General features: G+C 42.7%; 1 protein-coding gene across 1 annotated transcript; it reads left to right on the top strand.

The window, feature by feature from the left end:
• The first annotated feature begins 22,320 nt into the window (after window positions 1-22,320).
• ANXA10 (annexin A10) lies at window positions 22,321-67,332 on the top strand. Its single transcript, XM_090034715.1, has 11 exons — window positions 22,321-22,363; window positions 32,400-32,494; window positions 42,195-42,308; window positions 44,430-44,520; window positions 45,292-45,371; window positions 57,903-57,956; window positions 58,093-58,186; window positions 61,369-61,464; window positions 62,458-62,516; window positions 65,443-65,565; window positions 67,237-67,332. Exons 1-11 carry the CDS (start codon window positions 22,336-22,338, stop codon window positions 67,303-67,305), a joined length of 903 nt encoding a protein of 300 aa, XP_089890841.1. The 5' UTR covers window positions 22,321-22,335; the 3' UTR covers window positions 67,306-67,332.
• The last annotated feature ends 4,757 nt before the right edge of the window (window positions 67,333-72,089 follow it).

The following is a 72,089-nucleotide window of genomic DNA, read 5'->3' as shown; positions in this document are numbered from 1 at the left end:
ACAATTGTTTGGGGATCCCAGTAAAGCTCCTTTATTAATTCTATACTAATAAATGTAATGAGTTTTCCTGGCATCACTGTACTTCTACACAGTTTTATATGCTGTTCCTTATGCCCAAAATACCCTTCATGATTCACTACATCATTTAACCTCACTTTCCTCCTTCAATGCCTCCTCCAGACTCATTTGGTTTGGTTAGCTGTCTATCTCTGACATCTGCTCTATCTTAGGGCCTCTCAAGAGACTCTCTTCTTCAAAATATTAATATATTTGGCATATTTTTTAAAGGTTTGTAAAAAGGTACAAAGTAAGATTCGACATAGAAGTATACTTTATAAGCTTTAAGCTAGGTACCAATATATGGCAGCCTGTCACGGAGGCACTGGGGTGCTCCGTGCCTGTGAAGAGGATAAGGTGAGCTGTCAGTCACCAGGGCAGCTCAGGTGCGGTTTGACAGAGCTGCCAATCAACGGTGCAGTGCAGCTGCGGGTTGCTGGGGCAACCGGCCGGTCATGTGGCCAGAAGGGGGCAGGGCCGGGCCTTTATAAACAGCCCAGGCCAGAGCCTAACTAGCAGTTTCCTTCTGGCAGGAGCAGGAGCAGGAGCAGGAGCAGGAGCAGGAGCAGGAGCAGGAGCAGGAGCAGGAGCAGGAGCAGGAGCAGGAGCAGGAGCAGGAGCAGGAGCAGGAGCAGGAGCAGGAGCAGGAGCAGGAGCAGGAGCAGGAGCAGGAGCAGGAGCAGGAGCAGGAGCAGGAGCAGGAGCAGGAGCTCTGTGGCTGAGCTGAGCTGAGCGGCCTGAATTGGTAGTGGCAGCATTGTGGTGCTGACTGGCTGCGATGATGCTGGGGATGAGAGCACCTTGACAAGAGGTATGGTCGGAGGCCCTGGGTGGGGCTCAGGGTTTATGTTATGAGCAGGAGGCTCTGTATTGTATGTTGAAGCCAGGTGGCTGGTGTTGTGGTTATAGTTACGCCGGAGGACCGAGTGAGGCTGTAGGGGAGTGAGGGGGCCTCGGAGGGGCTCCCTAGCAGCCTGGGGGTTCCCAGTGCCCAGTAAGGGCACGGTGCCAGTGGGGCACTACAGTTCACGCCAGAGAAGCACGGTGTTTGCCCAGTGGGGCAAAGGACCCAGAGAAGGGTCAAGGGGGCCAGGCACAGCTCCGGCCACCTGAGCCCCAAGCACATGGAGCGCAGTATAGGCCCAGTAGGAGGGCAACCGCTGCGGAGAGTGCAGCATGGACCCTAGAAAGGGCAAGGCCCCAGAGGGGGCTGAGAGCATGGTATAGGCCCAGTAGGAGGGCAACCACCATGGAGAGCACAGCATGGGCCCTAGAAAGGGCAAGGCCCCAGAGGGGGGCAGAGAGTGCATGCGCGGGCGTGGGTCCAGGAAGGGCGGCAAAGACCCGAGAGGGGCAAGAGGCGCCGGAGGCATGGTAAAGGCCCTGAGAAGGGCGCAAAAGCCCAGAGGTGGGCAACTCAGGCCCCAGAGCGGGGCAGTGGGCGGAGAGCCGGGCCCAAAGGGGGGGCGGAGAGCCGGGCCCAAAGGGGCGGCAGGCGGGTGATGAGCCCGAGGTGCTAGAGAGAGCACCAGAGGGCAAAGGACCGCACAATGTCCCACGCATACCCCTTAAGGGAGGGGTGCAGAGAGGTACCCCATTTTGGAGTAGGGGCAGGACCATACATACCGTTCACTGAGGCGATAAAGGCAGCTTCCCACTTAAAACTCATTCAAGATCAAAGTCGTGGTGGGCGAGAATCTGAGGGTGCTGAATACAGCCTTGAGTGATGGTAGGGGGCGCTAGGGAGTTCACGGCCGCTCCTAGGCCGCACTCCCTCACACAGCCATACATGTTTTTCCAGAAACCACTACCCAAACCACTCCTCACAGGCATCTACTAGCCAGGGGTTGTCATAACACAGAAAGCTCCAGTCACATGCCTGATGCCAATTGTGTACTCAAGCTATGCCTTTCAACGGCAGGCAAATGAACCATTCAAACCAGGAGAGCCGGATGCAACCAATACTACTCCATCCCTGACCACACCTGACAAGAGTCCAACAAATACTAAAGATTTTTTACTTCTAATTCTAATTAAATCATTCTTTAATATGCATATGGATATCCCACTGGAATTAACTGAGTTATTTTTAATGAGTGATCATTAGCAGCAAGAAGAGGTCTTACATTTGAAAGCTTGTCTAACCCCCATCCCAATTATGCAGCTGGTCCAATAAAAGATATGACATAAGAAATCTTTGCCTCTCTCATAATCTGTGGAGCATCATGGCTACAATATCACTCTAACACTACCATTAGCAACAACAGAGAGAGTCAGTCTTAATACTAGACCCACAATGGCCTAATTTCCATTTATTTTATTTCATCTGGAGTTAGTTGCTTAAATAGGCATTAGTTACCCAAATACCTCTGTGAAAGAGCAAAAACACAAAACAGAAATCAAACGGCATGAAAAAGGAAAAATGGTTCTGAGATGGCAGAATTAAAAAGAGAGGGGAAAAAGAGAAAGCAACAGATATTATTTGTGTTAAATGTATCTGTGTTCCTCTGTTTCTGTATTTTGCTGGGACTTATTCCTTTCTCCTTGAATGTGGGCTAAATTGACAGTCTTGAGCAACTAAAACTTGATATGTCATATTATAATACAGAATATTTTTTCTTAGGAGAAAAATTTTGGAGAGGCTGCAGAGTTTTGGGGACTATCACCCAAAAGGACAAAATTTTCTGCAGCCACTTTATTTTTTCTCTTTCATGATAAATGTTATTGTGATTAAGTTTTGAGGAAGTGAGAAGCTTCTTGATTAGAGATCTAGAAAAATGACAGATGGAGAAAGGTGGGAGGTATAGAAATGTGATTATTTTGTCTAGAGGAAAAAAAAGACTGAGGAAGAATTTGATAACAGCCTGTTCTATATAGGATGGTAATCAATTGTTTTCTATGTCTGCAGTGGAGAGGACAGGAAATAATGGCTTTAAATTTTAACAGATATCTTAGGTAATTAAGAAGAATTCCTAACCAAGAGGATGATTAAGTACTGAGACAGGTTATGGCAAGAGGTGGTAGAATCTTTGTCAGTGGTTAGACAGGCTAGGCAAATGATTATCTGAATAGATGACTAGTTAATAACTAGCTGATTAGGTGACCTGTTGGGGTCCTTTTCAGCTATTTTATATGATTCTATGAAATAGGTTCTCTCATACCTATTTTAGGATTTAAAATACAGGGGCAGGGGGCAGGTAGGTGGTAAAACAAAATCTCTTCGCTATAGTGGGCGCATCTACATGTGTACTTTATTGCAAAGTTGAATAATTAGCTCTGCAGTAAAGTGACACTGTTTACATGTGCGCTGGTATTAGGGCACAGTAAATGAATTAACTCCACTGTAAGAAAGTACTGTTGGGGGATAGTACTATCTTATGGCAGAGCAAGTAACTGCACTGAAACGCACATATAGAAGGTGAGGGGCTGTCTGGGGCACAAGGGTGCTAAAGTATGGCGGGGCTGCCTGGCACCTAACCACATAGCTCTGCATGTTCTGAACCCTTGTGCCCCAGTCAGCAACCCCTCTGACAACGCCACCAAAGCTTTAGGCAGACCCCCTTTGCCAGTCTGGGGGTACTCTGCCCTGGATCAAACTGCTGAGGTCCTGGATATGTGTAGCCACTGCACCCAGGATCAGTTAACTCCAGCATGAACAGTCTTTATTTTGTTGTATTCATTACATATGTATGTAGATGCACCCAATATGACTGAAATAGATGTGATAAGTTACCACTATCGTTATGAAACACTTGCATAGATAGTATACTTTGTTTTAAGCAGTTGAATATTATCTTTTGTTTGGAAACTAGGAGACTTTAATTTTCTTGCAATTTTTTAAAATAAAAGAACTCATATTCTTTATAATCCACTTTGGGAAAACCTAAGCATGTAAAGTTAACGCTGGATTGTTTTTAATTCTTATTTCTTGGGGCTGTGTATCTTTTAGAATTTCTGCTTTCACTAAGAAACTTCTCTGAGCTTGGATAAGCTTTCCAATGGTATATCAAACATGAGTAGTTGTGAATATCAGGTCATAAAAATACTCAGAATGGTTATATGCTTTTCTATCTGCCTATGAAACATGAAAGGCTTAATGGGTTTAGGACTAGCATGGCCTTTTTAAGAGCATATTTTAATTTTTTGAATAATAATGAAGATGATTACAACTTATAGCACATTACATCCCCATATCTCATGTAGTATATAGGAGGGTGAATCTGTAAAGAAGTCCAGTCATTTTTCCAGGCAGTGGCAGAACCTAGAGCAGAACCTGTCTTGTTACTGTCTATATTCCTAATAAAAAATAATAAAAGTATAAAGTCTGGATCTGGCCTGTGGCAACTCAGGAAATCAGAACCACACTCCAGCCACAGCTTCAAAGAAGGCACCTCCAGGGTCTTATTGCTTGCTGAGTTTAGTTTATTCTCTCTGCCACAGTAGAGCTGGCATCCCCATGAGTGTAGTATCTGTTTGTTTTTTTTTTTCAATCCATTCATTTTGCAGTGTCTGCTAATCACTGGGGAGATGGAAGGGTGCAGCCTGTGGTGGGAACTAGGTCTTAAGTAGTAGTCCATGGTAGCAAAAAGTTGCCAACGCCTACATTAGTTGATTCGATAATTTTTCTTTAGGGCTTTCACTGACACAGTTAGCATAGACCCTGCCAAAAACTCCAGGAGAGGGTAAATTCTGTTTTTTAAATCAACACAGTAGAAAAAGAGAGTGCTATATTAATGACTCTATTTTGATTTACGTAATAATCTTGCTTATTCACATATGATTAATGGCTAAGTATACATAGTAAATCTATAAAACCTGGGCACATACAAACAAAATACTTCTCCTTCATTGTTACCTTGGAGCCTAATGTGATTGGTAGAAGTGTATCAGTTTGACTGGATGATTAACGTCAGTTCCCTTCACCAGAGCAGGAGGTAGCTACAGCAGTTTCTAGACCTGTATCCTGCCTTAATCTGAATCTACTGAATTTGAAGATTTACCTCAAAATGTACGGTGGAGATTATGTGAGTAGAATGATTTGTTCTGCTGTCTTTCAAATTCTTCTTGACATGAATTCCCAACCTCACTGGAACACTAATGGTGAAGTCCTCAGTGGGTATAAATCCATGTACCCCAACTGAGTCAATAAATGTGGGTGTAGGTTTATAGGAGGTATCTAAAATGTGAACAGAATGGAGACTGTGTCTTTGTGAAATTCAGCTATATAGTAGTAGCATTATAATTTTAAAGCAAATTAATTTGTCCTTATACTATTCATTTCTGAGCTCAGAGCCCATGAGTCCTCTACTAGCAGTTGGCTGTCACAGATATAGTTGTGTAGAAACATGGAAGAATAATGCTTTAAAACTGAACTCTGACATTTTGATTAACTTATTTCTTTTTAAATAAACAGTTTAAAGTAACCTTGCAAAAATCAATATAAATCAAGAGTAATTTCTGTTTAAGACTAACTTGATAGACAAAAAAAAGTCCAACAACTTTATAAAAAGTTGAAATTTTACTTGCAGAATCCAAAACAACAGATTGGTATATCAGAGTAGTATTTTAAAAAATTCTGACACACAAATCTTTTTTCCAAATGCTAATCAACAGGAAGGTGCAGAAATTTGGCCTGACTCCAAGGACTGATTTTAAGATAGGATACAAGTATGATTGCTAGATATATGTATATTTATAAGTAGATCCATAGTTTATTGAAGATATAAAATTTGTGTCATCTAGATGAAATATGTTAGCTTTTGTGGTTACGTTTTATATATAGAGAGAGAGAGATTTATTTCATGTAAGATTTATTTTCATGTAATGTATATGTATCCATATGTTTCATTTTCTTTAGAAGATGTGTATATCTATTCTGTACTATGATATGTCATATCAAGTTTTGCCATGTAGAATACCTTTTCTGGAAATTCATTACATTTGTTTATATTCTGAAACCAAAAATTATTAAAAGTAAAAGCCTGACTTTTTATTAAATGCTAATTCCTAGTAAAACATGTTGACGATGTCAAACTAATAGAGCTGTACCAGTTGTAAAGTAGACTGCACACAGGCAGTGTAATTTAAAAGCAAAATATGGAACGGCTTCAAGTATGTGGCATATTGGTGCTGTTTGAGGAATTTCATGCCACTTTGTTATAATTAATACTAGTAATAATGTAGTCTTTCCAAATTGCTTTTTGTGTTTAAATTCTCAATTGCTATACAGATCAGTTTAGAATCTTCTAAAGAATGAACCTTTTTTTCTTTAAGTATGAAAGCAATGATAATTGCACTAATTAGTTCAATCTCTGGTAATGCATTCTCCTAGAAAATTATATTGCATTTATTTATTTTTTTTAGACAAATACTTAGTGAATAAGTTTTAAAAATGTGTTCTCCTTTGATAAAAGATTTGGGATCTTGAGTCCACTACAAGATGTTAGACTCCATTTAAGAACAGAAAGGTTTTTTTAATTTTCTTTCTTTTTCTTAATTGCTATATTAATTTATTGCGTTTAATTCAGGAGCAGAAGAAAGAATCAGGCCTTCTGACACAGCTAGAGGATTGATTGAACTCAGAGAAGTCAGGGAATTAAGTTTCCTTCCTTCTACTGATTAATCAAATCCACTGGTATTTAAATAATTAATATAGTGTACTCATAAAGTAGCATTGCTTGGCATTAATATTAGTAGAATAAGTTATCACATAACTCGTGAAAGAAAGTGTTTCACTTTTATGTCTCTAAATATTGTTATATATATTAGCAAAACCATTATATGCACCACATTGATCTCATTTGAATGTGAAAACACAATACAGTATTATCTAATATAGTGATGCTCAGCCTTCTGGCCTCACAGGTCAGTGGAGACATGTAGGGGATGCAGAGAGGTGCATGGGGGTGCACGTGCACCCTCTGAGAGCACTGGTGCACACCCTGACAGACAGTGCTCCCTGCTTAGGCAATGGGCAGGTGGGAGCACCTCTGCCCCATTGTGAGCGCCCACCAGGGAGTGGGGGTTCCTGGAAAAGTGCCACTGACACTTCTTCCAGGAGTGCCACTGGCACACTTGAGTGCCACTGACACTTCCAGGTGCCCTGCCGATAGGCTGCAGGAGACCTGCTCCCCCCCCGCAGTTGCTGATTGGCTGCTGGGGGGCACAGGCACCAGTTGCCCATGCCACAGACCCCACAGCTGCCACTCCACTGCTGCCAAATTTCTGGACCCATGGAGAGTCCCACAAGAAAATTGCCAGCTCTGTTTGAATTTATTCTGGGAAGTTTCATCATATGACATAATGACATTAATGAGTTATTACGTTAGGAAGGCAAACGCGTATTACTATTACATTTTAAAAACCCATTGGACTACTGTATAAATTGGATTCAACATTTAATATTTATTTTAACAAATGCCCTAATATTTCTCTCCTGAGTGACTCTCAGCAGTCTCCTGGTCATTTAGACCTGATTCCTGGAGACTCCAAGGCAATCCTGGAGGTTTGGCGACCCTACCCACAAGCCATATGCATCCTGTGGGCCAGAGGCTGAGCACCACAGATCTAATACAAAGTATAAAATTACTGTATATCTGTCCATTATGCTTCAGAACATATAACAGCAGGTAGTAATTGGTCCTTATGATGTCAACCAGGGAAGCAGGAGCAGAGGGCCTGCTCAGAAAGTGATTTACCTCTCAGCCTCAGTGGAGACATCAACATTTTACAAGATAAAATTTGTTTATAAAATGTGTTTCAGATTCTCAGGTGGTATAAATTGATATAACTTGACTAAAATTTGCCTACTTTACCTTTCCTGTGTTGGATAGGAAGGGGACTTAGAATTGGATCCTGGATGGTATATATCAGTAAAAAATTATTTCCCCTTTGAAAGTAGGGAAAGCATTGTGACTCAGAAAAATTCTGAGTCATGGTGCCTCCCTGGACCACTTCTCTGGAGGTTCCATTTACACACATCCTGCTACTGAGGACTGTGCCTAAAGGCACAATCTAGCCCTAATTATTTCCTAGAGGCATCCCATACATATTAATTTTGAAACATAAGAAAAAGGCAAAATCATTATTAGAGTCACTTTGGGGATTATGATTTAATGTTTTAAAATAAATCATACTTTTTATACGGTTGGCTGGAAAGTTACCTTGATTGAAATCCATCAAGGCTTAAGCATGCAAACCAGAAAGTGCTCAAACAGCAATCTTGGCAGACATAGTAACATTATCTGACTTCATTATCAGTGATTACATACTGGAAATGGCTCCCCATAGCACACACAGAGGAAAAACTACCAGAAATTAGATAAGGCAGTCATTGTCCTTTCAAAAGTACATGTATCAGAAAAAGATGGGAGTATTTGGAGGATTAGACTGTATTGGCTATGTTGAAAAGTATCTATTCCATTACTTTATGATATATTTTTCAAATGAAGTGCATCACATGTAATAAATTCTCACAATCAATCAACTACTCTTGACAATTTTTATCTAATAATAAAGCTGCACACAAAGGATCTCTTTGCAGAAGCACAGCTCGTTCATAAGGGAATAGAGCACATAGCTGGCTTTTGCAGCACGCATTTTCTTCTGCTAGATATTCCCAGCTGAAAACATTCAGACCAAGGAAATCTCACTTTGATTGTTTGTTATCAGAAGTATGACTTACTGAACAAATATTATTAGAAGGTTGTTCATACTTCAGATTGCTTTTGCCATCACAAGGCTGCATTGTCTGAACTTTACACACCATGATTTGATAAAAGCTGTGAAACCAGATAGCAACAGCCTCAGCCTTTACTGAGGTTTTTGCTGAACTACTTAAGGTTTTGGTTGAGGAAAGAAAACCATGTAACTTTCTTACTCACACAATGACCTAGGAAAATAATGCAAGTATTCTTTTTTTTTTTTTTTAAAGTTTGACAGAATCCCTTGCCAATCAGCATCCCTTTTTGATTAATTCTTCTTTCACTCTTTCCAACATTGTAGGTTTTTGGGGGGCAGGTTATTCTTGTTTGTTTCCTTTAACTAAAACGTGTCTTCTATTTTATGTAGCATTTACAAAGATGGCACCTGAAATTATACTAAAAATGCATGTGGATGAAATGGCTAGTACAAAAACCACATGTGTGCATGCAGAGTAACTGCATGCACAATTATCTGCTATAGGTAAATAAATATGAGGCTTAATTGTAGCTGTAGAATTGTGTCAGGCTAGGGACAGACATTACAGATAAACCAAGTTAAGTGATCAGAAACTGGTTTAAATCTGTAACAGAACAGATGTTCAGTGCATATAAACCATCTTGAAAATAGCTGAAACCAGTTTGAGATAAACCTGGTTGCATGTAGTATCAGACTTAACTGATTTGGCTCAAACCGGTGTATACAATGTTTGTCCCAGATCCCTTCCTGGTTTAAATTAAATCAGAGTCCCCCAGCATCCAAGCATGCTTTCTGGGCTGGGTGGGGCCTTCTGCTCCAGAGAGCTGGGCTGGCCCCTGCCCTCTGTTCTCTGGCTGCAGCTCCAGCACAGCCTGCACTTATAGCGGGATCTGTCTGGCTTCCTCCTGCTCCCTCCCCCTCACCACTCCCTGCTCAAGCAGAGATTTTCCCCCCTCCCCTCTGCCTTACACAGATACCTCTCAGTATTAGCTAGCATACCATACTGGCTACAGTCTATGCTGTGGGAGACGGGACAAAAGCAGACAGTACAGTGTCATCTTAGGGCTCTTTGGAGCTAATCAACAGATAGCTGGCTATGTCCCTTCCTTGGAAAAAGTTGTTTAAGAAGAGCTTGAACTAATGAGAGAGGCTTTGTTCTGTTTGATGGGGTGATAAATGCTAACAATTCCCTGTGTAACTCCCTGCTGTGTAACTCAGTGCTCTCTTATCTCCCTGCTGGCTCCCTCCCTGGTCAGAAGTGGGATGGGAGGGGACCCCTCCCTAATCAAAGCATCCTGCCAAGGCCTGGCCATGCTTCCCTCAGCTCAGCACTATAGAAGGGAAGGGAGTGCCATTGCAGGCATGTGCCTGCATTTCTAGAATGAAAAGGGAATGTCTATCCACCTTCAAATCAATTCAAGCTTTTCAGTTTAGACTAACCTACAAAGATCGAATTAATTCAGGCTCAGGCCTTTTTAATGTCCCTAGCCATAGGGTATATGTAGATATATCACTGTCAAATGATATTAATACAAGTTGTTATGATGCAACTGTTGCATCTGCATGATTCTGTTGCAATATAAGTGTAGCAAAACCACTCCAACTTTAACCATGCTTCAGCCATGGTCAAAGTTTGTCGTTATTTAGCTTATTTGTATTACTATGAGCTCATGCAGGCACAACAACTGCACCTTATCAGTTACTGCAGAGTCCTGAGCAGCAGCTTCCTCTCCCTTTTTAAAACAACTACAATTATACATTGTCCATACCTATAGCCTAACAAGTGAAGGAGTCAGTAAAATGTCATATACTACTCCACTGGGTCTTACATTTTGGCATATAGCATCTTTATATGCTGCAGCATTCTGTTGGGTCCCCTAACCAATTCCTGCATTATCTGTTTCTTCAGCATGATCATCCAGTAGACCACAGAGCACTGCATTCATCCAGCAGATATAACCAAACATCTGGTGCTTTGTTCTCTTTCCCATGTCAACAGCTGATATTTTCCTGTTACACATATGGGTTCCTGTTTGAAATCTCTGACTTATTTGTGGTGAATTTGTGCCATGGCACCCAGATTAAGAATCACTGCACTTTGCACACTTATACCAGTTGGAGTTCTGAATACATTCATCAGCATATTATTTCCTTAAGGCCTAATTTTGTTTTGTTTTTATTTGAATGACAATATTTACCATGAAATAACTGTTCAATGAGCTTTCTAGGCTGAAACTGATCAGGTTCCAGATCAGTCCTGCTGAGTTTCACAATCCTGCATTCAGTCTTTTATGCAGAAAGGTCCCTTTTGAGAACCTGCAAGTTAGATGGATATTGGAGAAATCATATAAAACATCTTTATCCAGGGACCTACCCAGATTATTCTCAATACAAGCTATTTGGACTGGGAATCTATTTAACATAAATGATTTATAATCAATGAAGATAAATTGCCATTCTGTAGTTCTCCTCTGTAAATTATGCTTGGAGGCCCAAGTAATACCCATAAATAATAACCTTCTTATAACTGTGCAGGTGTCACAGTCCAACATTCCTATGATCCTGAACTCTTGGACTGCATTCTTCTTGTACCTCTCTTAACTTCCAAACCCAAAAAGTAATAAATGATTTACTCAGCACCATATTCATAGCATCATAACTCTTGATGGTATTGACAATTAATCAAGGCTCTGTCCTGGGACCCATACTGTTCAACATCTTCATTAACGATGTGGACATTGGAGTCAGGAGTGGACTGGCCAAGTTCGCCGATGACACCAAACTTTGGGGCAAAGCATCCACGCCAGAAGATAGGCGGGTGATCCAGGCTGACCTGGACAAGCTCAGCAAATGGGCAGATGAGAACCTCATGGTGTTTAACACCGAAAAATGCAAGGTTCTCCACCTTGCAGGCTTTTCCTCCCAACACCCTTATAGGCTCAGCAGTGCTACGTTGGTTAGCAGTACAGAAGAAAAAGACTTGGGGGTCATCATTGACCACAAGATGAACATGAGCCTCCAATGCGATGCTGCGGCTAGTAAAGTGACCAAAACGCTGGCGTGCATCCATAGATGCTTCTCGAGCAAATCCCAGGATGTCATTCTCCCCTTGTACTCGGCCCTAGTGAGGCCGCAGCTGGAGTACTGCGTCCAGTTTTGGGCTCCACAATTCAAAAAGGATGTGGAGAAGCTTGAGAGAGTCCAGAGGAGAGCCACGCGCATGATCAGAGGTCAGGAAAACAGATCTTACGATGGCAGGCTGAGAGCCATGGGACTCTTTAGCCTGGAAAAGCGTAGGCTCAGGGGTGATCTGATGGCCACCTATAAGTTTATCAGGGGTGACCACCAGGATCTGGGGGAACATCTGTTCACCAGAGCGCCCCAAGGGATGACGAGGTCGAACGGTCACAAACTCCTGCAAGACCGTTTCAGGCTGGACATAAGGAAGAATTTCTTTACTGTCCAAGCCCCCAAGGTCTGGAACAGTCTGCCAGCTGAGGTGGTTCAACCACCTACATTGAACACCTTCAAGAGTAAATTGGATGCTTATCTTGCTGGGATCCTATGACCCCAGCTGACTTCCTGCCCTTTGGGCAGGGGGCTGGACTCGATGATCTCCCGAGGTCCCTTCCAGCCCTAATGTCTATGAAATCTATGGAATTATTTTGTACAACAGCTCTAATAAATACAGGGTATTAATAATTAGCAGCACAAAAGTCAAATCTAGACATGATCTTACAAGCTGTCCCACATTGGTAAGTAAGCATCTGACAGGTTCTGCTCAGGCCTTTGCAGGAGTAGTCCCCTATGTAATGTGTACTATGCATTGCTCTGGGTTCAGTCCTGCACCACTGAAGTCAGTAAGGATTTGGCTACTTATTTGTTTGTCTGTTGTGAATATATGTAATGTAATTCTTTCTCCTTTCCTTCTTCTGCATTGCTTGAAACAAGTAATTTTGTAATCAGTGGCTGACTTTTCTATTCCTTTGGGCTTGATCCCAAATCCACTGAAATCAACATAGAAGCTTCCATTCATTGTAACCATGGTTTTTGGTTCAGGTCCTAACGCTAGAAAAGTTAAATGACCCAAAAGTGCTCTTCTTTTTTTCCAGAAAAGAAATATCTCATTTGAGAGTTGAGTCTTGTCCCACTTGCGAGGCTAGGTTGGACAGATTCTGTTTAGAGAAGTAAAATAAAATGGAAACACCCCTAAAATTTGCTTTTCTATCACTTAGACAACTGCAATACCATTTACTGAAGCAAATTAAATATCACCATGCAATGAAAGTTTTGCATGTACCAAATGGCAGCATAATGTGTATTATAAGTGTGAAATTCAAGATCACAAAGTTGCAGTATGCATAAACATCATTAGATCTTGTATTTTTCTTCTTATTTGCCATCTCTCTGATTTTAGTGATTTTGTATTTTAAATAACTACATCAATTAGTTGTGTGCTGGTGTCTAAACATTTTTAGTTTTGATAAACAGAAAAAAAATAAACTCAGGTGTAGAGAATAAGAATATTGCATTTTTCTCAGAGAATAATGCATTTAGCAATGGGGATAAGTATCCTTTTGTAAATAATTAAAGTCTTACTGTCCTACTAAGGAAAACTTCTGAATGTGATAAAGTGTCTATGTGAGTTGCAGAAAGTCACTCAGGGCCTGATCTAGCTTTCATTGAGGTAGAAAGAAATATTTCTATTGACAGCAATGAAAAGAGATCAGGCCCCAAAAGAATTTGACTTTAATGTTTTCAGGGCCTACAAGATTATTTAGGTATTTTTGCAGACTTGCTTGTCCTGAATCCACTGATATCAACCAAAAACCAATTTCAGTAGATTAAAGTTGAATTTATGTAAGTGTAACAGTGCAGGGAAAGTTGGGCCTATTCTTCTACGCATCAAAGAAACGTATTCTGTTTGCAGCTCAATGTCTGGAGTTTAACTTCTTAATGTTACAGATTATAAAGTAAAAGTACCAAATTATAATTAAAGAATAAGAACTTTAATTCTCAGACTTTCACTTCATTGTCTAACATAAGGACAAGTTGGTGGTGGTACAATGGTAACCTAGTTTTCTTCTTAATTAACTGGTTCAACTGCTGTTATTCCTTTTCTTATTCCTTTTATAGTTCTTTTCTGCAGTAGCTGGTACTGTGCAGCAATCCTTGGTGAGCACATTAGTAATTCTTTATTTTTTCCCCTGTTTACAGTGCCTTTAAACAGAAGCATGAAGTGTTTTTTCTTACTTTTCTTAGCTGATCACCCACAGTATTTCTTGATGATCTGTTTCACAGCAGCTGCCAACACATGTTTTCTATTTTGTGGAGGAAGCTGTAGTGACTCTACAGGTTCTTATTCACTTTGATTTATGATGTGCTCTCTAGTCCTGAAAAATATTTTAAACTAATCTTCAGGAGGAGTTATTGTAATGTGATTGCTGTCTCAAAGCTGTTGGAATTTGATGATGGTACCAGTGTTATGCCTTTTCTAATAATTCATTCTGATCGATGGGGAGTTATTATTTGAATTATTCAGAACCCCACTGGATACTTCATTCACTGGAGGATGTTTGAAGGCTTATTTCTTCTATACTTGGGGAGATTTTTCTTTCAGAGAAATTTCACTAGCACAGCCAGGATTATTCTGAGGGATGCAGTGGAAGAATAAAATGTATTTTTTAATTAACATAAAGTAGAAAGTATCAATAAGTGGAGAATAAATTCTCTTGCAGTGACTTTTCAAAATCCTAGGCAAGTAGAAAAACAGTCATAAGATATGTAGCATCAAGTTCATTTCTTACAGTTGCACAGAAACAAACAGATGGAAATGAATATGTGGTATAAAAATCTAACAAAGGAAGATACTACCCAGGGCCTAATCACTGTTCTTAGCTCTGGCTCTCTATAGTATGCTCCCAGGAGTAGCTCCCAGGTCTGACACCTTGAGATCTGCTTTGACTCAACACTTACACTTGCTAAACAGTTCTACATGTAATGCTAGTTAGTTCCTTTAGTGTAAATCATAGGCAATGCATAGGGGAGACATGGGGGGCACATGCCTCCCACAAGAGCCGCTGCTGGGTTTTGTGGGCAGTCGCCTCTCGCCACCCACCCCACAGCTGACGCAGCCAGTGACATCTGAGGATGGTCCCCACTCACTGCTTACAACCCCCCTCCTCCGCTGTCACCGAGACCACCGCTGGTGTCTGCAGCCAGTCCCCGCTCACCACTGCCAACACCAACGCCGTGGCTGTGGGCAGTTCCCACGAACAACTATAGTCCGCCCCCCCCCCTGCAGTCGCAGGAGGCACCAGTCATTCATGGTGTCAAAGTACCTGTAAAGCAAGGAACACAGGCTTAACAAAAGAATTTCTTAACCATGACACTTTACACCTTCAAAAGCACAAGAGAGCTACAGACCTATGCAAAACAAAAGCAGTCCTGAATGCAGTTCCCCAGTTCAATTTCACTTCTCCTGAGAGTCCTGTACAGTGTCCTTAAAGCCACTCAACATCTTTCTTGACTTCTGCTCTGTCAGAAGTTTCTGCTCACCAATAACAGTGTAATGGCATCTTGCTCAGAGGAGCAGCCTCCTTAAAAAAAAAAAAGTCTCATCTCTTCATTCAAAGTCAAAAGCTCTTGTGGAAGAAAACCCAGTTTTCTAGAAATGAAGAGGCATTCAACACTTACAGTTCTTGAAGGTGCTCTCACTGCCCTTAGAGGTGTTACTCCACTTAGTATGAAATTATAGGGCATTTTTACATATGCTCCGGGGGGAGTGGGACACTTTAATTAGAGCAGTTCTGAGAGCCCCTCTAATTAAAGCTCCTGCAGCATCTTGTGTTTCAGCATCCCCACACTTCAAAATGGCAGTGGGGGTGCCTTAACTAAAGTTCATCAAATGAGCTTTAGTTGAAGCATTCCTGCTGCCATTTTGAAGTGTAGGGACATTGATACATGAGACAGGGAGGCTGGCTGGAGTACACTAATTAGCATGCTCTTACAGACTCAATTAGTCAAGTCTGCTCCAACACGCTGTAGTCAAAGTGCATCAGAGCAGCCTCCAAGAACATCTACAGGCATCCATAGTGTCTAAAAAAGACAGACTGACTTGTTGAGATTGCACTGTTTTTCTTTACCACCCAAGATGGAGATGAGTCATGAAGTGAAAGTTATTATCACAGAAAATCATCCTCTAAGAGCCTTGTTACACCTTGTTCCATGGCTGCACAAATATCAGTTGTGTTAGTACTAGCTTGTGCCTGGAGGACTGAAAGGTAAGAATCCTGCCTTCTCCCCATCCTGCTCCAATTTTGGACTCTCCTCCAACCTTGCCCCCTACCCCAGGGCTTGCCTGGTTTCCTCTCCACCCCACTAACCCCAAGGCTCCCCTGGACCCACCCCTGCTTATTTATGGCTTCCCATGCTCTCTGTCCCAGGGGAACAGGCAGGGTAGCGTTAACTTTCCTGCCTGGCCCCTCTTCCCCCCTCCTACTCCCACTCCCCCAAGCTGCTTCTCTTCTCCAGGCTGAGCCTGGTACAGAGAGCAGCAGTGGCAGCACCTGGACAGGCAACTTAACCCTTCCCTGCCTGTTTCCCCAAGACAGACAGCATGGGCAGCCACAAGTAAGGGATGGGGAAAAGCAATAAGGGAAGCAGGGTAAAGGGGTCAGTCATGCTAAGGAGGACAGGGGAGCAGTGGGGGCAGAGGGCAGATGGGGTATTTACACTAAGGTGTAGCCTAGAGTGGCTACACCTTAGTGTGGGCTGAGCTGGGTAACATGAATCAGACATAAACCTGCTCTGGAATGCTGTAATTTTGAGCCACCTAGCAAGTGCTTAAAACTGGTTTCAGGTGTTAATGAGTGGACAATACAAGTGTTAAAAGCTCTAAGAGCAGGCCAAAATTATCATGTAACAAGGCCCTAAGAGAAAATGATGTTCACAGTTTGATCTAGACATACCCCAGTCTGTCACACAAAATACTGTGGACCAGATTGTGGCCAGCCTCTGTATCATGTGTAAATGCACAATGGGCAAGAATGTGGTCCCTACTTCCCTGCAGGGTAACTAGGCACTATTTGGGAGCAGTCTCTGTGCTTCTTCACACCCTAATACTTCAGTTTTCAGCCCACCACACATACCTGCACTGAAGGCAAGCATGAGCCTCAGAGGGCACATCTACACATGCATTAATGTGCTTTTTCTAATGCACATTAAATTCATTACCTCCACTATGAGGAACTAAATAAATGCGCATTAGGCTGTGCTAATGCACAGTAGTGCAAGCACATGCTTTTTAGCCAATGCTTAATGCACAGTAGTGACAGACTTATTCTAGTGCACATTAGCATGGTTTTTACACGCCACTTTAATGTGCAGTAGAACAGGCTACTGTGCATTAAAGTACACGGAGTCCTGGAGATCTGAATTCCTTCCTTTTCATTCTGTGTGTAGCAGCCTGTCCCCATGATGTTGCCGCTACATGTTATCATGACTCTTAAAAGATATATTCTCAGCAAAGATAAATCAACATGCCTTAATTTATTACCCACACAGCATTTAACTCAAGAGAGACACTGATTTGGATCAGGCCTACTAAAATTGGTCACCAAAATATGTGGTCCTTCTTTGAGTTTAATGCTAAATTTTGTAAAGCTTTGTGGAACGTCTTTAGTATGGAAAACAAGAATGAATGTAACATACAGTCATAGGGAAGTCTTTTATAAAGATGTGGTAGAAAATACAAAATGCAGTTGATTAAGTGCTGGATTCCTAAAAACTTTAAAGCTAAATGTATCAAATAATCCAACTTCCAACGAGTGTTTCAGAATAATTGCCAGGAGTGAAGCAATGAAAGTAGTCATGATAGAAAGTCAATATTTAAGCATTTCAAATGCTACAGTCAGCAGAGATTCTCATCCTCAACAAACAATCCGGACCTTTCTTAAAGACGTGTAAATTTATTTTCACAACATTAGCTCTAGGTTTAGGTCAAGCACTATGAACATGTAGTAATTCAAGAATTTGTATGGGGACCTTACTATTATATGCAAAAAAAATAGAGCTCAGGTCATTGTGTTATATCTTAATAGAATTCTTTGCTAAGAAATTCCTCTGAAAGCTAAGTGACAGCTATGCTGAAGAGCCTAACCATGGAATAGACTATGACACCACTGTCTATGGGACAGTAGCCAGGGACAATGCTAAGACCAGTGAAATGGAAATTAATATTTTAGAAAGAACTGTGGTCTGGGCCTAAAAGAGCAAGGTGTTGAGTGCTTCCTAAAAGGAGATGCATGTTTTCAGATCCCACAGAGCTCAGTGAGAATTGAAAGCACTTGGCATATGCAAAACGTATGTCTGCTGTCTGCAAAATATATTATTAATACTGTGTAGGGAGGACTCTTATTCACAAAGTATTGATGCTCACTAACATCTCCACTTTGACTGACAACTTTATATTGAGAAAGAAGTTCTCCTTTTAAAATAATTTCACAGTTTTATAGTCCCTGACCCACTTTTCAACCCCTAACAACAATCAGATCAACATATGTGGCCCATAAAGTTGCCATCATCTGTTCATAATTTCCCTACCCTGAGGAATCCTGGCTGATACAGCAGGAGTGTAAGGAGCTGCATTTAACCAGATGTGGAAGCCAACAGGCCCCAGATAAGTCTCCCAAGACAGACCAGGTTCTACATAAGAAAGAACCAACATTCACTCCATTCAAGTAATGTATAATTCTTTCTGTATAACATAACTAAATCTCTTAATTTAGTTAACTCTTTCTGTATAGTCAGAAAGAGTTAACTGAAGTTTGCTGAAAGTTAAACCAGTTCCCAACTGTTCTAAGGACTGAGAAAGAAGAAAGGTGTTTCGAACAACCTTCTGTCTTACACATGCACATTTGACTGTATTATAGATGGTACCTATATGTCAACATACACCAAATAATCTCTGCAGATATTAGGAACTATTAGAAATATTAGACTTGAATAGAATTTTTCCTACTGATCTTTCACATCCATCTGGAAATATCTTTGAGTTGGATCTATTTTATGAAACCATCTTCTCTTGCCAATCTTAAAAACAAATCCTCCATGGAAGTCACAGGTTACTGATCTGTTGCAAGTGCTAGCTTCAACGGTTCTTTGAAATTTGACAGGCTGGATTTAGGGACATAACCCATTCACTTGTACCTTTTTGTTAAATGGTTCTTTTTGCACTGTGCTTGTATTTTTGAGAGAGACCACGTCAAGACCAAGACATATGCCTGACCTTAAGAAACTTAAAATTTGAACTTATCTGAATTAAAAGTTTGACCATTAGATGTTGTTTGCTTGCCACTGCTTTCTGAAAAGGATAATGTGTATCCAAAATACGTCCCAAATATTTGTTATATTACTGGTGCTCAGATGCATTTTGGCTGAATCGGATCTGTTTTTATTTTTTCCTGCTGCTGCTTCAAAACATTAGAATTCTATAAGCAAAAGGAAGATGACTTATTGAATTCTACTTGGACCATGCTGTTCCTGTATAACCAGACTCGCCACCATACTTTCTGAGTGAGAATTTTTTGTGTACTGTTTTGCAGTTTTTTTCCTTTCAAGTCTGATCTGCTAGTTCAATTTGTCATAAGTTTCTCAGTTTCCAATAAGCAAGAACTTATCGCCAACCACACTGAGGCTGGTTTGTCCTTTTACTTTCCAGACTGCATAAAACTGCTAGTCATGGTGACAGCATACTTATTTGGCTCTGCACCCTGCTGGGTATTCTCTAGTATTTTCTTCTTAAGAAGCTGCATGGGGGGTTCTATTGTTTTCACTCTTCCCCAAGACTTGCTAAGACTTGCTGTGGCTTGTCATTTCACATCCATTGCAGTTCTCTCCCTGACATATGGGGAATGCTGCTGTAATTGCATTATCTTCAATAAAAATTATCTGAGGTCTACAAAACATAGGCTATGTGGAAAAAACAAGGTTTATTTAAAAAAGAGAAGGCTGTGGTGAGACACAATAATAGCCTGCACAACGGAAAAGCTTGCTGCAAGGAAGTAAACTCTTCTCTGTTCGTGCCCACTGTGACCAGGACAAATGCTTTATTTTCTCATATATACCCACATTTCCCACCCCCCCCAAAGCATTTGGGGAAAAAATGGGGTGCACATTATATGCAAGGAAAAAGGCTTCCTATGGGTCTAGATGTTGTGGGGGGTGGGAAGGGAGCAGAGTGGTATCAGCATTAATTGACATGGCTCTGGAAGCCACAGTAATGAATGCTGTAGCTATTACCTCCCTTTCTCACCCTTGCCAACACCCGTCATGAGATTTCTCCCTGGGGAGTCCCCATCCCTAACCACAGACCAGATCAGCCCCAATACACAGCTTCCAAACCCTAAGGCCCAGCCCTGATGTGCAGTCCCCTAGCCCTAGTGCATGACCTCTCGGTCTCAGAGACCCCAAACCTCAAGTAGTTACCAATATTGTAAAGTAAGATAACTTTTCTTCTTGGGGCTTTCCCAAAATAGAGTGTATGTTATATTTGGGGGCATGTTATATGCAAGAAAGTTTAATACTAACAGGCTTAATCTGTAGGAAAGGCCATTTTTCTTAGATTTTAGAACAAGCAACAACTTTCCAATTGTCCACCCCCGCCCCCAAAGGTTACACCTATTAACTCAGGGGCAGGCAATTGTTTTGGGCAGGGGACCACTTACTGAGTTTTGCAAGCTGTCATGGGCCGCATGGGTAGCTCCACCCCTTGACAGGTGCCCTGCCCCTGGTCACCATCTTGTGACTGGAAGTCCTGCCTCCTACCCCCTGACCTTTGCCATCAGAAGTCCCTCCCCTTGCCCCCGGAAGTGCTCCTTTCAGCAAGGGGTTTTGCCATCTTAGAACCAGAAAAATACCAAATTATATTCTAAAAAGTGAATGTCTACAACATTCATTAATTTGATTTCAAAAAATATTTTTTTCCTGGTTTACATGCATTTGCATAGTATGCATAGAGGTGATTGTATATAATCACTTAAAATGAAATCTTACTCTTCTTTATATTGTGGGGGGGGTATAGGGGTGGGTATAGGTTTGTAGGGAGCTGTGGATATGTCGATATGTGAGGTGTGGGGGAGGGTGTGGGTGTGTCTGTGAGGGATAGATAGTCATGGGGGTGTGGATGTGGGGTGAGGGAGCATGTGGGGGTGTGGATATGTAGAGTTTTGGTGGGTATGGGGTTTGTAGGGAGCTGTGTTGGGGGAGGGTGGCTGGGGTATATGAGGGAGTGTGGGTTGGGGGTCTGCATGTATGGCAGTGCAAGGGGGTGTGGATGTGGGACTCACCCTACAAATACACACACACACACACACATTGCACCCCTCTACCCTTGGGGACCAGTGTGGCCCATGTTCCCAGTTCAGCAATGCAGTCAGGAGCCATATGGTGCTGGAGCAGTACAGGGGCAGGAAGGCAGGGCAATGGCTGGGGGTGGGGCAGGGCTGGGCTGCTGTATTCCTGCTGAGGCTCCCCCAGGTCCTGCTGCCTCTGGCTTCTGTTGTCTTTGACAAGCAACCAGGAGCAGATAAATATTAATTTTCTAAATTTTTAAGGGGCCCTGTGGGCCAGATCTGGCCCATGGGCCATACTTTGTCCACCACTGTATTAACTGGTCAATTGCACAATTAACTGAAACCACCTACACAACCAAAGTACGTATCAGGCCATTAAAAGTTCCAATCAGTCATAAAGTTAGACCTCAAAAATGTGTACTAACTTTATAGCTGGTTGCTATCCAGCTTTAATTTGCCTTTGTAGCAGGATCTGCACCTGTGGCTGAGAGTCCCAGCAACTAACCAGGCTCCAAGCAATGAGAATGCACCATGCACAGCCAGGGCTGGGAGTCCTGCAACTGAGGGGATGTTCCCTCCCAGCAGTGCAGCCAGGATTCAGAGTCCTGAAGCTGTGGACTCTGTACCCTGGCAATGCCCCATAGTCTCCAGGACCAAGAGTCCCACCACGGTGGCCTCTCTGTCCCAGGGTGCCCCTTGGTGGGACTCACAGCTGCAAGAATTTTTATTTGCTTGTGCAGGGCAAACCCAGGATGGTGGTTCCAGGCTTCCCCTGTATCAAAAAAAAGATGTGTGTTATAGCAGGAAGCTTGATTATATGGATCACACTTCAGATCCTATCATGCCTTTGCCTGACTGTCTAGAGGGACCCTTTGGATAGTGAAGCACTACAATGCAATGTGTTTGTGGAATCTCCATCACTGGAGGTTTTCAAAGCAGTTTAGACAAATATCTAGCAGGAATGGCTGCAAATTCTGCTAAATACCTTTTCACAGGGACACAAAAAAGGAAAGGAAAATGCTTCCTGCATGGTCAAAGAAAGGCATACATTGCTATTAGGAATGGTAATGGTTTATAAAATCTGATGGTAGTTGTTTTTCATGTAAGTTTTACTTATGGCATGGTCCTGCATTGTGCTGGAAGATCAGTTGCAAATAACACTTAAACTACTGTTCTCTTTCCCTTTTAGCAGATACAAGGAACAATCTTCCCCGCTCCAAATTTCAACCCTGTTATAGATGCTCAGATGCTAGGGGGAGCCCTACAGGGAATAAGTAAGTATACTGACTGACACTTCCAACCCATCTTCTCTTTCAGCACATCTTTGGAAATACCTTTAGGGGCTGGAGGAAAAAAATCAAACCAAAAAAAACACATGGAACTAAAAAGCAGCAGCAGGCACAGAAAAAGACTAAAGAAAAACAACAATGATTCTTTCCCCTTTCAGTTGATTTATTTAAAAAAAAGATATCAGAATAAAACATAAATAACCTCTGATGACATTTAAAATAAGTGTGTTGCATTTGAATTTGAAGGTTATTAGAATAGGCACAAAGGACCAGGACAATTTTTATAGTATTCACAAGTCTTTTTTTTTTTCAGAATAGCGATTAGGAAAAAGGAAGCTATTTTTATTTTGTACCAGTATATTTTATTTCTCCAAAAAGGCAAAAAAAGGAGAAAAGACTTAACTTTGACCTCTACAGTTAATTAGCTATTCCCAAAGGATGTTCTTTGTGAAAGTCATTTTTGAAAGAAAAATAAACAGAGCAGAGATTATAAGTTATTGATTAGCCTTTCCTCAGAAGCAATTATGTTTTCAGTTTATAGACCAGACAAAAACGTACTTGTTCACCAGATATTTCTGTTTTCCTACTTAGTATTATTTATGTTCCTGGGGTCAGCATATTGATTTTCTTTGACTAGCTGAACATATTCCTCACAACAGGATTGCTGTCTGCATTGGAATTTTTTGTTCATCTTGATTTTTCACAAAATCTTACAATCACATATTTGGCCATCTTTTCAGCTAGGTTCTTCAGTGTAAGGTAGATCCATTCAACAATGATCCCATTGTGCACAAAAAGGATTATTGTTGATTTCTTAGGAGCAATTTGATATTTCCTTTTGATTAATTTAATTGTTTACAGGTTACAAACTTATATTCAGATATTTGTTATACCTTAAACAAGAACTTTGGTCTTAACCAGGCGAGTTAAGACTAACCTGCTTACCCAAAAAGTGCAACATTTGACTCAGTAGAACTATGCTCAGAGACATCTTCACAGCCTTGAAGAGATTTACAGTCAATGGCCCCAATCTTAGAAACATGTATGAATGTAAATACCTTCAGTCATGGATATTGTAATTAGCAGCCACATTGGTCTCAGTGAAAATATTCACGATGAGTAAAATTATTTGCATGTAAATATTTCTTGTATTAGCAGATAGGTTTGCTGGGCTGTATGTATGTGTGCTTGTAGAACATAACATGGAAGAGTAAAAGAAAAGTCTCTTCCTTCTTTTAGCCCCATAACTAAATGGTAAGGATATTTGACCAGGAAGCATGACACCCAGGTTCTACATTTGCCCCCTCCCCCCCCCACATCCAGTTTGAATGAGCATCTTCCACTTCCTAAAAAAGTCCTCTCACTACTGGCTACAGTCTTATATTGCCCAGACCACTGTCCAGGCCTCTCTTTGAAGTTGGCCCATGTGAGAGACAGGGAGAAAAGATATGTGGAGCTATAAGCAAACCAGAGAAAGGGTGGCTCGGTGACATGGATGTGGCCCTGAAAGGGAGACATTCTGGATCCTGGGGCCTGCTCCCATGGCTTTTCTGTTCTTTGCATTTAATATTCCTTTAAAAAGAACAAACAGCAGGGATATAGTTTCTGCCCTTCTGGGCAGATTTGTCATAGTATTAGTTTTATGACTATAATTCACACTTCGCAACATAATATTGTAAGCCATAATTTTCCTTGCATCTGATATCATAATATAGCTGGATAGAACCTGTGAGTTAAAGGTCCCATAATAAAATCTGTGGGTTCCCAAGAAGTCATGAATTTATCCAGAAATAAAGAACACCAAAAAACAAAACAAACAAAGCCTTTACCTTTCTTCAATGCCAGGTTACTAATCACCAGACATTTCAATCAATAATTCAACTACAGATTGCCTTTAATTATCACATCATTTTTTAAAAAACCCTCAGATTTTGGTGCGTGTATGAAAAGCTTATTAACTCAAACATTTTTCCAGGTCAGAAATAATATAAAGATGTAAATCAATTTCACTAACAGATTTCCTATTATAAAGAATCACTATGACATTTCCATAATGTCATATTATAAAAAGATTATATAAAGATTGTAACTGATTAAGGAAAATACTAAATAATAATGTTCCTAATATGGATCACTGAGCTACTGTATTATCTGGCAGTAAAATGTTTTTAATACTCTGAATTCATTGAATACACACAAACCCCAGCTAATATAACTGTTCAACTCAGAAAACAAGTTCAACAATTCTACTATATGTAAAAAAATAACAGAAAGGTAAATAATACTCAGTGCTCTTGTATATTTCTAGATTCAGTATAGCTATCCATATAAATTGTTAATTAATATAGATGCAAATATAACTTACTAGATAGTAAGTTAAGCTTACCCCCCCTCCCCCCCCAAAAAAAGTAAGTCTGACTGGGTGTGTTTACACAAGATGATAACTGCACAGTAGCCTAATAACACTGCGCAGTAGCATGCCAGGCAAAATATGTGCTAATACACTACTGTGCAGTAGTATTAGGCTACTGCACAGTAAGCATCACTACAAACCCATGCACCAGCACTGCTGCACAGTAGCATGAGTTACTCCACATTGATTTAGTCCCTGGTTATCCAAGTACTAAACTTAATGAACCATAACTATAGCACATTAATAAACATGTTGATGCCCCACTGAATGGTAAACTCTCCCTAAAATAGTCCACAGATAACATTTGTAGACTCTCTTAATTTGGAATTTTCAATTACATTTCATTAAAAACTCAATTTTCCCCTAATGAAATTCTGGAAATTTTTTAAAATAATTTTTATTGGAAATTGCATAATGCAGTGTTATAGAATTTTCATTGACACTGTTTATGCTTTTTGACTAGCTACAAAGCTAATTGATTTATTTTCATGGATTTTGAGAAATGAAAAAATGTAGTTGTAATTTTTGAGGAAAAAGTCTAGCTTTATCTGCTTGATGATATCCTGCATCAAAGCCCATTTATACTTTTTGATCCCTATAGGAACTCTCAATTCATGGCTAGTTACAAAACCAGTAGGTTATTAATAATAATAATCTTCTAAATGGGTACCATTATATTGCACCTGTGGTTATTAAAGCTCTTACCATAATTTTATATTCTATTTCTACCCAACTTTTCCCTTAAATTAATTTCTTTCATATTAAATTAAAAGTTTGTTGAGGCAGGAACCATATGTATGGTATACATATCTTTGCATATGTATTCTACACAGGACACAAGACTCAATCCTGACTTTACTTTCGTAGAACCCAGAAGGACCAAATATGTTACTGCTGCTATTAGTTATTACTAACTGCAGTCCCTGCCACAGTAACCATAAGCAATAGATGTGGTATATATTTCTAAAGAAGATCAAGGGGTCACACATATACCATTAACCCGTTTTGTTATATTTTGAACATGAGGCATCTTGTTATGCATCCAACTTTTCCTCTGATACAGTCTTCAGTCATCAGGACTTGTGTGTTCAATTTGGGCCTCCTCTACATGTACAGGTAAAGGCACATGTGCCAGATGTGTATGGCAAGAGGTGCAGTTGTAGGATCATGCATTAGATCCCATCTCCCCTTATTGCTGGTGCAAGGGGAGCATGATCCTGGGCTTCCTGCACTAGCAAGAAGTTATTCCCCGTGGCTGTGAGCACCCCCAGCTGGGTCCCAACACCAGGAGGCATGCTTCAGGAACTCAACGTCCACAGCTGCAGGACTCATCTCTAACATTCTTTCACCTACATATTTATTTTGCTTCCTCTTCTCTTACCCAAATTCTGGTCAAGCAAATGCAAATACATGCTATATTATATCATCATTAAACACTTTAGAGCTTACTACAAGTCTAATTTTCAAGGTTTCTCTTTCACTCCTGTGTCAGTATGATTTCAATGCTTTAGTTGAAGCGATGAAGTTTGACCAAACATTGACACAATGCTAACAGAATATATCATCTACAATACATACTTGCAATTAAAATGCTAGAATGCAAATCAAGTGAAAAACCTTTTGCTCTACACACATTAATCTCTGACTTCGTTACTATTGCTCTGAAATGTAGCTTTACCCATTTGACTCTCAGTAACTCCAAAAGTAGTTATACTCCTACTCATTTCCTGACCCAATACCATAAAGATTATTAACATTAGAGTTTTGATTTAATAACATAGTACATAATTTTCATTTTTCCTTTTCAAATAGGAAGGAAGCACATTTCTTCTTGCTTCCAGCAACAATAATTCCTGCAATTCCTCTTGAAAACCGAATTCTTCCTGTAACTCCAGTAAAATCAATTGAGTTCCACCAGGGATGAACTTGCCCCTGAAATATCATTAAAAAACTTGGAATCATATCAAATTTATGAAGGGGTATTTTTGAGACATAAAGCAAAATAAAAGTTATTTATAATTCAGTAATTATTCATCCCTTATTACCTTCTCCTGATAACTGCTCAGGCAAGTTTGGAAGTTTAGTAAGTAGCACTAACAACCAGTAACAAGCTGGTGATCACACATAACCTTCCACCACAAAGCAGAATCATAGAATCAATGAGTTGGAAGGGACCTAGACAGATCGAGTCCGACACCCTGCCATGGGCAGGAAGGAGCACTGGGGGGTGGGAGGGGTCATAAGACCCCAGCCAGGTGCCTATCCAGTCTCCTCTTGAAGATTTCCAGGGAAGGTGAGAGCACCACCTCTCTGGGAAGCCTATTCCAGGCTCTGGCCACCCTTACAGTGAAGTAGTTCTTCCTAATATCTAACCTAAACCTATTCTCCCTCAGCTTGTGGCCATTGTTCCTGGTGAACAGACTTTCCCCGAGTCCCTGCTGCTGGCCCCTGATAAGGTTGTAGGCAGCCACAAGATCCCCCCTCAGTCTCCTCTTGCGGAGACTGAAGAGATTCAGGTCCCTCAGCCTCTCCTCGTAGGGCTGGCTACGGAGGCCCCCCACCATACGAGTGGCCCTCCTCTGGACCCTCTCCAAGTTCTCCATGTCCCTCTTGAAGTGCGGCACCCAGAAGTGGACACAGTACTCCAGCTGCAGCCTGACCAGCGCTGCATAGAGGGGGAGCAAGACCTCTCTGGACCTGTTAGTGATGCCCCTGTTGATGCATGACAGGGTGCGGCTGGCTCTGCCTATTATTTCATCGCATCGGCAACTCATATTCATCCTGAAGTCAATCATGACTCCAAGATCTCTCTCTGCCTTTGTGCTGCTGAGAGGGTCAGCCCCTAACCTATAACCATAATGCTGGTTCCCTCTCCACAGGTGCAGCACTCTGCACTTGTCCTTGTTGAACCGCATCCTGTTCAGATCCTCCCACTTCTCTAACCTATCCAGGTCTGCCTGGATGCGGTCCCTACCTGCCGGTGTATTTACTTTACCCCACAGCTTGGTGTCATCAGCGAACTTGAACAGCGTGCTCTCAACACCCTCGTCCAGGTCGCTAATGGAGATGTTGAACAGCACCAGCCCAAGGACCAAGCCCTGGGGGACTCCACTGCCCACACCCTCACAGATCAACATTGACCCATCCACCACCACCCTCTGGGTGCGCCCCTGAAGCCAGTTTGCCACCCATGTGATTGTGCATTCATCAATGCCGCAGTCCCCCAGCTTGCCCACCAGAATTGGGTGGGACACTGTGTCGAAGGCCTTCCGGAAGTCCAAGAAGATGACATCAACTTCCTCCTTTGCATCTAAGCTTTTTGTTACCCGGTCATAGAAAGAGACCAGGTTGGTCAGGCAGGATCAGCCTGGCACAAACCCATGTTGGTTACCCCTCAACATCACTTCCCCTGCAGGGCTCTCACAAATGTGGCTTTTGATAATTCAGAGACCTTCCCCAGGATAGAAGTGAGGTTGACTGGCCTGTAGTTGCCAGGCTCTTCCTTCCTCCCCTTCTTGAAAATAGGAACCACATTGGCCCTTTTCCAGTCCTCAGGGACTTGGCCCGAGCACCAGGAGTCCTCAAACAGCTGTGTCAATGGCTCCGCAATGACACCAGCCAATTCCCTCAGCACCCGCGGATGAAGGTCATCCGGGCCTGCCTACTTGGATACATCTAAGCCCTCCAGGTAATCCTTAACTATGTCTGAACTAACAGTCGGGGGACTCACATCCTTCCTGGGCCTCTCTACACTATCACCCAAGAGCACCCCATTGTCAGCGGACAGGAACACGGAGGCAAAGAACTTGTTAAAGAGTTCTGCCTTCTCTCGCGTGTCCATCACCAACTGCCCTGCCCTGCCTTGCCTTGTAGGGGTCCAATGTTACCCCAAGACCCCTTCTTGCTACCTATATACTTGACGAAGGACTTTTTGTTATCCTTAATCCCAGAAGCTAATCTAAGCTCCAGTGCTGCTTTAGCCTCCTTTATCAAATCCCTACAAGCTTGGATCAGGGAGGTGTACTCCTCCTTTGTCCCTGCCCCCTGCTTCCACCACCAGTACACTTTTTTCTTTGCCCTCAGGCCAGCCTGGATATCCACACTCAGCCATGAAGGTTTCTTGGACCATTTTCCCGCCTTCCTGCGCAGTGGAATTGCGTCCTGCTGCGCCCCAAGGATCGCCTCCTTGAGGAAGGACCACCTTTCCTGGACCCCCATACTAGCTACCCCCTGGGCTCCAAGTGCCTCCCTGACTACTGCCCTAAGCACATCGAAGTTGGCTTTCCTAAAGTCAAGCATTTGCACTGTGCTATTTACTCTCCCCACCTTTCTCTGAATAGCAAACTGGATCATTTCATGATCACTGTCCCCTAGCCTCTCTTTTACTAGCACCTCCCCCACCAGGTTGTCCCCAGAGGCTAACGCCAGATCCAGTATGGCGTTTTCCCTAGTGGGCCGGATGAGTACCTCCTGCATGAGGTGTAGGTCCTGTACGCGCGTCACGAACCTTTGTGAGTGGCTAGACCTGGCCGACTGCTCCTCCCAGTTGATGTCAGGGTAATTCATATCACCCATGACCACAACATCCTTTGCATGCACAGCCTCCTCAAGCTACCTAGAAAATTCCAGATCCAGCTCTTCCTCCTGATGTGGTGGCCTGTAGTAAACCCCTACCCCAGATCCCTCTCCCCCCACCCTCCTTGAAGTTTGACCCACAGGGTCTCAGTTAAGCCTTCCTCTGGTCCTATTTGGAAGGTAGAACTAGTATACTGTTCCCTAACATAGAGAACAACCCCTCCACGTTTTTTCCCCTTCCTATCTCTTCTAAACAACCTATAGCCCTCTATGTCTAATGCCCAGTCAAATGTTTCATCCTACCATGTCTCCACTAGGACAACCAAGTCGATTTTACTACTTGCAAGCAGGAGAGCAAGCTCCTCCTGCCTGTTCCCATGCTCCTTGCATTAGTGAAGATACACCTTAATCCCCCCATGGGAGCCCTGGGCACCCCACTACCTGAGAGACAACCAGTCCCTTGGTATATACCTGAGCTCTTACCTGAGCAGGTCCTACACCTTGTTGAGTTTTTTCTTGCTCCTGTGGATCCCCATCCTCCGACAAACTTAGTTTAAAGCCTGCCGGAGGAGGTCAACTAGCCTGTAAGAAAACAAATTCTTACCTTTGGGGGAGAGATGGAGACCATCACGCCCCAGGATGCCCTCTGATCTGAAGTGCAGGTCATGGTCCAGGAAGTCAAATCTGGCGTGATGACACCAACTCCAGAGGCGCCGGTTCACCTCACAGATGCAGGCTTTCTGCCACTGACGGCATCCACTAACCAGGAAGAGGGACAAAAAGACCACCTGGGCCCCCAACTCTCTAAGCTTGGCCCCCAGAGCCCTGTAGTCATCCATGATCTGTCCGGACTACTCCAGGCCACATCATTGGTTCCCACATGGATGAGGACCATAGGATAGTAGTCGGAAGGCTGGATGAGGTCAGTGAACTTCCCTGTGATGTCCCCAATCTTGGCTCCTGGGAGACAGTACACTTCTCTCACATTGGGGTCTGCGTGGTGGATGGGTCCCTCCATTCTTCTTAGGGGGCAATCCCCTATGACGATGACCTGACGTCTTTTCCTCTGGGTCACTGGATGATGCTCAGTTGGTACAGATGATGGCTTGCTGGATGAGGGTGTGGCTTCCTTCCTTCCTTCTTCCTCATGCCCAGTCTCCTCCAGTGCTGCCAGGGCCACATACCTGTTCCCCAGTTGTACTGGGGTGACAGTTGATGCAGCTACATGCCACTTGCGATGCCGCCTGGCCCTGGAGGTGACTGTCCTCCATTCACCTCCTGCAGACTCCTGGGTGGTGACAGCCTGGGGGGACGGGCCCTGCAGAGAGAGAAAGTACCTATCAATCTCATCCTCCAGGGCCCTGATCCCCCACAGCCTGCTCACTTCCACCTGGAGCTCTCTCACCTGCCTCTCCAGTGCTGCAATCCTGGCACAGGTGGGACAGGTGAGAGAAGCCCCTACCTCCGCATCCCCCCCCGGCCCCAGGATTGAAAATGTAATGTAATCTAAGGACCTAAATCACCATTCATAAATTAGTATTTCAAAAAAACTCTCGGTCTTATTTTACACCAGGGATGGACAATTATTTGGCCTGGAGAGCCACTTAAGGAGTTTCAGTGGGCTGTGGGGAGGGGGGTAGATGCTGGCCCAACCTGATGTTGGGCGGGGAGGGGCTGCTGATCCAGTTCAGCATGGCAGGTAGTGCTGACCCAGGCTAGCATGTCAGGGAGTTTGCTGACATGGCCTGGTGGGGGGGCTGCCAAACTGGCCCAACATGGTGGGGGGACAATTGGTCCTATCTGATTCTGGGCTGTCCACCTCACACTCACTGCCAGGGGTGTCAGCACATGGGGTCTCAATAGAGACTGGCCCAGGACCTTCACAGGCAAGGCGTGCTCAGCTGGGAAGTTGGGATAGGGCTGCAGGCAGGTGGGGAGCAGTATCTGGGAACAGAATGGTGGGGGCAGGACCAGGATCACAGGGCAGTGACAGTATGGGGCTGGGGCCCAGGGCAGAGTCATAATCCACTCCACGCATGTGCCTGTAACAGGAGCCAGTTCTGCAGGCAAGGATGTGTGGGAAGTAGGTTGTACCTTTGCCCCAGGTCCTGGCCCCACGCTGTCACTACCCTGTGATCCTGGCCCCAACCTAAGCCCAGTGCCTGCCTGCCCACCCATCCTGCTCCTGGACACCACTCCCTATATGCCTATGGCCCCACCCCATCCCCCTGTCTGAGTACGTCCTGCCCCCAAGGATCCCAGGACAGTCTCCACGAAGATCCCACCTGCCCACCATTTCCAACCAGTGCCCCCAGTGGTGCATGTTGGGCAGACTGGCAGCTGGGCAGAGTGAGCCACCACCAAAGGGGCTGCTGGGAAGCCCAGTCCAGCTGCCACACTGCTCTTGCCCTGCCATACATCCAGGGGCAGTGGGACCAACCACATGCATCACAGCCTAAGCTGCCTCTTGCACCTGGGCCAGGTGGGGACAAGGGACCGACCATAAAATCCCTTGGAGGGCCAGATCCAGCCTGTTGGACATATTTGCCCACCCTTTTTTTATACAGTCTTTCTGAGCACATGTATTCTTCAAATGTTCATCTAATGGCCAGATTGTAAACAACCATTCCAATAACAGAGGTTACTAACATAAACATGACAATTTAATCAGCATCAGGCGGCCACACAAACACGACCTCCCAGGCCCAGCTATAAATTCAACCTATTTTTCATTAGATTAGATTTCATTTTTATCTATTTTACTGATGCTTTCAAGTCTATTGCCCTTGAGAGATTTGGTAATCTATCCAACAATAATACAGAATTACTTGACTATTCACCGGTGGTACACTGGCAAATGAAAGATACAGAAACACGGTAAATATTATTGATGTTCACAAATACCAATGTAATATTACTCTGAATTAGGTTCTTCAAGAAATATGATGAATACATTCAAAATAAATATGGTATCTTGCATCCCACTGACCAAAAAGAGTATAATCTAGAAATTTTCTCTGGTTTCCTTTCCAGGTTGTGAAAAGGATATGTTGATTGATATTCTAACACAGCGTTGCAATGCACAAAGACTTATGATTGCAGAGGCTTACAGAAACATGTATGGGAGGGTATGTATTTGAACTTTTTTGCACTTGTAACCGTGCTATACATATTGGTGTTTTCTTCAGGTCATTTCCTGAAACTAAATTTCAGCCATACAAATGTATTGCCACAGGACAGACACTGCACAAACCAGGACACAATCATTTCATTCATAGAACAATTAATACAACTAATGATTTTATATCATCATTTGCCACCCATATGGTAGTAGAATTTAAACACCCTTGTTCAGACATAAAGAACAAAGAATGAAGTAAGATGGAAAGTTTTTTTTCCCATTGTTCATACACTTTGTTCCTCAATAACACTGCACACAGTTTTAGGAATTATTTCTGTTTCTTGCTCTGCCATTGACCCAAACCACTCAAATACATTTTTTGTGCTGTATCATATTTTTAAGGTAGTCTTTGGAAGCATGCAAATAGAAAGGAGTATGGCCCATTGTATAAAGTATCAGGTTTGTTCTTACAGCCATGGGCAACTGGATCCTCTTGAGTCTGGGGGGCACATGTCCCCCTAGCAACCAGTCAGCAACCGGGGGGGGGGTCCCCTTGTGGCCAGTCGCATAGACAGAGGGGTTCTCCCATGGCCAATCTCACTCACCAAAAAGTGGCTGTAGCACTTTGGGAGGGGCCGTGGGACTTCCAGAAGTGGCTGCAGCTGCTGCTTCTAGCAGCCCCACTCCCCGGCCAGCGCTCATGCACCACCTGGGAGCATGGTTGCTTCACCTGGTGGCCCTGCTCCCTGGCCAATGCTCACGGGGGGGGGCACCAGCACTCCCACCTGCCACCCCTGTCTGTTGCCTAAGAGGCAAATGCAATCATCAGGGGGTACACCAGTGCTCTCAGGGGGTGCACGTATACCCCTGTGCACCCCCTACACGTCACCACTGCTTACAGCTGCCATATATTCTCTTGCCTCCATTCTGCCACTGACTAATTTTGTGATGTCCAGGCATTTCACTTAAGCTGCCTGTGCCTCAAGTCATTATCTATACTCTGGAAATAATCACTGTCTGAAAAAGGTATGAGGATGTTTAATTATTTCATGTACAGTGCTACAGAATTTGAGACATATCAAAGTTCTCACTTTCAGAAATGATGTGACCATCACCAGTATCTACACTGTCATATGAGTTTTCTTATCATGTATGAGAGCCAGAAGCTTGGTAGCTTAGAATACCGGCCAAATACTGTATTTACTCACATATCACATGCACCTTTTAACCCCAAATCAGCCTCCATTACATAATTAGGGTCTTAAACTAAGGGGCTGATGCTGTAGTCAGAATACAAGTACCCTGCTATGATTCCTGCTCCACATTGCAGCAGCAGTAGCATTGCCATTCAGGCATCTGAAGGAATGAGTTACCCTAATGGCTCATTGCTCTTCACTCCACAGACATTAATTATTGTCTCTCCTTTTTAGAAGTCTTGGTTTTCCACTAATCAGGCTAACCTTTCTTAGGGTTATTTTGCTGCCCACTAGTTGCTTTTGATCTCCCTTCTCCTATTTCACTGCTCTAGAAATTCTTTAACTCTTTTCAAAATCATAGATCCACCCATGCAAACCAGTATTCAGCAACGGCTAGTGTTTCAGGCCGTGTACAGATGAAACAACAGGCATGTGTGCACGACACTTTAAAATGGGTAAAATACTTTTGCATTGTTTTAATGGTGTTGGTGTTTGCATGCCTCAGCAGCATATTGCACATTAATTCCAGCTGATCTAGGAAATTTGGCAGTGTAATGCACCTTTAATGACTTGGAGCACAGCAAACTAAAACTCCTCTGAGGAGTTCCCAGTGCTTCCCTCCATGGCTGCAGTGCCCTCCATGGCTGCAGGGCAGGTGCTGTTTTTGGGGGGTGGGCTGCCACTGCTGTAAAGGGAAGCACCAACCCCGCCCCCCACAACCCAGGGACTGCTCCGCCCACTGGCAGCTTGCCCTCCCCTTCCCACTGGAGAGGCAGGTAAGCGGGACAGGGTGTGTGAATGACACAGTGGTTTAATCAGTCCTAAATTGAAGCAGTGTTTTTTAAAACCCACCACTTCAATTTAGGGCCCCCATTTCATCTACAAATCCCCTCAGTTTTTAGTTAAGAAGGAAAGGGGAAGTGGCTCAGCAGATTAGATTCTGTCCCTGCTACAGACAGCCATATCTCTCAAAACAAATATGTGTTTTCTTTATTTTGCCTTTCCAAAAAACAAGGTGCATATCTTATTTGAGGTCATGATATACGCAAGAAAATAAAGCATTATTTTTTCAATCCATTTACTTTTAGAAAAATCATATATATATAGATAGAGAGAGAGAGAATCTCAGCAATCCCTCTGAGTCAAGAATGATTGACTTCTATGACAGCTGATTCAGGATTGACAGACTTGCAATTCAGGCACATGTTTCCATGCTGGGTGGGTAGCTCTGGTTTTTTTATTCGATCTGCAACACATTGTTTCTGCCGCTCCCACTTTTCCATCTTCTGTTGTCATCATAAGGCTTCAAAGTACTGAGATCCTTGCAGAAATCTCTCCCTCTATTTGGGGTAGTCCTGGCTGATAGTCTCCCATGAATTGATGACATTACATTTTTTCAAATTGGCCTTGAGAACATCCTTGAAGCAGTTTTTTTGCCCTCCTCTTGAGTGTATGCTTTGACTGAGCTGAGAGAATAAAACTTGCTTTGGGAGTCTGGAGTCAGGTATCTGTATGATGTGGTTAGCCCAGTGAAATTGATGTTGGATGATCATCACTTCAATGTCCATGTTCTTTGCTTGCATGAGGATGCTAATGTTGCTGTGTCTGTCTTCCAACTGGATTCAACAGAACTTCCTCAGGCAGCATTGATGGTACTTCTGCAGTGACTTCAGGTGTCTCCAGTGGATGTTGACCACATCTCAGCTCTGCACAGTAAGCTGGGGTTCATGTCTGCTTGATAAACCATGAGTCTGGTTTTGGATCTGTTGTTGCAATCTTCAAACCCCCATTTCCTCAGGTGTCTGAAGGTTGCACTTGCACTTTTAAGGTGATGTTGCATTTCTTTATTGATGACAGTCTTCTACAAGAGATGGGTTCTGAGGTATAGGAAATATTCAGTGTTCTCATGGCTAAACTGGAGACTGGGACTGCTCATTAAGAGCTTGTTGATGGAGGACCTTAGTCTTCTGAATGTTAAGCATCAGTCCCATTTTGTTGTATGCCTCAGTAAAGACTTCAATGATTGCCTGAAGGTCTGCTTACAAGTGAGCACACACTACAGCATCATCAGGGTAATGGAGCTCAATGATTAAGGTTGGGGTAGTCTTGGTTTTGGCTCAAAGTCAGCTAAGATTAAACAGTTTACCATCCATTCAGTAGTTTAGCTCTACTGACTGGAAGCTTGTTGGTGGTCAGATGTAGCATCGCAGTAAGGAATATCAAGTGTTGGAATGATGACACAGCCTTGCTTCAGGATCTGTGATAGATCTTTTACTGCTCACACACCATCCTGGAGCAGGAAAAGAATAGTGATGAATTCAAGTGGGCATCCATACTTCAGAAGGATCCTCCACAGAGCTTCTTGTTTGATAAAGTCAAAAGTTTTCATGAAGTCAAATAAGGCCATGTAGAGATGTTTATATTGTTCCCAGCATTTTTCCTGCGGCTGGTAAGCAGTGAAGATCATATCAGTTGTGCCTCTTGATGCCTTAAACCCACACTAGAATTACAGGAAGAACTCTTCAGCAAGTGGAAGGAGAGGATTCAAGGGGGTCCTCACAGTGATCTTTCCTGTGATGGACAGCAAGGTGATTCCTCTGTCATTTCTACCGTTGGATTTGTCTTCCTTCTTTAAGATTGTCATGATCATGGCATCCTTGAGATCATCTGGGATTTCCTCCTCATTCTAGATCCTTAAGATGAAGGCATGGAGCTGCTATGTGAGCTCCCCTCCGCATTGCTTGAAGGTTTCAGTGGGGATTCCATCAGCTCCGGATGCCTTGTCATTCTTCATCTGCTTAACAGCTTTCCTCACCTCATCAAGTGTTAGAGGGATTCCAAGAACATTTTTTACTAGAGGTTGTGGGATTGAATTGAGAGCACTCTTGTCAACAACAGCCTTGATTGAGAAGGTCTTCAAAATGTTCCTTCCAACAGGTGTTGATGGTTCCTCTTTCCTTGGCCAGGTCTTCTCCATCCTTAGGTCTGAAGGGGGTTGGCCCCTCAGTGCTCAGACCATAGATGGTTTGGTGGCACTGAAAAAACCATGTCATGGATGTCAGCGAGATGTTGAATCACCTTCAGCTTGTCTTCCCACTATCTATTCTTCATATCACAGGTCCTCCTTTTGACCTCTGCCTTGGCTTGTTGGTGATTCAATTTCTCTTGCTAGGAGTTGATGTCATTCTGCCAAGCACAAAAGGCCTTGTTCTTGCAGTCAATCAACTCTTGGATCTCCCAGTCATTCTCACCTAACCAGTCTTAATGTTTCCTGGTAGAGAATTCAAGTGTCTCTTCACAGGAGCTGGATTGGTGGATTTGAAGGCTCTGCCAACATCCTCCCATGGTTATTGATTAGAATTCACTAGTTTTTCATTAAGGCACTGGTGAAAGAGATGTCGCATGATTAGGTCCTTGAGTCCTTTGATGTTGATCTTTCATCAGCATTGCTTCTGCTGCAGCCATCATTTGGGAGCCAGTTGGAATGACATAATCGAGTGGATGAGTCGGTGATTGGTCCAGCATTTGTTAGGTCATAGTATTCCTCTACCACAAGAACAACAGCAGTTTGTATATGTAAAAAGGAAGGCAATGTCTCCTAGTGGTTGCACACTGAACTATATACCTGCGTTCAATTTCCAGCTCTGCCACTGGCTAACTGGGCAAATCACTCAACTGTCTGTACCTCAGTTTTCCTCTCTTGACATTTATTTAGGCTACAAAACCCACCTATATTCCCAGAGTTTGGAGGAATGAGGGTTGGTATTTAGAGAAATAAAGCAGTACTCTTTGGTCTTGATTTTAATATTCAGTTGGTTATTTTCCAGTGTGTGGGGAATAAGAGGTAGCTATTTTTGCTAGCATTATTGTATTTTTTAAAAGGTCATAAATACAGAGCCTCAGATAGATGTATTTTGTGTTATTTCCAAAAAACAAACAATGTTAACATAGCTAATCTCACCTTTTTGTGTTTTTGTTATTCTAGTGACTTATCATTGAAATCAGTACACATATAAGTGGTATTACTTGAAGTGTTAAGTGGATCCCATTACCATATTATGTAGGTACCTCATAATTGAAATGTATGTAGGAGGTAGAGAAGTGCTATAGCTTCTTTTTACAAATGGGAAACAAATCTGTAGAAAAGCTAAGGCGTGAGCCAGCAAAGGACTTAACCACTGAACAAGTTTTTCCTTTTATTCTATCTATAGTAGTTTGCCATAAGAATCTGCTTTTGTCAAGCATTACAAAACAAACAAAAGGTACTGTTTAAGATAAATGTCATTTTGGGCTAATCTGTTTAAGATATCCCACTGTCTATCCAATGGCACACAAGACATCGATGTGGCTAGATCCAATCACCTTTGACTTCTCAGCCTGAATGGCTAAATACCCATTTATAGCTTAGGCTGCTGGTTGGAAACCTTTGTCAGGAGTCTATAACAGTGGTTTTCAACCTGCGGTCCATGGACCACTGGGGATCTGCAGACTGTGTCTAAAGGGTCTGTGAAAGATGCCCATGATCATTCAAAAGTATGTGAATACGCAAGCTTACAATTCAAGGGGGTCTGCATCTGCGTTCAAATTTTCCAAAGGGGACTGTACTTCCATTCAAAAAATTTTAGAGGTCCTCAAATTAAAAAAATTTGAAAACCACTGGTCTAGAATGAAGCTTTAATTCATAACACTAGCTTTGGCACTTTGCTGCAGCTCTAACTTAAAACTACCAATACATTTTGGAATAAATCAACAAATTAAGAGAGAGAGATTGATTATCTAAAATTAGACTGCCAAAAATTATAGCTTTTATTAAGCTATATTTACCAAGTTTCCTCATTTCAGGAGTACATGAAATCCACAGAAGCAAGTCTATATTCCTGTGCAATATTTCTACTTTGTTTTCATCAAATGCTCCCTGCCTTTTCTCTGAAATTATACCTGAAATTAGTTTGATCACTTTAACAACAAAGCATTTAAACATTCATGAGTTTAACCATCTATTGCTATACCTCTCAGGTCTTTATTTCAGTAATCACATGTCCAGAAAAAAATGAGAGTTGGTTTTCAGGGACAGAATGTATGCAATATGGTTTGAGATTTTTCATAATATTGAGGGATAATTATTCTCATGTCTACTTAATTGAACAGTTTGGATTTTCTTTTTAAACTCTGCAGTAAACAATACATAAAAGAAAAATTCCCCTAAGACAGCGACTTCTACAGGAAGTTTATACTGAGTTTGACAGTGAAAGCATATTATGATGTTGCCCATGACCATTATTTGTTCAGCAACTCTGAGCCCGCAAAGGTTGGGGAATATAGTCCTATAGAAAGTTTGGTTTAAATATATCTTCCTTTTCCCACCTAGTGGTGACAGCTTTTTTGGACCTGCCAAGTCAATGGCTGCAGCTTTCATGATATGGGTTAAATAAAAATGTAAAAGGGAATCTAAGCTTTCATTTTTAAAGAAATGCTTTAGCCCTTTTTCAGTATAAATCACTTACTGGTGTTTAAAAGGATCAAGCAACTGGACCCCATTTTTGCAGTAACACAAGTTCATTATTTTCACCACCCCCCATGCCTAATAGTAGACTTAATACAGAGAGTTAATGTTCTCTGTTCAAATCAGGCCACTATATAGACTATATAATATGAAGAGTTATGCTCTCTCTTCAAATCATTTTTAATGTAGTAGCCACTCTCCTTGCAGTGGGAAACCATTTATTTTAGCATTGATATGAATTAAAAAGGCAAAATGGGACAAATTAAAAATAAAAACTGATAAAAGAAAAAGTAAATCCTGAGTTGGCTGATTAATATATACTTTCCGAGTTTGCACTATAATTCAGACAGATGCACAAGCCTTGAGAGTCCTCTTTTTAATTAGCCTTTAAGGATTCGGCATAGCAGAGAAAATTAGAAAATGTTAATAATGACAACTTACAGTTGTCTTTTCTTATTTTTCATTACTTCTTTCCATTTACCCTGGTCCTGATTGCAGGGGGTAATATTTAATTAGTCTCCATTTGTATTATTAATCCATTTTTTCCCCAGGCGTGCTGTCAGCAGTGAAAAGTCTTAATGAATTAATTTCCATTCCACGTGTGATTTACTGGCTGTCAAATGTATCTATTGTGCATTCAATGAAGATTACATATTGTTTCTTCATCATAAATTTCTTGTTTTAATTTGTATGTCTCTCTCTTCATTGCTGCTCTGCCCACTAAGTTAATTATATTCAGATATCCTGTGGTTACTTTTGATTATTCATCTGAGAGAGAGGCTTTTGTATTAATTGTGTTGTTATTTCGTTTATACTATTTCACCATTCGCTGGTTGTTCTCTGGGTAGTAAAAGTCTACTTTCCCATTACACAAAGAAGTACTTATGACAAGGTGCATTGGAACAAACATCCTTTCTAATCATTTTAATTTAACCCACACTTCCGGTTCTATGCTTCTATGATTCTAAGTTTGAAAAACTGATTTGAAAATAGCAAAAATACTAGTGTTGAGATTCAAGATTGAACATGCCTCTAGGAAATGCTGAGTTATAAGCTTTTTATATAGCTCCAGTTCAGACCCATCTCTCATGAACATGAAGGGTCACCAACCAGCTGAAATTCTGTGAATTGTAATTGTATATACCTTGCCTCAGTAAAATTATTTTTAATTTAAATAATAATAATAAAAGATGCCTATATAGGACCATAGGTGCCCTAATCTATAAGCAGTACTACAAAATCCCACCAGCACTAACAGGAACTTCACTTGCCAGCCACCTACAAAAGTCCTGTTTAACACTTCGTCTTTTGGGCAACACACTCCCCACTCCCACCAAAAACCCAACTGAACAAGTATCTACAACTTTCAAAAAAAAAAAAAAGAAAGAAGAAAGAAAAGAAAAGAAGCCAATATACATGAAATACAAAATGTTTTGAGTTTTTCTATTTGGGAAAAACTGATAATTTATTTTTAAAAGAACATTGCATTCCTAAAGAAAATCATATAAAGCATGCAAAGCAGCAGCATCTAGTTTCCACAGTGGAAGGCTGTCAGCTGAGGCTCTTCCCCCAAAAACATGTGATCCTTTCTAAAATAATTTTTCCCCTTCAGTATTTTGTGTGTCTGAGCATTGTAAACATCAGCTGGGGAGACTTATATGTACATCTACAGCAGTGGTCTCCAACCTTTTTAAGCACAAGATCACTTTTTCAATTAAAGTGCAACCCAGGGTCTACCCCAAAGAAAATGTAGAAATACCAGTTTATGTTTATGTTATATAAAGCTGAGATCAAGTGCTTAATATACATACTTATACATTTTCCCTACTTACCGAGTCTTAGTGACTTGTGACTGCACATCATGCCATCTGCCAGTGTCTTGAAGTTCCAGTTGTAGTTCGAAACAGCTTGTCACATGCAGTCCTGCAGATGGACCAAGGCAGAGCCGCGATCTATAGCCTGAATTCTCCAGGCAGGGGCGCGCAGGCAGGGGATTGTGGCTCTGCCCCAGCTCTTTGCAGCAGTGACAGCCTTGTCTGGAGCAGGGGCAGAGCCACAATCCCCTCCCTGTGCGACCCTGCCCAAAGTGTGCAGGCTACCGATTGTGTCTCTGCCCTGGCTTTGGAGCAAGCTGCCTGCATCCCAAGTTCCCAGTGGCTCCAGAGCAGCCCCCTGCCATGCATGCTGCCAGTGTGACTCAGGCTGGTCTGCATGGCAACCCCAGCCTGAGCTTTCCCACACAGGTGTGCTTAGGGTCTCCGTGCAGACCGGCCCAAGCCGTGAGGGCAGGGGCTGCTGGGAAATGGAGTCTGGCTACCCAGTTGGAGTACTGCGTCCGGTTTTGGGCGCCGCACTTCAGGAGGGATGTGGACATCGAGAAGGTCCAGAGAAGGGCCACTCGCATGATCAGGGGGCAGCAGGGCAGGACCTACAAGGAGAGGCTACGGGACCTGAACCTGTTCAGCCTCCACAAGAGAAGGCTGAGAGGGGAACAGCAGGCTATGGGACAGTACCTGTTCCCCCTAGCACTACTGGGAGTAATGAGGAACAAGGGCCATAAGTTGACTGAGAGTAGGTTCAGACTAGATATCAGGAGGTGCTACTTCACAGTCAGGGCGACTAGGATCTGGAACCAGCTTCCAAGGGAAGTGGTGCTCGCTCCTACCCTGGGGGTATTCAAAAGGAAGCTAGATAATCACCTAGCCATGGCAGGGAGTCGGACTTGATGATCTGCTCAGGTCCCTTCTGACCGTACCAACTATGAAACAAGGTATGTACAGTTTTAAGACAAAATTTGTATTACATATAAGCTCAATTCAACCTGGAGAACTCCTCTCTTTCTTTTTGTCCCCTGTGACCACACACCACTACACACTTTTTGGCTACAGTGCACTGCTTATAGTCTCCAAACAGAAATAATTGCTCATTTTCTTTTGATTATTGGAATGATTATGATTTCTACATACCTTCTGATTACTGCAATAATCCTGCTTATATTTCTTTTCAAGGATTTGATAATGGACCTGAAGGAGAATCTTTCTGAACACTTTAAAGAAGTTATGGTTGGCTTGATGTACCCGCCTGCATCCTATGATGCCCATGAGCTCTGGCATGCCATGAAGGTGCTTGTCTAATTCAAACTTACTTGGGCTCTAAGACTAACACCACCAACTCACATCTGTTCAACTGATGTTTACACATAAGTGAATGATAAGCTGTTGGAAAGGCATTTTTTTAATATACTGGGATATAAACAGTGTTTTATAATTTATTTCTTTGTTAAAGGTAATCTAAATAATGTTTTCGCTTTACAAAATATAGCAGAAATTTAACACATGAAGTACAATCAAGTAACCAAAGAAAATAAAATATTTATACAGTGAAATTTAAGATCTTGATATCACAAGCCACACATGAGTAGGCCTTTAGAAAACTATTCATGAAACTAAACAAGTGTATGAACACTGCCATTACTCTTTTGTAAAATAATGACTAGCCCCTCAAATTTAACTGAATTCCTATTTTCAAGAAAAGAATCCCTTTTACTTTACTGAGAAAGCCTTGCCAGACAGTAAAATAAGTGACCACATTTTTTTAACATCCTAAACAGCTGATACCAAAGAACATTTAGAGCTATTGATGTATTTTTTAAATGATGGGCTATAATAATCTCCTCACTTGCAAACCATGGGCAGCATCAGAAGTGCTGTTTTTATTATCACTAGTGACAGAACAGGCAAATCCAGAAGCTGTCTGCATTTGGATCAAATTCTTGCTTTCTTGTACTTCTGCATCTTGACCTTGGAGTTGATAGGGGAATTCACATGCTTAAAATAATATAGCACATGCAGAGGCTTTCACACCTCTGGCACCTTGTTTGAAATGCAAAATAATCACTGACAATAAAGCGGGGGGGCGGGGTGTGTGTGTGTGTGTGTGTGTGTGTGTGTGTGTGTGTGTGTGTGTGTGTGTGTGTGTGTGTGTGTGTCAAAATAGTATAAGCAGCCTGAATTATTTGAACTCAAACATGTGAAATGAAGTCAAAGCCCTAAGGGAAAATGCAAGACTGCACTGGAACGATGAAGTACTTTGTGAACATCAAATACTTCCACAAACATCACAAATCACAAAAATCTACCAAATAAGTCCAAAAGAGAGCCTGAAAGTGGTGTTAAACTCCATTTCATATTGTTTTAACCAGTGATTCTCCACCAGGATAGATCCTTTTAAGGATGCTGTGGGGTGCTATGCAATATTAGCACTGTTAGGTATGTAAAAATCTATGCCCGAATCGCAAGATAAACTCAAGAGATTTCAAATAGGAGTCCATAGTGTTAAAAACATTTCTGACTTGTTCAGGTCATGGAGTTCTTTGCAACAGATAAACTGCTCTGTTATTTTTCTGTAGTAAAAAATGAGTGAAAGCAAAGAGCTGACATTTTCTGAGGGGTGCCTTCAGACTAAAAATGGATGTCTTGAGTCTAAAAAAATTAAGCACCATTGGTTTAAACCCTTAGTATCAGTACAGACAACATGCTTGATGTTTGCATTTGTTTTCTTACCACTTCCTTAAATGCCAGCCAGGGCTTCATTTATCACTAAAGGTGAAATTCATCCCAATGCATTTTCCCTAGTGGTTGGGCACTGCCTGACTCACCATACTGCCTTTAATAATCGGGATATTGAAATTAAAATGAAAATTATGAATGCATAAGTGCTTGCAAAATTGAGTTCTGATACTAATATAACTGTAGGTGATCAGTAACCCCTGTCATACCTACACTACAAAGTTTTGCTAGCATAGCTCTGTAGGCTGGGGAATGAAAAGAGCACCCTCTGCTAGCTGACATAGTTTATACCAACAAAACCCCAGTTGTAAGGAAAGCTCTGCTGGCAGATGGAGGCTTCTACCCACTCAGCTTCTGTTGTTCGTGAAGCTAACATAACTAGAATTCACGGAAAAAAACCTCTTTCCACCATCATATGCTACATCTTTACTAGGAGACACTGTTGACATAGGTATGCCAGCATAGCTATAACAGCAGACACTTCATAACATCCACAAATCCCTTGAAAGGAAGGAAATCAGTACCTCCATTCACAGAAAAATCACGCAGAAAAACAGGCTCTTTTAATAACAACTAGCATTTTTCACTACTCTTGATAGATGTACTACTACATTGAATTGGGAAGCATTATTTCTACCAGTAACATCTCTCCTTGTTTGTTTCTCTTCCTGGCAGGGGGCAGGCACGGAAGAAAACTGTCTAATTGATATATTAGCCTCAAGATCAAATATGGAGATCTTCCAGATGAAAGAGGCCTACTCAATGCGTAATTTTTTTTCTTTTTTTGAAATTATATAATAGCAAGGGAGAATTTGGACTAATTGTGCTCTGGACACAACAGCATGGCTGTGACTTCAAAAGATGAGTTCTGAAAGATAAATATTTTCCCTCTTTTCTTGTTGCTTCATGAAAATTGTGCCAAAGACTCTGAAGCTAGAAGTAGAAATCAATTTTAAAATATTCATAATTATTTTTAGATATTGAGCATTGCCTGACACATTTGAAATTCTTCACAGCCAGCAGCTGCCATTTTTTTATATATGTCTATAAGAAAAGTAGACTTTTTGGGGCTGCTTAGTAGTATCTCACAGGTTTCACACTAATTAGCACTTTAGGCATGCTCCTATAGAGGTACTAGTCAGGTAAAACACCCACTGAAGGCTCTTGCCAGGGCTTCAGGACTTCAGGCCAGGTCTTCAAGGGTATTTAAATGCCTGAGGACTCAGACAGGAGACATGTTAAATTTGCAAAAGTGCCTAAGCAGGTTAGTGAATTAGTGAAACTGCTTTAGCAGTTTTGAAAATCCCATAGGACACCTATTTACATTTTTAAGCACATAAATACCTTTGAAGACCTGCCTCATGTGATCAGTAAGTTACTATACTAATGATGTTGAAAAATTGACAAAGGTCAACACATTGCATGTAATTTTTTCCTATTTATTCATCTCTATTTCTGAATCTTAGTCAACATTTTCTAGAGCATATTTAAGTGTCATACTAATTGGAAATGTAATTCAAACTTGTTTTCACCATAGAATACAATAGTGATCTTCAGCAAGATATTTATTCGGAGACTTCAGGCCATTTCAGAGACACACTTATGAACCTTGCACAGGTACTGTACAAACTAAAAATATTTTTTATACTTCTAAAGAAATACAGAACCAATTTCTGATAATGTTCAGCAATCGTCAAACCTTAAGCTGACTATTCTATGCTAAAATGCATTTCCTGAAGAAGAGGGCAAAAAGCAAAAGTGGAAAAGATTTGAATTTGAATTTTGTTACCTGCATTAACTTTACCTTTGGCTTTCTGCTGTAGCCAAAGGTCAACTAAGTATTTTCATAGATTTCATAGATAGATTTCATAGATTTCTAGAGTCAGAAGGGACCTGGTAGACCACCGGGTCCGACCCCCTGCTCCTGGCAGGAAAGAGTGCTGGGGTTAGGTAACCCTAGCCAGATACCTGTCCAATCTCCTTTTGAACGTTTTATTTTATTGAATAAGTCTCAGGAAATTGTACTGCTGATTCTGTGCTCATTCCACTGCTTGTCCAAAAGGGCCTATTTTTATGTCCAAATGCTCTTTTATTTCATAAACTTCATTTTTTCTTCATTAATGGAGTACACAGTCTATGCAACAGTTTGTACTTTGTAGAAAAGAGGTAAAAATCTGATCTGCCTGTATAAGATTATTAAACACATTTTTATGTCCCTTCTGGAAAAAAATCATATTCTTTGTGCTGAAAATACATGAAAAATAACATACAGTCTATACTGTGATAGTCTGTTAGGCCAGAGAAGTATCAATATTATATACACACTGCCTGATACTGCAAAGCAGGTGACCTCACTTATGAGATACCAAATGTTCTCATTCTAATTGAAGTTATTACGCAGAAGGCAGTATCTCAGAGCTGGTGCTCCTGTCTTTTCAAGATCAAACTTTAAAAGGCAATGCCATAAGACAAGGTGCAGAGAACACATGAGGATAGTGAGTAGTAATATCTGGACAACCAGTACAGAGAACAAATGAGGATAGTGAGTAGTGACATCTGGACAACCAGAGAAAAAAGGTACCTTTACAGCAGTACCAATTTACTTTGTATTTATTTGGTATTATTACAGCTTAAAATTAAAAACATTTAAACACTTAAAAGCACTTAAAAGCCTGAAAAGTCTGAACTAGGGGCTTTGTACTGAGTGGCTCAAAAGCAACAGATGCACTGTCAGAAATGAACATATTCCTACATTTATTTTTTACAAGCAGTCACACAAATGACTGTTGGCATATGGAAATATAGAATGTTGCAGCCACAGTGGTTAGCAGCACATTTTTGTGGGATCACCTACAGCTGAAAATTTGACACTATTTCCATTATATTTTTTTACATTAAAAGAAAATTGGTTTTTAAAGTCAAGCAGCCAAAAGTTATGAAATACTAGAATTAAGGTTACTGTGTAATTTTAATTTGACTCTCTTAGGCATAGGCATATACACATTTTTCCACCTGATCTCTGCTTCACTGAGGGCGCATCTACACAAGCGAATCCTCTGGAATGGATTTACTCTAGAGCAAACCCACCCTAGTTAGGTATCTATACATTCAAGGAAGCAAGGTCAGATTTGCTATCTCCTGGTGGGGGTTGAGAGATTGCTCCCTGACCTCAGGAGCTGCCTGCTTCTGGGTCAGGCTCCACCACTGGAGCCCAGGCAGGGACAATGTCCATCTGCCCCAGTGGCAAGGAGCTCCTAGCCCACACTCAGTTATCATGGACCAGGGACTGGGAGCTCCCTGCTGGCTGAAGCAGGGGAACAAAGGGAGCCCACACTGGCAGCAGGTAGCTCCCAGGGTCAGGAAGCAGTCCCCTGCTGCCCAGCTAACCAATTTACTCCCAGTTGGCTGTCTACATGTGCTGTACTGCGCAGTAATTACTCCCAAGTAAATTTGCTACTTGTATTTACAGGAAGCAAATTTACTTGCGATTAGAGCAAATTACTGTGCAGTAAGCATATGCACATGTGATGATGCTAACTGTGCAGTAATTTGCTATAATCTTGAGTCAGGTGTAGATGCGCCCATTGTGTACCCAGAAAAAAGGGGGGGGGAAGGGTTTTATTCAATATTTCTTTTTACCCTGGTCACTCATTGAGTGATTCTAGGAAATAATTCCTAGCCGTGGTCACCTTTGACAATATTAGATGGTATGATTTCCCCTCAAACAGCACCCCCATCAGATTTCAAGCACCCCGCCCCAAAGCTTAAGAGATGCTAGAGCTTCCCCTTGAAATGGCTGCAACATTTTATAAGATGGGCAAAGAAATTAATCTCTTTTTCTTTTTTAGATCACCTATTTTAGCAGGACCTTTCCCAAAAAAATTCTGCCAGACGCAGACCCCCACAATAGAAAATATCAACCTAAATCATTAAATTTTAGCAATGTTTTAAGTAATCAAAATTAAGGCTTTAAACGGAATGTGTCAGGAAACCTTGACCAGGTACAGACATTACACTTTTACCAGTGTAAATGATCATCAGGGAAAAAAACACACTATAGAAACCAGTCTATACCTACAATAGAACCGAAGTTCAGCACACAAAACCAGTTTATGCCCATAACAGAGCAGAAGTTTGGTGCACACAGACTGGCTTAAAAATGGTGGAACCCTGTTTAAGATTTGCACCCCTCACCAAAGGGTGAATGTGTGTCCTATTTACTACCGATTTACCCTATGCCATTTACATAAAACCATGTAACTTAGATCAGTTCTACCTTGGGCTTTTTCAATGTCTGTACCTTGCCCTTAACTAGAGGCATCAGCTAACTGAGAACTGCTACGTCAACCAACTATAGCAACTTTCTTGTCCAACCTACAATAAGTTTTAAACACATTTTAGATATTTTTAAACATATCAGGAACCATTATACTTCCCTTTGTGCAGCTAAACAGAGGTACCCTAGCCACAGAAGTGGTACTTTTGCCATTGCACACAGTTAGCCATTCTATTACCCCTTGTAATTGTGCACTGCTGCCCTCTTTTTCAGGTGAGGTGCAGTCCTTATGGTCCCCACACAAACCAGGTCTCTGTTTTTCAGCTTCCCAACCTGATTCACCTTAGTGTTAACTCAAGGAGTGAGTCACTGGGTGGGTCTTGCTTGCAGGGAGACAGAACCACTCACAGCCACAATTTCTCTGGGTCTCTTTATGTGTGGCCTCCTCTTTCTTCTTAACAGCCAGCTCACCTCTTATAATATTTTTACTTAGAACCTTTTATTAGTTCTTCCAGTAAGCTTTCACTAGTACCACCCTTCCTTCTAGCCTACTTGGTCTTAGTCTAGTTTATCTCCACTCTTGCCTTTTCTCCAAGCCTAGTAACAGTGTCTGTATCTTAGGCTCAGCCATCTCCTGCAGGAACTGAGTGGAGCAGAGCTCCTCTCTATCCTAGAAATACTTCTACCCTTTTCTGTGAGGACCTTTTCTTATATTCCCACAAGAGAGCATCATCCCAGTCTGTTTTCTATCTCTGTGAGTAGAATGAATATATAGTTCAGGCTATCCACTGGTCATATATCTACATGACTATGTAGATACATACCTGAGCCTAAGTCCTGTAAAGAAAAGTGGGGGTAGGGCTGGATTCTAGGCTATCCTTGCCAAGAGAGGTTTTACACCTGCACTATGCTGCAAAATCAGTGAAACACAAATTCAAACCCCATTTTGCCAAGAAGGGCCTAGAACCCAGGTCTTCAGTTTCCTGTCTAAGTGCCCTAATCATTTAGCTACTGGGTTTAAAACATGACTTCAATGCAGGTACACGTGCAAGCTGGGCATGCATATGTAGTTGCCTATTCTCAGTCTTAGCATGCATGCTTAACTCTACATACTGCAGAGGTAATGCAAACACAACCTGTGCATAAGTAGCAAAAACACCATTTTACTTGGTGTAGAAGGGAGATCTGTCCCTTTTAGACGTCAGTCTTGTTGACAGCCCAGTTGGGGGGCATTTGGATAATGAGGAGTGACTCACTGGGAGCTTATAACCCCAGGGGAGAGAACACAAGGAGAAGCAAGCTGCAGGCTGAACTGCTTGCTGCACCCAGGGCAAGGGGTTGGGACATATCAGGCTGCTATGCTGTGGCCAAAGCCAAAGAGTGTCCCTTCCCAGTGTCTGGGACAGGACAGCAGCAGTCTGTTTTGCTTGTTTTGTTTGTTTAAAGGACAGTGTTTATTTGGATGGACTGGTTGATGCGCTCTTCAGAGAGCAAAACCTGCCTGCAGAAACTAGCAGGCTAGGCTACCTGCTTATAAATAGCTAGAAAACTGCTGCTAGACTCACAATGGGAAACGCAACTTGCCCACTGAATTCTGTTTTATTTTTAATAAGTTATTTTACAAATATAGGATAGCATAGTTCCTGCTCTGAAGAACTTTCCATCTAATATAGTCTTAATGATTAGGGCCCTGATTCAGCACACTTCCTCAAAATTTTCCCAAAATAAATATGTAATCCCAGTACAGTCAAAGGAATGACACATGTCTTAAAGATAAGAAAGTCTTTAAATGTCATTTTTTTTTCAGGGTGAGGGCCAAATATGTATATAGATTAGTAATTATATATACATAGAAAAAGCATTACTCATCACTGTTTTTTTGCAAAGACGAAGTCAGATTTTACGCAGAACCTTTGATACAGAGGGTGGGGAAGATTAGCAACTAGGACAAAGCCAATAAAGTTATGCCCAACATGTTCACCAGCTGATCAGTTTTATTATCTCAGAGCATCTTATAGAGTTAAGAAGCAAATAAGGGCAAAGGGCCCAGCAGGAAGGGAAAGATAAGTCATAAGTACGTAGAAAAGTTTCCTGATGATGTTTGAAATGAGAGCACAAATGGCTGAGGTAAATAAAGCATGTTGCACAGTACACATGCAAGAGAAAAATATTCTTTTTTTCAGAATCCAACAGATGTTTTTTTTCCTCATGATTTCATAGATTTCATAGACATTAGGGCTGGAAGGGACCTCGGGAGATCATCGAGTCCAGCCCCCTGCCCAAAGGGCAGGAAGTCAGCTGGGGTCATAGGATCCCAGCAAGATAAGCATCCAATTTACTCTTGAAGGTGTTCAACGTAGGTGCTTGAACCACCTCCGCTGGCAGACTGTTCCAGACCTTGAGGGCTCGGACAGTAAAGAAATTCTTCCTTACGTCCAGCCTGAAACGGCCTTGCAGGAGTTTGTGACCGTTCGACCTCGTCATCCCTTGGGGCGCTCCGGTGAACAAACGTTCCCCAGATCCTGGTGGTCACCCCTGATAAACTTATAGGTGGCCATCAGATCACCCCTGAGCCTGCGCTTTTCCAGGCTAAAGAGTCCCATGGCTCTCAGCCTGTCATCGTAAGATCTATTTTCCTGACCTCTGATCATGCGCGTGGCTCTCCTCTGGACTCTCTCAAGCTTCTCCACATCCTTTTTGAATTGTGGAGCCCAAAACTGGACGCAGTACTCAAGCTGTGGCCTCACCAAGGCCGAGTACAAGGGGAGAATGACGTCCTGGGATTTGCTCGAGAAGCATCTATGGATGCAAGCCAGCGTTTTGGTCACTTTACTAGCCGCAGCATCGCATTGGAGGCTCATGTTCATCTTGTGGTCAATGATGACCCCCAAGTCTCTTTCTTCTGTAGTGCTATCCAACGTAGCACTGCCGAGCCTATAAGGATGCTGCAGGTTTTTGCTCCCAAGGTGGAGAACCTTGCATTTTTCGGTGTTAAACACCATCAAGTTCTCGTCCGCCCGTTTGCTGAGCTTGTCCAGGTCAGCCTGGATCACCCGCCTATCTTCTGGCATGGATGCTTTGCCCCAAAGTTTGGTGTCATCGGCGAACTTGGCCAGTCCATTCCTGACTCCAATGTCCACATCATTAATGAAGATGTTGAACAGTATGGGTCCCAGGACAGAGCCTTGAGGGACCCCACTGGTCACAGGGCACCACAATGAGTGACTGCCATCAATCACAACCCTCTGGGTCCGACCACGGAGCCAATTTCCCAGCCAGTGGATCGTGGTGGAGCCAAGGCCGCAACTGGCCAGTTTGGCCAAGAGGTGATCGTGGGATACCAGATCAAAAGCTTTTTTGAAGTCAAGATATATGACATCAATCTCTTCTCCCTTATCCAGGTGATAGGTCACCTGGTCATAGAAGGAAATGAGATTGGTCAAACAAGACCTACCCACAACAAACCCATGCTGGCTGTCCCTTAGAATGTTAGCCTGGGCCAGTCCATCAAGGATGGCCTCCTTAATAAACTTTTCTAAGATCTTCCCCAGGATAGAAGTCAGGCTAATGGGCCTGTAGTTAGCCAGATCCACTCTCCTCCCTTTCTTGAAGATCGGCACCACATTGGCCTTCTTCCAGTCTTCGGGCACTACACCAGAGTGCCAGGAGTTTTCAAAGATCCGTGCCAGGGGCTGGGCTATGACGCTCGCCAGCTCCTTGAGTACCCTGGGGTGCAGATTGTCAGGGCCAGCTGACTTGAAGGTATCCAGCTTCTCAAGGTGTTCCTTCACGAGGTCAGCATTTATGGAGGGTAGGGGATCCCCCTCACCCAGATTTCCCTGTCCCATAGCACGCATGGGTGTCCCATGGGACTGATGAAAGACTGACGCAAAGTACCTATTTAATAGGTTGGCTTTTTCCTGGGCGTCAGTTGTCAGTTGCCCCATCTGGTTTAGCAGGGGTCCAACATTGCCCTTGCTTTTCCTCCGGCTCCCCACATATCTGAAAAAGGACTTTTTGTTGTCCTTGATGCTTGAAGCTAGTTGGAGTTCAGTTGCAGCCTTGGCTTTCCTGGTTTGCTCCCTGCAGGACCAGACCAGTGCAGAATAATCCTCCTTGGAGGTGAATCCCGTCCTCCATCCTTTGTAGGCTTTCCTTTTTAGCCACAGGAGGTCTGCTAGGTCCCTGGAGAGCCAGGAGGGCTGGTGTGCCTTCTTGCTGCCTTTCCTCCGTGTTGGAATAGATTTAGCTTGTGCATTGAGGATCGCTTCCCTGAGAAGCAACCACTCTTCTTGAACTCCCATCTCCCTGGGGTCATGGTCCCTGAGGGCCTGACCGACTAGCCTCTTGAGCTTGTCAAAGTTGGCTTTTCTGAAGTCAAGGACTTCTGTGTTGCTGACTGACTTGCCAGCTTTACGGCAGATGGTGAAGGTGATCAGCTCATGGTCGCTGTTACCCAGCTTCCCATCGATCACTAGGTCGCCGATTAGGTCGTCCCCCGTAGCCAGTACCAGGTCGAGCAGCGCTTTGCCTCTCATTGGCCCATAGACTTCTTGAGTCAGGTAGAGGTCATCCACGCATGAGAGAAAGCTTTGCGACCGCTCGGATTTAGCTGAGTGATCTTCCCACGAGATGTCCGGGTAATTGAAGTCACCCATGACAACCAAGGTCCTGGAGCAAGCGGCCTCAGTCAGTTCCCGGGCGAACTCTTTGTCAAGCTCAGGACTTTGAGTGGGAGGTCTGTAGTAGACTCCCACCGTTGTGTCCCCTGTGCCATTTTTCCCACGAATTTTTACCCAGAGGGTCTCTAGCTGTCCATGCCGTTCGCCAACATCAGCTTGCAGGGACATGTAGCTTTCCTTCACATAGAGAGCTACACCCCCGCCCCTTTTGTCAACACGATCCCTCCTGTACAGGGTATAGCCCTCTATACCCGTGGTCCATACATGGGTGGAGTCCCACCAGGTCTCCGTTATCCCAATGATGTCATAATTCTTTGCACTGAGCAGGAGGACAAGCTCCTCCTGCTTGTTACCCAGGCTCCTGGCATTAGTGTACAGGCAGGCAAGTGTGCCCTTAGGGGCTCTTGCCTTGCCCACAGATTGTGCCAGGGCTGGGGCAGGGGTGGGCTCCCTTAAGTGCCTTGGTCTGCTGGCTTTGCAAGGGTCGCTCAGCTGGCCAGCAGTGGCAGTAGTCCCCCCATCCCCCAGCAGGCTTAGATAACCGCTGTTATCTCCAGATCAATACTACTGTATAACTAATCTCAATTCTTAACATTATTAAAGCTTTTTAAAGATTTTTTTTTACTTTCAAATCAAATTATCCTGCCTTATAATATGCAGTTCTCATTGGTCAAAACAAAAACAACCAGAAGGTGACCTCTGGGATCAAAAGCCAGACAGAATACCAAAAAAAAGCCATTAAAAGAGTCCTGACAAAATTACAGGTGAACTCTTTTAGATGGCACTTCTTTGAAGGTTTATAATTGAACCTTCTATCTATGGATATTGTCTTAGGGTACCATTTAAGCAAACAACCATGCCATAGCTCTATGGTAGTAGTGCAAAAACTTCTGGCCTGTATGTGCTGCAAAACCAGTCCATGGGCTTTATCTGGCACATGGGTTTGGTCCATGCGTGCAATACAGTGTGTTCTCACAGCTGCGTGCACTAGCCTGACACTATGCGTGAGCCAGTCTCACAAGCTGGATCCAGCTGCTTGCTCGCTTAATGCAATCTAGCCTGCAGTGTCATGTCAGCCAGCCCACAGGGCTCCCCATCAGTCTGGAAATTTGGCAGCAAAGGAGCTGCAATTAACTGCTCTCCTGCTGCCAAATTTTGGGACCTGTGGGGAGACCCACAGGCTGGATGACAAGGCTTCAAAGGCCAAATCTAGTCTGCAAGCCAAAGGTTGAACAAGTTGCAGAACAACTGCAGGCCAGAGGTTGAACAACACATAGAACACCCGGTCCCATGGTTTTTTGCTGAAAATACTACCCTTTTCAGTTCTCTTTTTAGACAATTTTATAGACCAAAATAAAAAAAAAAAATTAGAATCTTGCTTCCGATTGCTCTGCAAATTGTAGGAAAATATCTCATTCTGACTCAGCATTTTCTACTTTTTATTTTTCTTGACAATTTCTAAACCAATAGAATCCTGTTTGTCAAAGACATTTTGTACTTGATAGCACATAGAGAAACTGTTGGTGGAAGCCAATAGAGTTCCCAGCATGAGTAGCCGTTTACCTGTGTGCTACAGATTCTTCAGAGAAGCTAGTTTCTTGCAAGACAATTATTTCCCAATTAATGTAATCTTAATCAATGTATTGAGTTTCTATATAATTATAATTTATTCAGAATTATAATGCAATATAAAGAGCTAGTTTTTCGTCCTGATCTTTTTTGTATGGTTATGAATTGAAAAACTGTCATTTCTGGGATTTGTAACATTGATGTACTTTGTAGGATGCATTGATCAAACAATACCAAGAATATTCATTTAAAATTTAATTTAGGATTTTTTTCCATTTATGTAAAGCACTCCTTTGCATATTTTATTGTCCACTTGTCATACTTTCCAGTTTCATATATTTATTCATAGGCAGTTATTCCAACATACTTCCCTTTAAATAATTTATCTTGTCTCTAAGAATTTTATTCTTTGTTCTATGAACATTCTTTACAATTTAATAAAAATGTGAATTAATATATTTACCAGGCAAGGGTTTCAAAATAGCTGGCAGACAATACATAATTTTAATCCCTACTTTCAGTTTTGTGGCAGAATGATTGTCAACTCCAAACTAAACGTAAATTGTTGCAAAAACATATAATTAAGGAAATGATTAAGTGCTGTCTGAGAATGATAAAACTCCCAAACCTGGTTTGAATTATATCCTCAGAGTATGCTTATGGTTAAAAAAATATATTTTAAAAAAAAGCAATTCTAAAAGTTTTTTCTTATAACTATATGTATCTGATCCTGATGTATTTACTAAATCATATCTGTTTGGTTTATAGAACTAAAAAGCTTAAATACCTATGGGAAAAATGAGCTATGTTCTCTTTTTGGTTCATATATCAAAATTGTCAGGCAACTTTTCAGTCTTGAAACTTAATTGTAGGTGATGATGATATACAGCATAAAGCAAAACAATCACTGTTTGATACGGCTAATCTGACAATTTGGACTCTGAGGAAAAATGTGGAGGTTTTTTTCCTTTGTAAAAATTGCATTGTTAAATAAACAAATCATTACAAAACAAGTAAGGAAGACGCAGATGCCACTGTTACAGTTCAGGGATCCTGATTTTCTCTGTTTAAAAACTGCAAATTCTCTGATTTAACCTACCCCCACATCCTCCCCCCGCAAACCTGCATTTTTCCGTGATTAAAATGAAATGCCACTATATATATAAGAATTAACTGGATACAATGTTTTATTGCTATGTTTACAATTGTAAAGCAATTTGGAAGCCTACCAATGCCTCAATCATTATAATAAAATAAATTCTAAATACCTATATATTTTGGCATTTGATTTTGGGTTCATAGATTTCATAGACATTAGGGCTGGAAGGGACCTTGGAAGATCGAGTCCAGCCCCTCGCCCCAGGGGCAGGAAGTCAGCTGGGGTCATAGGATCCCAGCAAGATAAGCATCCAATTTGCTCTTGAAGGTGTTCAATGTAGGTGCTTGAATCACCTCCAATGGCAAGCTGTTCCAGACCTTGGGGGCTCAGACAGTAAAGAAATTCTTCCTTATATCCAGCCTGAAATGGTCTTGTAGTAGTTTATGACCATTCAAACTTGTCATCCCTTGGGGCGCTCTAGTGAACAAACGTTCCCCAGATACTGGTGGTCACCCCTGATAAACTTATAGATGGCCATCAGATTACCCCTGAGCCCGTGCTTTTCCAGGCTAAAGAGCCCCATGGCTCTCAGCCTGTTCTTGTAAGATCTGTTTTCCTGACCTCTGATCATGCGCGTGGCTCTTCTCTGGACTCTCTCAAGTTTCTCCACGTCCTTTTTGAATTGTGGAGCCCAAAACTGGCTGGGTTTTTCTATCATGGAAAATCATACATCCGCCCTGCCCCCTTCACTTACCAGAATGCAGGTCCAGCTGCAGCTGCCCTCTACCCCATCCGGTGCTTTGTGGTGCTGAGCAGCCCTGCTATGTTTGTGTCCTGCCTCTGCCCATGCTGTTGCTCATCACTCCCAACCCACAGCCCTCTGGCCCTGCTAGTACTCTTCACTCCCAACCCAAAGCCTCCTGGCCTGGCTGATGACCCCCACTTCTGACCCACTGCCCCCAGCTTCCAGTGTATGAGGAAAAGGGTGGGTGTATGGGGAAGGAGGGCTGTGGGCACAGGCCACATGGGGAGGTAACAGATGATACATGGGGAGGAAGGGGAGCATGTACCCCACCAATTTCTGTGTCCACAGTGGGGCACAGACCTGCTGCTGGGCCAACCCTTGTCAGGAGCTGCTTCCGCCACCCAGCAGGTAGACCCAGTGTGGGAGGGAGCACTGCACCACCATAGCCACCAGGGTGAGGTGCAGAGTTGTGCCCCCCACTGCTGCCAGGCAGGCAGGAGGTGCCTCACCTTGGTGGCCATGATGGCAGGGAGCTCCATCCCATGCCAAGTCTGGGCTGTGGAGGTGGCTCCCACCTGGAACTGGTCTTATCAGTCTGCAGCCCTGTACTCTGTGCCTATTTTGGGTACAGAAATCTGGGGAGGCACATTCCCCCCCATGCATCACCTGTGCTCTCCTTGCCCCCAATGTGTTGCCTGTGCCCCCGCATAAACTTACCTGGAGGAAGCTGAGGCAGCTGTTCTCCACCACTGCCTGGCTGCTATGTGCATGTGTGTGCACATGAACATATGCATGTGGCACCCCTGCATCCCACTCCCCCCCCGAGCCCCAAGCCAGGTTGGGGCTAAGCTACACCCCCTCCCCCTGCACAGCTGGCTCAGGGCTGGCCCATGCCCCCCTTCTGCCCCCACCCTCCACTATAGATCTGGGCTACTTCCCCTTCCCTCCACCTGGCTAGGTTGGGGCCAGCCCATGGCCTTCCCCCGGCAGGACCAGGCAACACCTCCTCCCCTGCATAGCTGGTTTGGGTTTGGGCCACGCTCCATTTGCTCCTGATCCCCATGGAGCCATGCCCCTTTCCTCCCATCTGGCCATGTTGAAGTTGGGCCACACCCCTTCCCCTTGAGGGGCTGGGACATGCCCCCTGCCTCCCATAGTGCTGGATTGGGGCTCAGTCATTGCACCCTCCTGTCACAAAGCCAGGTTGTGGCTGTGCCAAGACTCCTTGCCCCACAAGCTGGATCGGGGCTGAGCTGCCCCGCCCCACTCCATGTGGCCAGATTGGGCTCCATAGCACCCATCTGGGGTGCTCTACTGGGTCCACCACCACAAGCCCATGGAGGGGTCACCCACTGCCTATTTGGCTTTGCTAAGGAAAATGTTTGAGCACTGCTGGTCTACATCATAACCACCTATTATGGTATCTCCACAAAGCAGTAACGTCATCTAGTTATTCACAATTTTTCCTTCCAGAAATGAAAAGTTTTAAAATGAGATCTTTCAAGCCTTATTCACCTACACATTTTCTTCCTGCCATCAATCCCATCATGACTATAACTCCTTCTGCAATGAAGAAATGGACTTTGGAGATGCCATAACACCTCCTGTTTTTACAAGTGGAATATTTTGGAGATGCAGAAACCAGCTTTCATATACTGTTTCTATATAAAAGCCCAAAATGACTATTTCAGAATGAGACTAGATTATTGTAATCTAAAGATAATTTCATTCTCTCTCAGTATTTTATAAGAATTAATAGAGGAAAACTTTCTTACAGGGAATTAGAGAGGATGGGTATGCGGATCCTGCCATGGCTGCTCAGGATGCAACGGTAACTACAACCAGCTAGCAACTCCTCTAACATGAAATAAAATAAAGGCTTTTTTAAAAGTCTTGTTTAATAGGCTTGTTTAAAGTGGTATGGCACTAATGATCATTTGTACCTTTTTCTGCTTCTGATATATTAGGTCCTTTGGGATGCATGTCAGCAAAAGACAGGGGAACACAAAAACATGCTACAAATGATCCTGTGCAACAAGAGCTACCAACAGCTGTGGATGAGTAATTATCATCATTTATGAATCCAACTATTCAGCTATTTGAGTATATGATGAAAAGGAAAATATAGCTTTCAGGAAAAAGTGGAACAACTGAAGGCGCAGAGAAGTTCCATATTCAGATTTAAATAGAGCCTGTAATTATTAGTACCTGTAAGCCTATGCAATTTTGTGCTCAGAAAATTTCCTTTGGAATTAGCGGAAGGATTGGGTGTGTAAGGAATGCAGGAATGAGATCAGTATAGAATAGATATAGATATGAATTCTCCATAAGGAGAGAAAAAAAAGGTGAAGCTAATAGACTTTACCTGCCACTGCACTCAGGAGGAAGAGGTGGCAAAGGTGCGGCTAAGCTACCTTTTCATGTCTCTCAATCCAAGGGCAGAACACAATTCCAACACAAGTGAGATTTGCTAATAAATGCTTGAAACCTTTTGACACAACATTTGTTCCATCTGTTTTGCTTAAGCTAAATTCTCTAAAATTGTATCTATTTCTGTGAAGTTTCTAACAGAAGACTGTCTAGCATTCAAAGTGCAATCCTTTGTACATCCTCACACACTACTTCTCAATCTGACTTTTCCCTACTTGAAAACTAATGTTTTTGACATATTTCCATTCATGACAGTGTTTCACAGGTTTTAATTACATAGTGAGATAAAAAGCATCTCAGAATCTTGACAGGTGTTGCAAAAATCTCTATCCAGCCAATACTACTCTTGATGGTTGTTTTAATGTAGAACTGGATGTTAACAACACCCAGCAACAACGGTTGACAACACATGTTAACCGAAGGATTAACATGTGGCCTGCCTGCCCACCATTTCTCTAATTGCTCCAGCTGCTTTAGCAGCTGGGGTTTCCAGGATTCCCCTCTCTCCTCCTGCTTCCACTTCCTGCCTCCACCGCCGGGGTGTGGCAGCATGGTTCAAATGGGCCTGAGTTGCCCATATGGCTGGATAGGGCCAGTGGTACCCGCGCAGCAGAGGGCAGGCAGAGTGGCTACACTGTGTGCACAGTGTAGGGAGGATGGGGCAGGAGGAGATGCCCCTATGGTATGCAGCTCCCAGCTATTCAGAAGTTGCACAGCTATTCAGAAGTTCCTGGTATAATCTATAGTGTGCTATTCCCAGCTATACCAGAGACTTGTCAACTGCTCTTGCAGCAGTTTCCCACCTGGTTTTACTACTTAGTGAATACAGGATAGGCCTCAATGCCTTTTTTTTTTTAGATTAAGTGTTATTTTGCAGAAATAAACATAACACATGTACAAACCAATAAAATCAGTTGGTGGCAGTTTAATCATTGACCAAAGCATAGGGTGACCATAAGTCCTGGTTTGGCCACGACAGTCCTAGATTTTGGAAGCCAGTCCCAGCCAACCAGTGAAAATTAAAATAAGCACCCCAAGCACAGGGCAGAGTCATGGAGTGGCACAAGCTGTGAAATAGGAAGCCCTAAGCAAAATTGCCTTAAGGTTAGGGACAGACATTCAAAAAGCCTGAACCTGAATTGATTCAATCTTTGCAGGTTAGTCTAACCTGCTGAAGTTGAACTGGTTTGCAACTGCACAAACATTCTCTCTGGACTGAGGAAATTCAGACACATACCTGCAGTGGCTCAGGCTAGAAGCCAGCAGGCACTGCAGCAGCCCTCCCTTCCCTTCCATAATGCTGAGCTGAGAGGGGCATGGCCAGGCCCCAGCAGGATGCTCTGATTAGGGAGAAGCTTAAACACCTGCTCTGCCTGCACCATCACAGGCTTTTGCCCATTCACTGCTCAAGGGGCAGGAGTGTTGCTAGCACTCTGAGGCAAAGGCCGGTGTGCACCACATGCATCTGTTGATGATACTGAGCTTTTCAATCTCCTTCTCCATACTGTCTGCAAACCTGACAGACAAGGGCACCAGCAGGGGGATGACACAGTGTTTACGAGCCCATCAACAAAGCAAAAGCCTCTCTCATTAGTTCAAGCTCTTCTTAAACAGCTTTTTACAAGGAAGAAACAGAAGGACATCACCAGCTGAACTGCTGATTAGCTCCAAAAAGCCCTAAGTGGACACTGTTCTGTCTGCCTGTCCCAGTGAAATTCGAGACGCACACATACAGACACCTCTCAGCATTAGCCTAGGGTCCATATGCCTAGGGTCCATGGGGCTGGGGGCTGTGCTGTGGGAGATGGGAGGGGATCCTTGTTTGACCGGCAGGCAGTGAAGAGAGGTTGTGGCAGGGGGAAGCAAGGCAGAACCTACTGTGCCTGCAGCCTCTGCCAGAGCTTTGGCTAGGAAGCAGAAGGGCAGGGCCAGGTCTGTTCTCTGGAGCAGACAGCCAAGCTCCGCCAAGAACTGCAAAGCATCTGGTATGCTTGAGGACTGTGGTTTAACTTAAACCAGGAAGAAGTCTGGGACAGATATTGCATAAGCTGGTTTGACCCAAATCAGTTAAGTCTGATAGACTTTTATTAGTAAATGTTTAGGATTGGGAATCCAAAAAAGATGACAAAGCCAGTAGCGAAATACAGATCGCCCAAGCGAGGGACTAACAATTGAGGGATGGGGGTGAGGAGGGGAACGCCCGGGGATGGGGAATGGGGGGGAAGGGGAGGGAGGGGATTTGCGATGCTGAGAGAGAAAGGAGATAGATACAACCAAACCCGTTACAATGGTCCGCAATGGTGGAGGAAGTGGTTCGAAGGAAATGTCTCAGTCCATATAGAATCTCATTGCGGGGGTCCTCTTAGGGTAGAACGGGGTCATCCATCCTACATTCAACCAGGTTCCCCTTCAACCAATTTCAGCCATTCTGAAACTGATTTATGTGCACTGAATATCTGTTCTGTTACATGATTAAACCAGTTTCTGATCAGTTAAACTGGTTTACATGTAATGTCTGTCCCTAGCCCATAAGAGGTTACCTTGATTAGTGGAATGACTGTTAAAAAAAGGAAGAGGATTGTTAACACCTGTGAAGTAAAGCATACTCAGTCATTAATGGGCCATTGACTCCCTTAGCTGTCTGAATACTAATACCAGAGCTACACCATGCCACCCCACCTCCACCTCTGCCTGCAGCAGAACTGCTGACTTGAGTGTGAGGGAGATGGCAGGGCAGTGTCCCAGATTTCACATTGTTCCATATGATCACCCTACCAAAGCAAAGGTTAAATAAACATATTGTTTCTTTCAAGTTTTTCAGGAGTTCCAGAATATCGCTGGACAAGACCTAGTAAATGCCATCAATGAATGCTATGATGGATACTTTCAAGAACTACTGGCAGCTATAGGTAAAAATATTATCTTTATATTAATAACAACTTAAGAAAGTATACATGGTCAATTAAAATTTTGTGCTGTTTCCCCTTTTCCTGTAGTTTATTTTCATATTACATGGAACAAAAACTTTGAATATTTGGGGGACAATGAACCAACCTAAAATGCTCCATGGAAAAAGGCATATTTAAACTGAATCACAGATTCATGTTTATGTGAGACAAGATTAAAATGAACTGCACTGGGCAGGGATTGAGCAAACTCGGGTTCCACTCCTAGTTTGCCTGTTAACTTCTCGCATCATCCTGTTCAAGTCCATGAATGGATAATCCTGCTTACACTGAAATCAAAGACAAAACTACTATGACTTCAGTGGTGCAGAATCAAGCCCTTAAGCTTGCTGTGCTCCATCTATACAATGAAGATGATATTTCTCTACCTTTACAAAGATGGTAACATGGCTAAATTACTAAAGCTTAAAAGACATTAATATAGGATGTTGATGAACATCTTAGGGGAAAAAAGTATGAATACATAATAGGTTTTTGTGAATGACAAACGTAATCATCTTTAAGATACCAGCCACTTATCTGTTGGTTGAACGGAGGATGAACCTGCACTGACCAGTATGCCAGAAGAAGGAAAGACAGGTCCAAGTCGGTACAGAGGCACAGTGCCTCCAAGGGCTTTGGGGGCAATTTCACAGTGAGTGGAATAAGTATTGTCTGAAAAACTCTCTGAGGAAAGGCTTGTGTTTATTTCAGTAGAGATGGCAACCTGACCCACAAACTTGATTATGTACAGCAGGAGAATTTCCACCAATGTGCATGAATTTAATTTCAATCCAGTAGTCATCCTTCAAACCACAGATACACATTTTACTCAGAATTACAGGAAAATAAACTGAATGTAATTTTAGGCCTTATGTAATTACAGTAAACTAGAAAATATGAGAATTTCAGGAAAAATTAATATTTAATCTTTTCTACCTAAATTATCTCTCTCAGTTCTTTGTGTTCGAGATAAGCCTTCCTACTTTGCTTACAGACTCTACAATGCAATCCATGTAAGTATCACTATTCCATTCTGTGTTGTAAAAAAATGAGTTTGTGCCATTTTTAAATATTGCTTGCTTGTTTTAAAGCTTTTGGTAATTAGATAAATTTCAAAGCCAAAGTGCTAGAGCAGCAAATGAATTTTGCTCTGCATAAAAAGAAAATGAAACCTTTAGATTCTTTTAAGAATATCTGCTTGGTAACTGCATTGGCTTTTTGAAAACTAAAAACCATAATTTTCTGTAGACTCTCTCTCCCCCTTGTGTACAAATGTCAAAGTGCACTTTATTAACAATATGATCTTATAGGAATGATCTTCTTCTTATGTGACTTTCCTGTGTAGAGAGTTAATAAATATTACTGCTAAAATCATGGTACAAAAACTGTTACGTGGAAAAAAACTGACCAAATTTCAGTGGGACTCCATTTATATATATGCAGGCCCAGCTACTTGTATGTGCACTTGCTAAAACATTAAAGCACCATGTAAATAAATATGTATATATGTACATGCATATGTACCTGAAAATTCTTCATACAGCTTAACAGAAAAGATTTCCTTAGCTTTTCATTGATTTGCATTGGCAAAATCAGTTTTTATCACACTATATTGTTCACATTTTGTTTTAATTTCAAAACTGATGCCAGAACTGTTGTACAAAACAAGGGCTGTTTTTCAAGTGAAATGTGGAATTTTCCATTTTCACCTTCAACTTATATTTTTGGTGAAAGTGCATTAAGCTGCAAAAACATCAAGCAAAATTCCTCATAATTCCATAGTAATTTCAAAATCATATGGCAAGGGATTTCAGTGAAATGATACTTACTTATACAGAATTTACAGTTATACAGTGCATTAGCCAATCACATTACATTAAATCTTTGTCAGATTTCCATTTAGAATACTTGCATGATTCCAGGAGTCTGTTAAGGTTTCCAATATTTAAAACTGTAGTCCCTGATGGATGTTAGAAAGAATATATTGCACTCACCAAATGAAAATCAAATGCTGTAACTTGAGCCTTCTGCACTTCCCTTACTGCTTGCTTTTGGGAGATCATGCTACAGCATGACTAGCTAATTGAGAAATTTAACCTGTGAGCTTTAAATAGCCCAAAGTCAGTAGTGAGCCTCCCAAGACCTTGGATTTTTGATTATTGTAACTACACACTAGATGTCACCGTTCCTCCATGCAACTGTACTTTGAACTGCATGAATCTAGGAAACTGGATACCTCAAGTGATTTGCAGTTGACAATACAATGCTCAGAAGATGACAACTGTTTGGTTACTCACATGAAAGAGTAGTGAGCTCTGCTTAATTTTGAGTGGATGGTTTCTACATAAAAATCACAATCCCACCAGCATCTTGGGGGCAGCGTCAACAAAACAGACTGATGACTGAGGCCCTGATTCAGCAAAGCACTTAAGCACATATTTAAAGAAAGTAAATGCATCTGCCTAGTGATTATTAACTCTAAAAAAAGAGAAGTGGAAGCACAGATTTATAGAAAAGTGGGGCTGGAAGGGACCTCTCAAGGTCATTTAGTCCAACTCCCCCACCAAATTATCCAAATCCATTTTCTAACCAGTTACTAAAACTACACAATCAGCCTTGTCGCACAACTTAACCTGCCACAGGTAAAGCAGGGGACAGAAAGACAGAAAAGGGATTCTCCCTCTTCTTTATGACAGCCCTTCAGATATTTGAAGACTGCTCCCAAGCACCTTTTCTACAAGCTGAACATGCTTAATTCCTTCATCTTCCCCTCATATGAATGGCCTTTCAAGCCCTTCATCTTTGTCCCCGTCTCTGGACCCTTACTTCTCCATGTTCTTTTTAAAATGTAGAGCCAAAAATTGCACCTAGCACTGCAGGAGAGGCCTAACCAGTCCCAAGCACTATCACCTCCCATGTTGTGTACCTAATGCTCCTATTGATGGAACCCAAAACTGCATTCACCTTTTGTGCATCACACTGCAGAGGCATGTTGAGTCTGTGATCCACCAAGGCTCCTAGATCCATCCCCATAGAGATGCCATCCAACCACGTCACCCATTTTGTAGTTGGGTTTTTGTTTATTCCCCCTGAGGTGGAGTACCTTGCATTCATAAGCATTAAACTTCATCTTGCTAGCTCCAGCCCAGCTTTCCAACCTGTCAAAACCCTTTCTAAATTGTGCTCCTTCCTTCAGTGTATTCACAGTCCTTGCCAGTTTCAGATTATCTGCAAATATACTCAAAAAATTTCTAGTCCAGCCTGTATTCTAGTAGTTAGCCTGTTAGCCTTAAATTACACAGAAGGCAGGACAGGAAGGCACGGTGGAAACTAACTTGTTCAGAAAGGCATAAGCTTTCATAGATGACAGTCTCCTTACACTATCTGACAAAGTAGCTTTTACCTGTGAAAGCTGATACATTACTGAATTATATAGTCCTGCAGCAGGCAACCTATTTCAGCTGTTGGCTAGAATGATCCACCTGAACTCAGAGGCAGGAAGGCAGGCAGCAAGGCAGGTGCTAGCACTTCCCCTGTGGCAGCATGGGAGAGAACCCACAGCTGGCACTTCTACTTGCAGTGGCATGGGAAAAGCAACAACAGCCAAAATCCTTATGTCTGTGGGCCAGATCTGATGGTTCCATGGGCCATATCTGGCTTGCAGGCCATAGATTGCCAACACCTGGTTTAGTCTCTAAAGTGCCACTGTACCCTGCTGCCTTAAAAAAAGTTTTGGCAGTGCTAAGTGGCAGTTGTTTGACCTCTGTTACACAGCAATATGAATATACTGTATGTAGCTGAGAAAGCTCACTACAATAAAGCTTTAGAGACCTAATTTCTCTAGAGTATCTATCTGGTGAGCCTAATTTTCTCATCTGCATATATATGAATTACATACACTCATTCAGTTAAGTTTTCTCATGGCATTATCCTTTCTAGGAATTTGGTTTCCATAACAAAACTATCATCAGGATTCTGATTGCCAGAAGTGAAATAGATCTCTTGACTATAAGACAACGCTACAAAGAGAGATATGGAAAATCATTGTTTCATGATCTCAAAGTAAGTCTTTATTCATTCTTTTGTATATATACTGTACAAAGCTTAAGAACTAGGTTTAACATATTGGTACCAGAGCAGCCGCAAAGATTAATTCTGAATCATATCTTGTCATTTGAGGCAAAAGCAGAAGTATTATTTATAGTACCCAACCTCACAAACTACATCAGTTTGGTGCCACAGACTACTTTCAGTAAGTAAGCAATTAAGACAGAAGAATGAACTAAATAATGTTGGGAGTGGTGTTTTTAACTATGATCATTGCCCCTGGGAATTACTAAATTTTAAACTCACTCTTATATTCTGGGACTAATTCAGTTCATCTGGCATGATAAGGGGACAGAATAGCCCACTGAAAATGCTTAGAATAAAAGAATTCCACTACTGACATAGACCTTGTTGACTTGTAAGTGCCACAAGTACATTTTCTGATGTGGGGCTGTGCCCAGAGGCAATTTGGGCAAGGAAAGGGTGCTGCAGGAGCATGCTCTGTTCTACTCTTCTCATTTTGGGTTGTGAAACAACCAAGTAGTTATACTAGAATTTAAAGTAGCTTCAGGTGCCAACCAAATCTAGACGTCAGGTGTCCCAAAGATGATAACAATTCCCTACCTGGGCTATGTTACTTGTGTAGCATAACTCATTGTACCTTAAAATATTCAGGAGCCTTTGTCACATTCACCCTAAGGCACAGAACCAATTTTACATATTATTCAAGAAATGCAAATATGTGCACATTATATGGCTTCTCTATACCTGCCCTTACTGTTTCACCACATCTGGGACTCCTCTATTCATGCCTTATTTTGCAAAAGACAAAGAAGACACGATTGAATTGACTGCAGCCTCACCTTAATGTACTGCTATGAAAACAGATTACTTCCTAAAGCTTCTTTTTCTCTATAAAGAAACCCCAAATGATCATATCAGTTAGTTCTACAGGGAAACAAAACAAAAAATTCTAATACAAATTACAAAATTTGATGATAGAGCCTCATCCTAGTCCTAAAAGTCAACTCACGTTTTGCCGCTAACCTCAACAAGATTAAACTGGGTTCCGTGTCTGCGGGGGCTGGTGTTTTATTTCATTTGGACTTAGATTCCTGATAACACAATCAGCCACATTTTTTCATTCAAATTGATTTAATACTAAGAGTACCTACACTGACCTGTATTCAAGCAGTTAGTCTGGATGTATCTCAATGCATAGCTGAGATCAAAACCTGGCCTAATGTTTGCATCTGTATGGCAGTCATCAGAATTCTTGGCTCCCTTTCTTCAGACAATAATGAGCATTATTGCCAAAGTTTTATAAAATAAGTCAAGATTTTCTTTCTTAAATCATGAAATATGTGGGGCCAATATTTGAAAAATTACTGGTGATTTTTGGGTGTATATTTTGAGACAGTCAAGGAACCTGACTTCATAATGTGTTAAGCAGCCAACCTCTAAACACAAGACCTCTTTCAGATGCCTAAAGTTGGGCACCCAAAAACTAAGGTATCCAAATTGCTAGCAACTTCTGGGCCAATAATCTTGGACTAGAAACTGTAGAATGCCACACAACTTTTGCAGATAAGGTCCTTTAAGTCATTGTTCCCTAATACTCAAAAACAGTTTTCTCATGAAAAATTATGAAAAATTATCATTACATAAGCATTCTTTTCCTTGCAGCATTTTGCATCAGGACATTATGAAAAAGCTTTACTTGCCATTTGTGCTGGTGATGCTGAAGATTATTAAAGGAAGAAGGATTCAAGCAAGTCGAGCACATTTCTCTAGAAGTGTATGTTCACTCTGTACTATATACAAGAATAGAAGAATCAATGCTCTATAATTTCTAATTTTGAATCTTTTCAAAAAACAAGAAAGTCTATTTTTGGTCAGTAATATATTCCTCTTTCCCTAAGCTCTGAAGAAATTGTAGTACTTTGACTAATATAAATTAATTAAAACAGTCTAATACAAATAATACCAAATAAAGCTATATACATTTATGTATATTATTTAGTCCCTTGACATCCATCCTAGAGCAGTACTTAGAACACATAATCAAATAACAATAACTAGATAATACAAATAACCTGTTAAAGAGCCAGTGTACTTTAAATCTGGGGCAAAACATTATTTGTCATTTACCTTAATGAATATGATTCTCCTTCTAATTCGTTTTCCTGCTCTTTTAGACTATCTTAATATCCAACTCTTACGCCCAACAATATATGTCAAACTCACCCAAGCTCCTGGGCCAGGTCTGAACCAAAGAGCTCCTCCTTACCAGCCGGATCTAGATGTAAAGAGCCTCACAGGCTGGATCTGGACCCAGAAGTTGGGTGACTGGCAGCAACAGCAGAATGGGGGATAACGAATATATCACTTAATGCCCTCCCCCCCCACTTTCCATTAACCCTAATCTCTAATGAGGCTCCATGGGTAGACATTCACCAGCACGCCCCAACCCCAGTTCTCGGCCCTTCTAGAGCCTACAGGCTGGATGAAACCGCTCTGTAGGACAAATGCAACCCACAAGTGGTATCTTTTGCATCCCTGGCCTACAGCATTACTTTAAAACCAAGCATCTGCCATCTGCGGTATAAATCACATATTCAGCAAAGGTACATTTTATATTGTTTCTCACATTTGACCAATGTAAACCATACTGGAGAACTTAAGTTTTTACTCTGAAATAGAAATAAGAGTTAGAATTAAGAACCTAACCCTGTTCTTGATCCATTTATTTTAATATCAAGTGATTTATGTCAAGTACAGCTTTTGGAAATTGAATAAACATAAGTAACTTAATTATTTAAACCTATTTGCAGTCTTTGTTATATAAATAGCTAATGGCATATTAACCCTCTGAATGTCTACACAAGTAGGCTATTTATCTTTTAAATGCAATTTGTGAGCATATGGGATAGAATAAAAAACAAATACTGTGTGCAGACACACAAGTGGGGACCTATCCAAATCGAGGAAGCAGGTAGCCAATTTTACAAGCAGATTGCGAAGCCGGCTGCCATTTTTGTGGCCATATTGCAGCAGGGCCCCCTCACACCTCTGATTGGCCACAGAGCCCGTGGCCCCGTCCCTTACTGCTGATTAAAAGGCCTGTCCCCTCTCCCCAGCTACTGATTGGTTGAGAGGGGCAGAGCCACATAACAAGCAGCTCTCTCTGCCAAACAGTAGTGAGAGGCAGGGGCAGCAACAGCAACAGCAACAGCAACAGCAACAGCAACAGCAACAGCAACAGCAACAGCAACAGCAACAGCAACTATCTTACCTGCTTCCCTTTGTACCAGCAGCCACTCTCCCCAATTCTGCCCCAGTGGGCTGTGTGGCTAGGCTGCAGTGGCCATAAGGACTGCTGGCTCCCACTCAGAACCCAGCAGTTTATTTTTATTAAGGGGTTTTTTTTCATAGATTTTGCAAACATGGATAATGCCCAATTTTGTAATTTCCAAGGCTACGCTGTGACTGGACAGGGTATCCCCAGCTCCCTGCACAAGGCCAGGAGTGGATCCTCTTTCTCTGCCTGGCACAGGAGGCGAGCTCCAGAGGAAAAAAAGGGATCAGGCCTCTCAGAGCTCAGGTAATTCCTGGTGGGCTGTGAGCCTGGCTGGCAGTGGTACAGGGGGCCAAGCTGCCAGCTGGGTTCCTGGCCCACCAGGTACTGTCTTAACTCTGAGGGGCACAATCCTTTCTTTCTCTGGAACTTGCCCCTTTGTGTGGCCCCCAGCAGGGGCAAAGCCAGTCCAAGTGGTGGCAGGAGGCACCAGAGCCCCTGGGTGCTATGAGCCACTGAGTGCTACCCAATATCCCCAGGAGGTGAGGTGCCATGCCTGGCCCTGCTGCACCTTGGCATCCCTGCTCTCCCTGCATCAGGAGAGGCCTCTGCATTCTGGGATACTGGAGGAAAACTCAGTTGGAATAGCTGTGGGAAGTGGCCATCTGGTAATGGAACAGGAATTAAATTGGGCAGAGTCAAAATAATCCTGCCCAGGAGTGGCATAATTTTAAGATGAATCAAGAGTGCTTTAAGCCAGTGTTTCTCAACCAGTGGGATGTGAAGGCCATCTAGGTGGGACATGGAGAAGCAATGGTCTCACTCCTGGCACTTCCACCACCATGTGTCACTAGCACTTCCAGGCTGGCTTGTCAACCAGCTTCCGCTGACCCGCCCTCCCCACCGCTTGTTGTTTATCGTGGTGGGACCAGGTTTTTTGGGACCAATGGTTGGGGGACGTAAGATGGAAAAGGTTGAAAATTGCTTCTTTAAGCCACTTAAAAGGTGTTAATATGCAGCCAGTCCAGGGGTTAAAAGCTTCAGAAGCTACCTGAAATTACCATGTAACAAATCCCTTAAACACGTGAATAAGCCCATCTCTGTTCTGCAAAGCATTTATGACCTGCATAACAAACACTGAATGTAATACTTCTGGCTTTCCTGTTCTTATTCTCTTATATGACCTGGTTATTCCCCTTGAAGTTGTAGCCTTCCAGCATTTGGTATGAGCAAAACCATACACATTTGATGGCAAGCAAAGTAAAAACACTTCATGTGGATTTCAGTAGTGCAGAAACCTACATACTGTGTTGTGCCTTATAGCTGTGCACAGGCTGTTCATAATTTAAAAGAACAAAGTGGTCACCAGAAGAGGAAACCACATGGCAAAAGACAATAGCAGGATGGCAGAACAAGTATCTTCTCCTCTTTAAAACAGTTACAGTCACAGTGGGCACGTCTACATGAGATGTTTACTGCAGAGCTGCCTAATTAGCTCTGCAGTAAAGCCTCCAGATCCACACATGCAGACCTATTAGGCCACAGTAAACTAATAAACACCACTGTAGGTTAGCACTTGTAAATACAAGTACTATCCATGGTGCTGTTATTTACTGTGCAGCAATGTACATGTAAGCACTGATGGGGCTGGCTAGGCCAAGAGCTAGGGCAAGCAATTATTTCAGCTGGAGGGCTGCTTAATGAGTTTTGGTGAGTTGTCAAGGGCCACTTGACATGTGCCCAGCCCCCTGGTCATCATATTAGGACCTGAAGTCCCACCTCCTAACTTCTGGCATTTGCCACCAGAAGTCCCTTCCCTTGCCCCTGGAAGTACTCCTTTTGGGAAGGGAATTTGCCATCTTGGAACCTGAAAAAAAAATTATATACTAAAAATCAAACATCCACAATAACATTATTTTTTAATTTTTCCTGATTTGTGTGTTTACGATGTGTATACAGAGGTGATTGCATAATAACTCAAAATGAAATATTACTCTTGTATATTTCAGGGGAGTGGAGGGGTCAGGGGGTATGGGTGGGTGGGCATAGGGTGTGGATGTGTGTATGTGGGGTGTGGGGGAGGGTTTGGGGTATGCGAGTAGGTGGGTATGGGGGGTTTATGGGGATTCTTGCATGTGTGTACGGGTACAGGTATGTGGAGAGCTGTGGGGTGTGTGGAGGGCAAGGGTGACTGGGGCTGTGTGTATGTGGATGTATGTGTGTGGTGGGGTGTGCGCGCATAGCAGTGAGTGGGGCTCTTCACAGAGGCATGCAGGTATGTGTTGGGTTTGTGAGGGGGGATGGAGGAGTGTTTGTGGGGTGTGTGATTGTGTTTGAGGGAGGGTGTGGTTGAGGGGTTTGTGGGGGAGGGTTTCAGGGTATGGTGGGGTGTGCATGGGAGCCCACACCCCCCTGAGCTAGTCAGCGGCTGCCCCTGCCTCCACCCTGCAGCAGCCCTGAGCCCGCACACCCTATAGCACCTCCCCGCCACTGCCAACAGTGCACAGCTCCTGTCTTGCCCTGTGCCTGCTTTTCACTGTCTGGCTGTGGTGCATCCTGCCACCCGCTGGGCACACAGCAGGGTTGGAATGCCTACTCTGGGCTGCTACCACCACTGGCCCCAGCCCCACGGTACTAGCAGGGACCCATGTGTGAAGTCCGAACCCGGCACACCCCATAGTTGCTCTAGACTCACCAGTCCGGGCTCAGCAGTAGCAGTGGCAGTGGCACCAGGCACAAACTGATGCTTGGCATGGGGGAAAAGAGGTCCCTCCCTCTTGCCACTGCTGGGCAGTTCTTGGTGCAGCCGCCCAGAGCCCGCGCCATGCTGGCCTACCCTAAAGCTCCACCGCCATCCCCACTGCCTCTGGGATGCCCAGCACAGCAGTAATGACGGTACAAAGCAGCCACAGGGCAGACCAAGTAGTAGTGATGCAAGGCAGCCCAGCATGTCTCAGGCTTTGGGCGGCTGTACCAAGAATTACCCAATAGTGGTTAGGGAGAGAGGCTGCTTTTCCCATGTGCCAAGTAACAATTTCTACCTGGCACCACCACCGCTGCTGCTGCTGAGCCTGGATGAGTGAGTTCAAAGCAGGCCCAGGGTGCGCCAAGTCGGGGCTTCATGCCTGAGTCCCTGCCAGTACCGCAGGGCTAAAGCCAGCGGCAATGGCAGCTGGAAGGAGCAGCTGCTCCCTGCGCTGCCTAGAAATAGGGTCCAGTTCCAAAAAATATTTCCAGTTGC

This window comes from Crocodylus siamensis, chromosome 2 (genome assembly GCF_052110815.1).
Source record: "Crocodylus siamensis isolate JL-2025a chromosome 2, ASM5211081v1, whole genome shotgun sequence".
Classification (NCBI taxonomy): domain Eukaryota; kingdom Metazoa; phylum Chordata; order Crocodylia; family Crocodylidae; genus Crocodylus; species Crocodylus siamensis.
Note: the sequence above shows the minus strand (reverse complement) of the source record. Positions and strands in the feature narration are given on the sequence as shown.

What these genes read in the sequence shown, in the direction of transcription:
- ANXA10 (XM_090034715.1), top strand. Translation starts at nt 22,336, where the DNA reads ATGCTAGGGGGAGCCCTACAGGGAATAA. An exon ending in GAAAGAGGCCTACTCAATGC is followed by an intron (nt 44,521 to 45,291) that starts GTAATTTTTTTT and finishes TTTTCACCATAG; the next exon opens with AATACAATAGTGATCTTCAG. An exon ending in GACTCTACAATGCAATCCAT is followed by an intron (nt 62,517 to 65,442) that starts GTAAGTATCACT and finishes TATCCTTTCTAG; the next exon opens with GAATTTGGTTTCCATAACAA.